Consider the following 71,676-nt stretch of genomic DNA (forward strand, 5'->3'; position numbering starts at 1 on the left):
GGTTGTTGTACAAAGGAAGCAGACCCTCGGACCAAAGGGCTGTTCTGGAATAGGTTGATAGCCTGCCTGTTGTTGTACAAAGGAAGCAGACCCGCAGAGCACAGGACTATCCTGGAATAGGTGCATAGCCTGCCGGTTGTTGTACACAGGAAGCAGACCCTCGGAGCACAGGGCTGTCTTGGAATAGGTGCATAGCCTGCCAGTTGTTGTACAAAGGAAGAAGACCCTCAGAGCACAGGGCTGTCCTGGAATAGGTGCGTAGCCTGCCTGTTGTTGTAGACAGGAAGAAGGCCCTAAGAGCACAGAGCTGTCCTGGAATGGGTGCATAGCCTGACATTTGTTGTACACAGGAAGCAGACCCTAAGGGCACAGGGCTGTCCTGGAATAGGTGCATAGACTGCCAGTTGTTGTACACAGGAAGCAGACCCTCAGAGCACAGGGCTGTCCTGGAATAGGTGCATAGCCTGCCTGCAGACCCTCAGAGCACAGGGATGTCCTGGAATAGGTACATAGCCAGCCAGTTGTTGTACACAGGAAGCAGACCCTCGGAGCACAGGACTATCCGGAAGTAGGTGCACGGCCTGGCAGTTGTTGTACACAGGATGCAGACCCTCGGAAAACAGGGCTGTCCTGGCATAGGTGCATAGCCTGCAAGTTGTTGTAAACAGGAAGCGGACCCTAAGTACACAGGACTGTCCTGGAATAGGTGCATAGCCTGCCCGTTGTTGTACACAGGAAGCAGACCCTCAGAGCAGAAGGCTGTCCTGGAATAGGTGCATAGCCTGCCCGTTGTTGTACACAGGAAGCAGACCCTCAGAGCAGAAGGCTGTCCTGGAATAGGTGCATAGCCTGCCTGTTGTAGTATACAGGAAGCAGGCCCTAAGAACACACAGCTATCCTGGAATAGGTGCATAGCCTCCCAATTGTTGTACACAGGAAGCGGACCCTTGGAGCACAGAGCTGTCCTGGAATAGGTGCATAGCCAGCCAGTTGTACACAGGAAGCAGACCCTCGGAGCACAGGACTGTCTTGGAATAGGTGCATAGCCTGCCAGTTATACACAGGACGAAGACCCCCCAGGGCACAGAGCTGTCTTGGAATAGGTGCATAGCCTGCGAGATGTTGTACACAGGAAGTGGACCTTGGGAGAACAGGGCTGTCCTGGAATAGGTGCATAGCCTGCCAGTTGTTGTACCCTCGGAGCAGAGGACTGTCTTGGAATAGGTGCATAGCCTGCCAGTTGCTGTACACAGGAAGCAGACCTTCAGAGCACAGGGCTGTCCTGGAATAAGTGCAAAACCTGCCTGCTCTTGTACACAGGAAGCGGACCCTCAGAGCACAGGGTTGTCCTGGAAGAGGTGGATAGCCTGCCCGCTGTTGTACACAGGAAGCAGACCCTCAGAGCACAGGACTGTCCTGGAATAGGTGCATAGCCTGCCCGTTTTTGTACACAGGAAGCAGACCCTCAGAGCAGAAGGCTGTCCTGGAATAGGTGCATAGCCTGCCTGTTGTAGTATACAGGAAGCAGGCCCTAAGAGCACACGGCTATCCTGGAATAGGTGCATAGCCTCCCAGTTGTTGTACACAGGAAGCGGACCCTTGGAGCACAGAGCTGTCCTGGAATAGGTGCATAGCCGGCCAGATGTACACAGGAAGCAGACCTTCGGAGCACAGGACTGTCTTGGAATAGGTGCATAGCCTGCCAGTTATACACAGGACGAAGACCCCCCAGGGCACAGAGCTGTCTTGGAATAGGTGCATAGCCTGCGAGATGTTGTACACAGGAAGTGGACCTTGGGAGAACAGGGCTGTCCTGGAATAGGTGCATAGCCTGCCAGTTGTTGTACCCTCGGAGCAGAGGACTGTCTTGGAATAGGTGCATAGCCTGCCAGTTGCTGTACACAGGAAGCAGACCTTCAGAGCACAGGGCTGTCCTGGAATAAGTGCAAAACCTGCCTGCTCTTGTACACAGGAAGCGGACCCTCAGAGCACAGGGTTGTCCTGGAAGAGGTGGATAGCCTGCCCGTTGTTGTACACAGGAAGCAGACCCTAAGTGCACAGGACTGTCCTGGAATAGGTGCATAGCCTGCCCGTTGTTGTACACAGGAAGCAGACCCTCAGAGCACAAGGCTGTCCAGGAATAGGCGCAGAGCCTGCCTGTTGTAGTATACAGGAAGCAGGCCCTAAGAGCACAGGACTGTCCTCGAATAGGTGCATAGCCAGCCAGTTGTTGTACACAGGAAGCGGACGCTCAGAGCACAGCGATTGTCCTGGAATAGGTGCATAGCCTCCCAGTTGTTGTACACAGGAAGCAGACCCTCGGAGCACAGGGCTGTCCTGGAATAGGTGCATAGCCTGCCAGTTGTAGTACACAGGAAGCAGACCCTCAGAGCACAGGGATGTCTTGGAATAGGTGCCTAGCCTGCCAGTTGTTGTACAAAGGAAGAAGACCCTCAGAGCACAGGACTGTCCTGGAATAGATGCATATTCTGCCAGATGTTGAACACAGGAAGCGGACCCTCTGGGCACAGGGCTGTCCTGGAATAGCCGCATAGCCTGCCAGTTGTTGTACCCTCGGAGCAGAGGACTGTCCTGGAATAGGTGCATAGCATGCCCGTTGTTGTACACAGGAAGCAGACCTTCAGAGCACAGGGCTGTCCTGAAATAGGTGCATGGCCTGCCTGTTGTTGTACACAGGAAGCAGACCCTAAGAGCACAGGGTTGTCCTGGAATAGGTGAATAGCCTGCCAGTTGTTGTACACAGGAAGCAGACCCTTGGAGCACAGGACTATCCTGGAGTAGATGCAAACCTCGAATAGGTGCATAGCTTGCCTGTTGTTGTACACAGGAAGCAGACCCTCGGCGCACAGGGCTGTCCTAGGAGAGGTGCATAGCCTGCCTGTTGTTGCACACAGGAAGCAGACCCTCGGAGCGCAGGACTGTCCTAGAATAGGTGCACAGCCTGCCAGTTGTTGCACACAAGAAGCAGGCCCTAAGAGCACAGGGATGTCCTAGAATAGGTACATAGCCTGCTGGTTGTTGTACACAGGAAGCAGACCCTCGGAGCACAGGACTATCATGGAATAGGTGCATAGCCTGCCGGTTGTTGTACACAGGAAGCAGACCCTCAGAGCACAGGGCTGTCCTGGAATAGGTGCATGGCCTGCCAGTTGTTGTACACAGGAAGCAGACCCCCGGACCACAGGGCTGTTCTGGAATAGGTTGATAGCCTGCCTGTTGTTGTACACAGGAAGCAGACCCGCAGATCACAGGACTATACTGGAATAGGTGCAATGCCTGCCGGTGGTTGTACACAGGAAGCAGACCCTCGGAGCACAGGACTATCCGGGAATAGGTGCATAGCCTGCCTCTTGTAGTATACAGGAAGCAGGCCCTAAGAGCAAAGGGCTGTCCTGGAATAGGTGCATAACCTGCCAGTTGTTGTACACAGGAAGCGGACGCTCAGAGCACAGGACTGTCCTGGAATAGGGACATAGCCTGCCAGTTGTTGTACACAGGAAGCGGACGCTCGGAACACAGGATTGTCCTGGAATAGGTGCATAGCCTGCCAGTTGTTGTACACAGGAAGCGGACTCTCGGAGCACAGGGCTGTCCGGGAATAGGTGCATAGCTTGCCAGTTGCTGTACAAAGGAAGAAGACCCTCAGAGCACAGGACTGTCCTAGAATAGATGCCTAGCCTGCCAGATGTTGTACACAGGAAGCGGACCCTCTGAACATAGGGCTGTCCTGGAATAGGTGCATAGCCTGCCAGTTGTTGTACCCTTGGAGCATAGGACTGTCCTGGAATAGGTGCATAACCTGCCAGTTTTTGTAAACAGGAAGCGACCTTCAGAACATAGGGCTGTCCTGAAATAGGTGCATAGCCTGCCTGTTGTTGTACACAGGAAGCAGACCCTTAGAGAACAGGGTTGTCCTGGAATAAGTGAATAGCCTGCCAGTTGTTGTACACTGGAAGCAGACCCTCAGAGCACAGGCATGTCCTGGAATAGGTGCATGCATAGCCTGTCTGTTGTTGTACACAGGAGGCAGACCCTCGGCGCACAGAGCTGTCCTAGAAGAGGTGCATAGCCTGCCTGTTGTTGCACACAGGAAGCAGACCCTCGGAGCACAGGACTGTCCTAGAAAAGGTGCAGTGCCTGCTAGTTGTTATACACAGGAGGCAGGCCCTAAGAGCACAGGACTAGCCTGGAATAGGTGCATAGCCTTCCTGTTGTTGCACACAGGAAGCAGACCCTCGGAGCACAGGACTGTCCTAGAATAGGTGCAGAGCCTGCTAGTTGTTATACACAGGAAGCAGGCCCTAAGAGCACAGGACTAGCCTGGAATAGGTGCATAGCCTTCCTGTTGTTGCACACAGGAAGCAGACCCTCGGAGCACAGGGCTGTCCTAGAATAGGTACATAGCCTGCCAGTTCTTGTACACAGGAAGTGGACCCTCAGAGGACAGGGCTGTCCTGGAATAGGTGCATAACCTGCCAGTTGTTGTACACAGGAAGCGGACGCTCAGAGCACAGGACTGTCCTGGAATAGGGACATAGCCTGCCAGTTGTTGTACACAGGAAGCGGACGCTCGGAACACAGGATTGTCCTGGAATAGGTGCATAGCCTGCCTGTTGTTGTACACAGGAAGCAGACCCTTAGAGAACAGGGTTGTCCTGGAATAAGTGAATAGCCTGCCAGTTGTTGTACAGAGGAAGCAGACCCTCGGAGCACAGGGCTGTCCTCGAATAGGTGCATAGCCTGCCAGTTGTTGTACACTGGAAGCAGACCCTCAGAGCACAGGCATGTCCTGGAATAGGTGCATGCATAGCCTGTCTGTTGTTGTACACAGGAGGCAGACCCTCGGCGCACAGAGCTGTCCTAGAAGAGGTGCATAGCCTGCCTGTTGTTGCACACAGGAAGCAGACCCTCGGAGCACAGGACTGTCCTAGAATAGGTGCAGGGCCTGCTAGTTGTTATACACAGGAAGCAGGCCCTAAGAGCACAGGACTAGCCTGGAATAGGTGCATAGCCTTCCTGTTGTTGCACACAGGAAGCAGACCCTCGGAGCACAGGACTGTCCTAGAATAGGTGCAGAGCCTTCTAGTTGTTATACACAGGAAGCAGGCCCTAAGAGCACAGGACTAGCCTGGAATAGGTGCATAGCCTTCCTGTTGTTGCACACAGGAAGCAGACCCTCGGAGCACAGGGCTGTCCTAGAATAGGTACATAGCCTGCCAGTTCTTGTACACAGTAAGATGACCCTCAAAGCACAGGGCTTTCCTGGAATAGGTGCAAAACCTGCCTGTTGTTGTACACAGTAAATTGACCCTCAAAGCACAGGGCTTTCCTGGAATAGGTGCATAGCCTGCCGGTTGTTGTACAAAGGAAGCAGACCCTCGGACCAAACGGCTGTTCTGGAATAGGTTGATAGCCTGCCTGTTGTTGTACACAGGAAGCAGACCCGCAGAGCACAGGACTATCCTGGAATAGGTGCATAGCCTGCCGGTTGTTGTACACAGGAAGCAGACCCTCGGAGCACAGGGCTGTCTTGGAATAGGTGCATAGCCTGCCAGTTGTTGTACAAACGAAGAAGACCCTCAGAGCACAGGGCTGTCCTGGAATAGGTGTGTAGCCTGCCTGTTGTTGTAGACAGGAAGAAGGCCCTAAGAGCACAGAGCTCTCCTGGAATGGGTGCATAGCCTGCCATTTGTTGTACACAGGAAGCAGACCCTAAGGGCACAGGGCTGTCCTGGAATAGGTGCATAGACTGCCAGTTGTTGTACACAGGAAGCAGACCCTCAGAGCACAGGGCTGTCCTGGAATAGGTGCAAAGCCTGTCTGTAGACCCTCAGAGCACAGGGATGTCCTGGAATAGGTACATAGCGTGCCAGTTGTTGTACACAGGAAGCAGACCCTCGGAGCAGAGGACTGTCCCGGAATAGGTGCAGAGCCTGCCAGTTTTTGTACACAGGAAGCAGACCCTCGGAGCACAGGACTATCCGGAAGTAGGTGCACGGCCTGGCAGTTGTTGTACACAGGATGCAGACTCTCAGAAAACAGGGCTGTCCTGGCATAGGTGCATAGCCTGCCAGTTGTTGTAAACAGGAAGCGGACCCTAAGTACACAGGACTGTCCTGGAATAGGTGCATAGCCTGCCCGTTTTTGTACACAGGAAGCAGACCCTCAGAGCAGAAGGCTGTCCTGGAATAGGTGCATAGCCTGCCTGTTGTAGTATACAGGAAGCAGGCCCTAAGAGCACACGGCTATCCTGGAATAGGTGCATAGCCTCCCAGTTGTTGTACACAGGAAGCGGACCCTTGGAGCACAGAGCTGTCCTGGAATAGGTGCATAGTCGGCCAGTTGCACACAGGAAGCAGACCCTCGGAGCACAGGACTGTCTTGGAATAGGTGCATAGCCTGCCAGTTGTTGTACAAAGGAAGCAGACCCTCGGACCAAAGAGCTGTTCTGGAATAGGTTGATAGCCTGCCTGTTGTTGTACACAGGAAGCAGACACGCAGAGCACAGGACTATCCTGGAATAGGTGCATAGCCTGCCGGTTGTTGTACACAGGAAACAGACCCTCGGAGCACAGGGCTGTCTTGGAATAGGTGCATAGCCTGCTAGTTTTTGTTCAAAGGAAGAAGACCCTCAGAGCACAGGGCTGTCCTGGAATAGGTGCGTAGCCTGCCTGTTGTTGTAGACAGGAAGAAGGCCCTAAGATCACAGAGCTGTCTTGGAATGGGTGCATAGCCTGCCATTTGTTGAACACAGGAAGCAGACCCTAAGGGCACAGGGCTGTCCTGGAATAGGTGCATAGACTGTCAGTTGTTGTACACAGGAAGCAGACCCTCAGAGCACAGGGCTGTCCTGGAATAGGTGCATAGCCTACCTGCAGACCCTCAGAGCACAGGGATGTCCTGGAATAGATACATAGCCTGCCAGTTGTTGTACACAGGAAGCAGACCCTCGGAGCAGAGGACTGTCCCGGAATAGCTGCATAGCCTGCCAGTTTTTGTCACAGGAAGCAGACCCTCGGAGCACAGGACTATCCGGAAGTAGGTGCACGGCCTGGCAGTTGTTGTACACAGGATGCAGACCCTCGGAAACCAGGGCTGTCCTGGCATAGGTGCATAGCCTGCCAGTTGTTGTAAACAGGAAGCGGACCCTAAGTACACAGGACTGTCCTGGAATAGGTGCATAGCCTGCCCGTTGTTGTACACAGGAAGCAGACCCTCAGAGCAGAAGGCTGTCCTGGAATAGGTGCATAGCCTACCTGTTGTAGTATACAGGAAGCAGGCCCTAAGAGCACACGACTATCCTGGAATAGGTGCATAGCCTCCCAGTTTTTGTACACAGGAAGCGGACCCTTGGAGCACAGAGCTGTCCTGGAATTGGTGCATAGCCGGCCAGTTGTACACAGGAAGCAGACCCTCGGAGCACAGGACTGTCTTGGAATAGGTGCATAGCATGCCAGTTGTACAAAGGAAGAAGACCCCCCAGGGCACAGAGCTGTCTTGGAATAGGTGCATAGCCTGCGAGATGTTGTACACAGGAAGTGGACCCTGGGAGAACAGGGCTGTCCTGGAATAGGTGCATAGCCTGCCAGTTGTTGTACCCTCGGAGCAGAGGACTGTCCTGGAATAGGTGCATAGCCTGCCAGTTGCTGTACACAGGAAGCAGACCTTCAGAGCACAGGGCTGTCCTGGAATAAGTGCATAACCTGCCTGCTCTTGTACACAGGAAACAGACCCTCAGAGCACAGGGTTGTCCTGGAAGAGGTGGATAGCCTGACAGTTGCAGTACACAGGAAGCAGACCCTAGGAGCACAGGACTATCCTGGAATAGGTGCATAGCCTGCCAGTTGTTGTATGGAGGAAGCAGATCCTCGGAGCACAGGGCTACCCTGCAATAAGTACATAGCATGCCTGTTGTAGTATACAGGAAGCAGGCCCTAAGAGCACAGGACTGTCCTCGAATAGGTGCATAGCCTGTCAGTTGTTGTACACAGGAAGCGGATGCTCAGAGCACAGGGATTGTCCTGGAATAGGTGCATAGCCTGCCAGTTGTTGTACACAGGAAGCAGACCCTCGGAGCACAGGGCTGTCCTGCAATAGGTGCATAGCTTGCCAGTTGTAGTACACAGGAAGCAGACCCTCAGAGCACAGGGATGTCTTGGAATAGGTGCATAGCCTGCCAGTTGTTGTACAAAGGAAGAAGACCCTCAGAGCACAGGACTGTCCTGGAATAGATGCATATTCTGCCAGATGTTGAACACAGGAAGCGGACCCTCTGGGCACAGGGCTGTCCTGGAATAGGTGCATAGCCTGCCTGTTGTTGTACACAGGAAGCAGACCTTCAGAGCACAGGGCTGTCCTGAAATAGGTGCATAGCCTGCCTGTTGATGTACACAGGAAGCAGACCCTAAGAGCACAAGGTTGTCCTGGAATAGGTGAATAGCCTGCCAGTTGTTGTACACAGGAAGCAGACCCTCGGAGCACAGGACTATCCTGGAGTAGATGCAAACCTCGAATAGGTGCATAGCTTGCCTGTTGTTGTACACAGGAAGCAGACCCTCGGCGCACAGGGCTGTCCTAGGAGAGGTGCATAGCCTGCCTGTTGTTGCACACAGGAAGCAGACCCTCGGAGCGCAAGACTGTCCTAGAATAGGTGCACAGCCTGCCAGTTGTTGCACACAAGAAGCAGGCCCTAAGAGCACAGGGCTGTCCTAGAATAGGTACATAGCCTGCTGGTTGTTGTACACAGGAAGCAGACCCTCGGAGCACAGGACTATCATGGAATAGGTGTATAGCCTGCCGGTTGTTGTACACAGGAAGCAGACCCTCGGAGCACAGGGCTGTCCTGGAATAGGTGCATGGCCTGCCAGTTGTTGTACACAGGAAGCAGAACCCTGACCACAGGGCTGTTCTGGAATAAGTTGATAGACTGCCTGTTGTTGTTGTACACAGGAAGCAGACCCGCAGATCACAGGACTATACTGGAATAGGTGCAATGCCTGCCGGTTGTTGTACACAGGAAGCAGACCCTCGGAGCACAGGACTATCCGGGAATAGGGGCATAGCCAGCCCTTTGTAGTAGACAGGAAGCAGGCCCTAAGAGCAAAGGGCTGTCCTGGACTAGGTGCATAACCTGCCAGTTGTTGTACACAGGAAGCGGACGCTCAGAGCACAGGACTGTCCTGGAATAGGTGCATAGCCTGCCAGTTGTTGTACACAGGAAGCGGACGCTCAGAACACAGGATTGTCCTGGAATAGGTGCATAGCCTGCCAGTTGTTGTACACAGGAAGCGGACCCTCGGAGCACAGGGCTGTCCGGGAATAGGTGCATAGCCTGCCAGTTGCTGTACAAAGGAAGAAGACCCTCAGAGCACAGGACTGTCCTGGAATAGATCACTAGCCTGCCAGATGTTGTACACAGGAAGCGGACCCTCTGAACATAGGGCTGTCCTGGAATAGGTGCATAGCCTGCCAGTTGTTGTACCCTTGGAGCATAGGACTGTCCTGGAATAGGTGCATAACCTGCCAGTTGTTGTAAACAGGAAGCGGCCTTCAGAGCACAGGGCTGTCCTGAAATAGGTGCATAGCCTGCCTGTTGTTGTACACAGGAAGCAGACCCTTAGAGCACAGGGTTGTCCTGGAATAATTGAATAGCCTGCCAGTTGTTGTACAGAGGAAGCAGACCCTCGGAGCACAGGGCTGTACTCGAATGGGTGCATAGCCTGCCAGTTGTTGTACACAGGAAGCAGACCCTCAGAGCACAGGCATGTTCTGGAATAGGTGCATGCATAGCCTGTCTGTTGTTGTACACAGGAGGCAGACCCTCGGCGCTTAGAGCTGTCCTAGAAGAGGTGCATAGCCTGCCTGTTGTTGCACACAGGAAGCAGACCCTCGGAGCACAGGACTGTCCTAGAATAGGTACAGAGCCTGCTAGTTGTTATACACAGGAAGCAGGCCCTAAGAGCACAGGACTAGCCTGGAATAGGTGCATAGCCTGCCTGTTGTTGCACACAGGAAGCAGACCCTCGGAGCACAGGGCTGTCCTAGAATAGGTACATAGCCTGCCAGTTCTTGTACACAGGAAGTGGACCCTCAGAGCACAGGGCTGTCCTGGAATAGGTGCATAACCTGCCTGTTGTTGTACACAGTAAGATGACCCTCAAAGCACAGGGCTTTCCTGGAATAGGTGCATAGCCTGCCGGTTGTTGTACAAAGGAAGCAGACCCTCGGACCAAAGGGCTGTTCTGGAATAGGTTGATAGCCTGCCTGCTGTTGTACACAGGAAGCAGACCCGCAGAGCACAGGACTATCCTGGAATAGGTGCATAGCCTGCCGGTTGTTGTTCACAGGAAGCAGACCCTCGGAGCACAGGGCTGTCTTGGAATAGGTGCATAGCCTGCCAGTTGTTGTACAAATGAAGAAGACCCTCAGAGCACAGGGCTGTCCTGGAATAGGTGCGTAGCATGCCTGTTGTTGTAGACAGGAAGAAGGCCCTAAGAGCACAGAGCTGTCCTGGAATGGGTGCATAGCCTGCCATTTGTTGTACACAGGAAGCAGACCCTAAGGGCACAGGGCTGTCCTGGAATAGGTGCATAGACTGCCTGCAGACCCTCAGAGCACAGGGATGTCCTGGAATAGGTACATAGCCTGCCAGTTGTTGTACACAGGAAGCAGACCCTCGGAGCAGAGGACTGTCCCGGAATAGGTGCATAGCCTGCCAGTTTTTGTACACAGGAAGCAGACCCTCGGAGCACAGGACTATCCGGAAGTAGGTGCACGGCCTGGCAGTTGTTGTACACAGGATGCAGACCCTCGGAAAACAGGGCTGTCCTGGCATAGGTGCATAGCCTGCCAGTTATTGTAAACAGGAAGCAGACCCTCAGAGCAGAAGGCTGTCCTGGCATAGGTGCATAGCCTGCCAGTTGTTGTAAACAGGAAGCGGACCCTAAGTACACAGGACTGTCCTGGAATAGGTGCATAGCCTGCACGTTGTTGTACACAGGAAGCAGACCCTCAGAGCAGAAGGCTGTCCTGGAATAGGTGCATAGCCTGCCTGTTGTAGTATACAGGAAGCAGGCCCTAAGAGCACACAGCTATCCTGGAATAGGTGCATAGCCTCCCAGTTGTTGTACACAGGAAGCGGACCCTTGGAGCACAGAGCTGTCCTGGAATAGGTGCATAGCCGGCCAGTTGTACACAGGAAGCAGACCCTCGGAGCACAGGACTGTCTTGGAATAGGTGCATAGCCTGCCAGTTGTACACAGGAAGAAGACCCCCCAGGGCACAGAGCTGTCTTGGAATAGGTGCATAGCCTGCGAGATGTTGTACACAGGAAGTGGACCCTGGGAGAACAGGGCTGTCCTGGAATAGGTGCATAGCCTGCCAGTTGTTGTACCCTCGGAGCAGAGGACTGTCCTGGAATAGGTGCATAGCCTGCCAGTTGCTGTACACAGGAAGCAGACCTTCAGAGCACAGGGCTGTCCTGGAATAAGTGCACAACCTGCCTGCTCTTGTACACAGGAAACAGACCCTCGGAGCACAGGGTTGTCCTGGAAGAGGTGGATAGCCTGACAGTTGCTGTACACAGGAAGCAGACCCTAGAAGCACAGGACTATCCTGGAATAGGTGCATAGCCTGCCAGTTGTTGTACACAGGAAGCAGACCCTCGGAGCACAGGGCTACACTGCAATAAGTACATAGCATGCCAGTTGTTGTACCCAGGAAGCAGACCGTCAGAGCACAGGGCTGTCCTGGATTAGGTGCATAGCCTGCCAGTTGTTGTACATAGGAAGCAGACCCTAAGTGCACAGGACTGTCCTGGAATAGGTGCATAGCCTGCCCGTTGTTGTACACAGGAAGCAGACCCTCAGACCACAAGGCTGTCCAGGAATAGGCGCAGAGCCTGCCTGTTGTAGTATACAGGAAGCAGGCCCTAAGAGCACAGGACTGTCCTCGAATAGGTATAGGTGCATAGCCTGCCAGTTGTTGTACACAGGAAGCGGACGCTCAGAGCACAGGGATTGTCCTGGAATAGGTGCATAGCCTGCCAGTTGTTGTACACAGGAAGCAGACCCTCGGAGCACAGGGCTGTCCTGGAATAGGTGCATAGCCTGCCAGTTGTAGTACACAGGAAGCAGACCCTCAGAGCACAGGGATGTCTTGGAATAGGTGCCTAGCCTGCCAGTTGTTGTACAAAGGAAGAAGACCCTCAGAGCACAGGACTGTCCTGGAGTAGATGCATATTCTGCCAGATGTTGAACACAGGAAGCGGACCCTCTGGGCACAGGGCTGTCCTGGAATAGGTGCATAGCCTGCTAGTTGTTGTACCCTCGGAGCAGAGGACTGTCCTGGAATAGGTGCATAGCCTGCCCGTTGTTGTACACAGGAAGCAGACCTTCAGAGCACAGGGCTGTCCTGAAATAGGTGCATAGCCTGCCTGTTGTTGTACACAGGAAGCAGACCCTAAGAGCACAGGGTTGTCCTGGAATAGGTGAATAGCCTGCCAGTTGTTGTACACAGGAAGCAGACCCTTGGAGCACAGGACTATCCTGGAGTAGATGCAAACCTCGAATAGGTGCATAGCTTGCCTGTTGTTGTACACAGGAAGCAGACCCTCGGCGCACAGGGCTGTCCTAGGAGAGGTGCATAGCCTGCCTGTTGTTGCACACAGGAAGCAGACCCTCGGATGCAGGACTGTCCTAGAATAGGTGCACAGCCTGCCAGTTGTTGCACACAAGAAGCAGGCCCTAAGAGCACAGGGCTGTCCTAGAATAAGTACATAGCCTGCTGGTTGTTGTACACAGGAAGCAGACCCTCAGAGCACAGGACTATCATGGAATAGGTGCATAGCCTGCCGGTTGTAGTACACAGGAAGCAGACCCTCAGAGGACAGGGATGTCTTGGAATAGGTGCCTAGCCTGCCAGTTGTTGTACAAAGGAAGAAGACCCTCAGAGCACAGGACTGTCCTGGAATAGATGCATATTCTGCCAGATGTTGAACACAGGAAGCAGACCCTCTGGGCACAGGGCTGTCCTGGAATAGGTGCATAGCCTGCCAGTTGTTGTACACAGGAAGCAGACCTTCAGAGCACAGGGCTGTCCTGAAATAGGTGCATAGCCTGCCTGTTGTTGTACACAGGAAGCAGACCCTAAGAGCACAGGGTTGTCCTGGAATAGGTGAATAGCCTGCCAGTTGTTGTACACAGGAAGCAGACCCTTGGAGCACAGGACTATCCTGGAGTAGATGCAAACCTCGAATAGGTGCATAGCTTGCCTGTTGTTGTACACAGGAAGCAGACCCTCGGCGCACAGGGCTGTCCTAGGAGAGGTGCATAGCCTGCCTGTTGTTGCACACAGGAAGCAGACCCTCGGAGTGCAGGACTGTCCTAGAATAGGTGCACAGCCTGCCAGTTGTTGCACACAAGAAGCAGGCCCTAAGAGCACAGGGCTGTCCTAGAATAAGTACATAGCCTGCTGGTTGTTGTACACAGGAAGCAGACCCTCAGAGCACAGGACTATCATGGAATAGGTGCATAGCCTGCCGGTTGTTGTACAAAAGAAGCAGACCCTCGGAGCACAGGGCTGTCCTGGAATAGGTGAATGGCCTGCCAGTTGTTGTACACAGGAAGCAGACCCCCGGACCACAGGGCTGTTCTGGAATAGGTTGATAGCCTGCCTGTTGTTGTACACAGGAAGCAGACCCGCAGATCACAGGACTATACTGGAATAGGTGCAATGCCTGCCGGTTGTTGTACACAGGAAGCAGACCCTCGGAGCACAGGACTATCCGGGAATAGGTGCATAGCCTGCCTCTTGTAGTATACAGGAAGCAGGCCCTAAGAGCAAAGGGCTGTCCTGGAATAGGTGCATAACCTGCCAGTTGTTGTAGACAGGAAGCGGACGCTCAGAGCACAGGACTGTCCTGGAATAGGTGCATAGCCTGCCAGTTGTTGTACACAGGAAGCAGACGCTCGGAACACAGGATTGTCCTGGAATAGGTGCATAGCCTGCCAGTTGTTGTACACAGGAAGCGGACCTTCGGAGCACAGGGCTGTCCGGGAATAGGTGCATAGCTTTCCAGTTGCTGTACAAAGGAAGAAGACCCTCAGAGCACAGGACTGTCCTAGAATAGATGCCTAGCCTGCCAGATGTTGTACACAGGAAGCGGACCCTCTGAACATAGGGCTGTCCTGGAATAGGTGCATAGCCTGCCAGTTGTTGTACCCTTGGAGCATAGGACTGTCCTGGAATAGGTGCATAACCTGCCAGTTTTTGTAAACAGGAAGCGACCTTCAGAGCACAGGGCTGTCCTGAAATAGGTGCATAGCCTGCCTGTTGTTGTACACAGGAAGCAGACCCTTAGAGCACAGGGTTGTCCTGGAATAAGTGAATAGCCTGCCAGTTGTTGTACAGAGGAAGCAGACCCTCGGAGCACAGGGCTGTCCTCGAATAGGTGCATAGCCTGCCAGTTGTTGTACACAGGAAGCAGACCCTCAGAGCACAGGCATGTCCTGGAATAGGTGCATGCATAACCTGTCTGTTGTTGAACACAGGAGGCAGACCCTCGGCGCACAGAGCTGTCCTAGAAGAGGTGCATAGCCTGCCTGTTGTTGCACACAGGAAGCAGACCCTCGGAGCACAGGACTGTCCTAGAATAGGTGCAGTGCCTGCTAGTTGTTATACACAGGAAGCAGGCCCTAAGAGCACAGGACTAGCCTGGAATAGGTGCATAGCCTTCCTGTTGTTGCACACAGGAAGCAGACCCTCGGAGCACAGGGCTGTCCTAGAATAGGTACATAGCCTGCTGATTGTTGTACACAGGAAGCAGACCCTCGGAGCACCAGACTAGCCTGGAATAGGTGCATAGCCTGCCGGTTGTTGTACACAGGAAGCAGACCCTCGGAGCACAGGGCTGTCGTGGAATAGGTACATGGCCTGCCAGTTCTTGTACACAGGAAGTGGACCCTCAGAGCACAGGGCTGTCCTGGAATAGGTGCATAACCTGCCTGTTGTTGTACACAGTAAGATGACCCTCAAAGCACAGGGCTTTCCTGGAATAGGTGCAAAACCTGCCGGTTGTTGTACACAGTAAGTTGAACCTCAAAGCACAGGGCTTTCCTGGAATAGGTGCATAGCCTGCCGGTTGTTGTACAAAGGAAGCAGACCCGCAGAGCACAGGACTATCCTGGAATAGGTGCATAGCCTGCCGGTTGTTGTACACAGGAAGCAGACCCTCGGAGCACAGGGCTGTCTTGGAATAGGTGCATAGCCTGCCAGTTGTTGTACAAAGGAAGAAGACACTCAGAGCACAGGGCTGTCCTGGAATAGGTGCGTAGCCTGCCTGTTGTTGTAGAGAGGAAGAAGGCCCTAAGAGCACAGAGCTGTCCTGGAATGGGTGCATAGCCTGCCATTTGTTGTACACAGGAAGCAGACCCTAAGGGCACAGGGCTGTCCTGGAATAGGTGCATAGACTGCCAGTTGTTGTACACAGGAAGCAGACCCTCAGAGCACAGGGCTGTCCTGGAATAGGTGCATAGCCTGCCTGCAGACCCTCAGAGCACAGGGATGTCCTGGAATAGGTACATAGCCTGCCAGTTGTTGTACACAGGAAGCAGACCCTCGGAGCAGAGGACTGTCCCGGAATAGGTGCATAGCCTGCCAGTTTTTGTACACAGGAAGCAGACCCTCGGAGCACAGGACTATCCGGAAGTAGGTGCACGGCCTGGCAGTTGTTGTACACAGGATGCAGACCCTCGGAAAACATGGCTTTCCTGGCATATGTGCATAGCCTGCCAGTTGTTGTAAACAGGAAGCGGACCCTAAGTACACAGGACTGTCCTGGAATAGGTGCATAGCCTGCCCGTTTTTGTACACAGGAAGCAGACCCTCAGAGCAGAAGGCTGTCCTGGAATAGGTGCATAGCCGGCCAGTTGTACACAGGAAGCAGACCTTCGGAGCACAGGACTGTCTTGGAATAGGTGCATAGCCTGCCAGTTGTTGTACAAAGGAAGCAGACGCTCAGACCAAAGGGCTGTTCTGGAATAGGTTGATAGCCTGCCTGTTGTTGTACACAGGAAGCAGACCCGCAGAGCACAGGACTATCCTGGAATAGGTGCATAGCCTGCCGGTTGTTGTACACAGGAAGCAGACCCTCGGAGCACAGGGCTGTCTTGGAATAGGTGCATAGCCTGCCAGTTGTTGTACAAAGGAAGAAGACCCTCAGAGCACAGGGCTGTCCTGGAATAGGTGCGTAGCCTGCCTGTTGTTGTAGACAGGAAGAAGGCCCTAAGATCACAGAGCTGTCCTGGAATGGGTGCATAGCCTGCCATTTGTTGTACACAGGAAGCAGACCCTAAGGGCACAGGGCTGTCCTGGAATAGGTGCATAGACTGTCAGTTGTTGTACACAGGAAGCAGACCCTCAGAGCACAGGGCTGTCCTGGAATAGGTGCATAGCCTGCCTGCAGACCCTCAGAGCACAGGGATGTCCTGGAATAGGTATATAGCCTGCCAGTTGTTGTACACAGGAAGCAGACCCTCGGAGCAGAGGACTGTCCCGGAATAGGTGCATAGCCTGCCAGTTTTTGTACACAGGAAGCAGACCCTCGGAGCACAGGACCATCCGGAAGTAGGTGCACGGCCTGGCAGTTGTTGTACACAGGATGCAGACCCTCGGAAAACAGGGCTGTCCTGGCATAGGTGCATAGCCTGCCAGTTGTTGTAAACAGGAAGCGGACCCTAAGTACACAGGACTGTCCTGGAATAGGTGCATAGCCTGCCCGTTGTTGTACACAGGAAGCAGACCCTCAGAGCAGAAGGCTGTCCTGGAATAGGTGCATAGCCTACCTGTTGTAGTATACAGGAAGCAGGCCCTAAGAGCACACGGCTATCCTGGAATAGGTGCATAGCCTCCCAGTTGTTGTACACAGGAAGCGGACCCTTGGAGCACAGAGCTGTCCTGGAATAGGTGCATAGCCGGCCAGTTGTACACAGGAAGCAGACCCTCGGAGCACAGGACTGTCTTGGAATAGGTGCATAGCCTGCCAGTTGTACAAAGGAAGAAGACCCCCCAGGGCACAGAGCTGTCTTGGAATAGGTGCATAGCCTGCGAGATGTTGTACACAGGAAGTGGACCCTGGGAGAACAGGGCTGTCCTGGAATAGGTGCATAGCCTGCCAGTTGTTGTACCCTCGGAGCAGAGGACTGTCCTGGAATAGGTGCATAGCCTGCCAGTTGCTGTACACAGGAAGCAGACCTTCAGAGCACAGGGCTGTCCTGGAATAAGTGCATAACCTGCCAGCTCTTATACACAGGAAACAGACCCTCAGAGCACAGGGTTGTCCTGGAAGAGGTGGATAGCCTGACAGTTGCTGTACACAGGAAGCAGACCCTAGGAGCACAGGACTATCCTGGAATAGGTGCATAGCCTGCCAGTTGTTGTACACAGGAAGCAGACCCTCGGAGCACAGGGCTACCCTGCAATAAGTGCATAGCATGCCTGTTGTAGTATACAGGAAGCAGGCCCTAAGAGCAAAGGACTGTCCTCGAATAGGTGCATAGCCTGCCAGTTGTTGTACACAGGAAGCGGACGCTCAGAGCACAGGGATTGTCCTGGAATAGGTGCATAGCCTGTTAGTTGTTGTACACAGGAAGCAGACCCTCGGAGCACAGGGCTGTCCTGCAATAGGTGCATAGCTTGCCAGTTGTAGTACACAGGAAGCAGACCCTCAGAGCACAGGAATGTCTTGGAATAGGTGCATAGCCTGCCAGTTGTTGTACAAAGGAAGAAGACCCTCAGAGCACAGGACTATCCTGGAATAGATGCATATTCTGCCAGATGTTGAACACAGGAAGCGGACCCTCTGGGCACAGGGCTGTCATGGAATAGGTGCATAGCCTGCCTGTTGTTGTACACAGGAAGCAGACCTTCAGAGCACAGGGCTGTCCTGAAATAGGTGCATAGCCTGCCTGTTGATGTACACAGGAAGCAGACCCTAAGAGCACAAGGTTGTCCTGGAATAGGTGAATAGCCTGCCAGTTGTTGTACACAGGAAGCAGACCCTCGGAGCACAGGACTATCCTGGAGTAGATGCAAACCTCGAATAGGTGCATAGCTTGCCTGTTGTTGTACATAGGAAGCAGACCCTCGGCGCACAGGGCTGTCCTAGGAGAGGTTCATAGCCTGCCTGTTGTTGCACACAGGAAGCAGACCCTCGGAGCGCAAGACTGTCCTAGAATAGATTCACAGCCTGCCAGTTGTTGCACACAAGAAGCAGGCCCTAAGAGCACAGGGCTGTCCTAGAATAGGTACATAGTCTGCTGGTTGTTGTACACAGGAAGCAGACCCTCGGAGCACAGGACTATCATGGAATAGGTGCATAGCCTGCCGGTTTGTGTACACAGGAAGCAGACCCTCGGAGAACAGGGCTGTACTGGAATAGGTGCATGGCCTGCCAGTTGTTGTACACAGGAAGCAGACCCCAGACCACAGGGCTGTTCTGGAATAGGTTGATAGCCTGCCTGTTGTTGTACATAGGAAGCAGACCCGCAGATCACAGGACTATACTGGAATAGGTGCAATGCCTGCCGGTTGTTGCACACAAGAAGCAGGCCCTAAGAGCAAAGGGCTGTCCTGGAATAGGTGCATAACCTGCCAGTTGTTGTAGACAGGAAGCGGACGCTCAGAGCACAGGACTGTCCTGGAATAGGTGCATAGCCTGCCAGTTGTTGTACACAGGAAGCGGACGCTCGGAGCACAGGATTGTCCTGGAATAGGTGCATAGCCTGCCAGTTGTTGTACACAGGAAGCGGACCCTCGGAGCACAGGGCTGTCCGGGAATAGGTGCGTAGCTTTCCAGTTGCTGTACAAAGGAAGAAGACCCTCAGAGCACAGGACTGTCCTAGAATAGATGCCTAGCCTGCCAGATGTTGTACACAGGAAGCGGACCCTCTGAACATAGGGCTGTCCTGGAATAGGTGCATAGACTGCCAGTTGTTGTACCCTTGGAGCATAGGACTGTCCTGGAATAGGTGCATAACCTGCCAGTTTTTGTAAACAGGAAGCGACCTTCAGAGCACAGGGCTGTCCTGAAATAGGTGCATAGCCTGCTTGTTGTTGTACACAGGAAGCAGACCCTTAGAGCACAGGGTTGTCCTGGAATAAGTGAATAGCCTGCCAGTTGTTGTACAGAGGAAGCAGACCCTCGGAGCACAGGGCTGTCCTCGAATAGGTGCATAGCCTGCCAGTTGTTGTACACAGGAAGCAGACCCTCAGAGCACAGGCATGTCCTGGAATAGGTGCATGCATAACCTGTCTGTTGTTGAACACAGGAGGCAGACCCTCGGCGCACAGAGCTGTCCTAGAAGAGGTGCATAGCCTGCCTGTTGTTGCACACAGGAAGCAGACCCTCGGAGCACAGGACTGTCCTAGAATAGGTGCAGTGCCTGCTAGTTGTTATACACAGGAAGCAGGCCCTAAGAGCACAGGACTAGCCTGGAATAGGTGCATAGCCTTCCTGTTGTTGCACACAGGAAGCAGACCCTCGGAGCACAGGGCTGTCCTAGAATAGGTACATAGCCTGCTAGTTGTTGTACATAGGAAGCAGACCCTCGGAGCACCAGACTAGCCTGGAATAGGTGCATAGCCTGCCGGTTGTTGTACACAGGAAGCAGACCCTCGGAGCACAGGGCTGTCCTGGAATAGGTACATGGCCTGCCAGTTCTTGTACACAGGAAGTGGACCCTCAGAGCACAGGGCTGTCCTGGAATAGGTGCATAACCTGCCTGTTGTTGTACACAGTAAGATGACCCTCAACGCACAGGGCTTTCCTGGAATAGGTGCAAAACCTGCCGGTTGTTGTACACAGTAAGTTGAACCTCAAAGCACAGGGCTTTCCTGGAATAGGTGCATAGCCTGCCGGTTGTTGTACAAAGGAAGCAGACCCGCAGAGCACAGGACTATCCTGGAATAGGTGCATAGCCTGCCGGTTGTTGTACACAGGAAGCAGACCCTCGGAGCACAGGGCTGTCTTGGAATAGGTGCATAGCCTGCCAGTTGTTGTACAAAGGAAGAAGACACTCAGAGCACAGGGCTGTCCTGGAATAGGTGCGTAGCCTGCCTGTTGTTGTAGAGAGGAAGAAGGCCCTAAGAGCACAGAGCTGTCCTGGAATGGGTGCATAGCCTGCCATTTGTTGTACACAGGAAGCAGACCCTAAGGGCACAGGGCTATCCTGGAATAGGTGCATAGACTGCCAGTTGTTGTACACAGGAAGCAGACCCTCAGAGCACAGGGCTGTCCTGGAATAGGTGCATAGCCTGCCTGCAGACCCTCAGAGCACAGGGATGTCCTGGAATAGGTACATAGCCTGCCAGTTGTTGTACACAGGAAGCAGACCCTCGGAGCAGAGGACTGTCCCGGAATAGGTGCATAGCCTGCCAGTTTTTGTACACAGGAAGCAGACCCTCGGAGCACAGGACTATCCGGAAGTAGGTGCACGGCCTGGCAGTTGTTGTACACAGGATGCAGACCCTCGGAAAACATGGCTTTCCTGGCATATGTGCATAGCCTGCCAGTTGTTGTAAACAGGAAGCGGACCCTAAGTACACAGGACTGTCCTGGAATAGGTGCATAGCCTGCCCGTTTTTGTACACAGGAAGCAGACCCTCAGAGCAGAAGGCTGTCCTGGAATAGGTGCATAGCCTGCCTGTTGTAGTATACAGGAAGCAGGCCCTAAGAGCACACGGCTATCCTGGAATAGGTGCATAGCCTCCCAGTTGTTGTACACAGGAAGCAGACCCTTGGAGCACAGAGCTGTCCTGGAATAGGTGCATAGCCGGCCAGATGTACACAGGAAGCAGACCTTCGGAGCACAGGACTGTCTTGGAATAGGTGCATAGCCTGCCAGTTGTTGTACAAAGGAAGCAGACGCTCGGACCAAAGGGCTGTTCTGGAATAGGTTGATAGCCTGCCTGTTGTTGTACACTGGAAGCAGACCCGCAGAGCACAGGACTATCCTGGAATAGGTGCATAGCCTGCCGGTTGTTGTACACAGGAAGCAGACCCTCGGAGCACAGGGCTGTCTTGGAATAGGTGCATAGCCTGCCAGTTGTTGTACAAAGGAAGAAGACCCTCAGAGCACAGGGCTGTCCTGGAATAGGTGCGTAGCCTGCCTGTTGTTGTAGACAGGAAGAAGGCCCTAAGATCACAGAGCTGTCCTGGAATGGGTGCATAGCCTGCCATTTGTTGTACACAGGAAGCAGACCCTAAGGGCACAGGGCTGTCCTGGAATAGGTGCATAGACTGTCAGTTGTTGTACACAGGAAGCAGACCCTCAGAGCACAGGGCTGTCCTGGAATAGGTGCATAGCCTGCCTGCAGACCCTCAGAGCACAGGGATGTCCTGGAATAGGTACATAGCCTGCCAGTTGTTGTACACAGGAAGCAGACCCTCGGAGCAGAGGACTGTCCCGGAATAGGTGCATAGCCTGCCAGTTTTTGTACACAGGAAGCAGACCCTCGGAGCACAGGACTATCCGGAAGTAGGTGCACGGCCTGGCAGTTGTTGTACACAGGATGCAGACCCTCGGAAAACAGGGCTGTCCTGGCATAGGTGCATAGCCTGCCAGTTGTTGTAAACAGGAAGCGGACCCTAAGTACACAGGACTGTCCTGGAATAGGTGCATAGCCTGCCCGTTGTTGTACACAGGAAGCAGACCCTCAGAGCAGAAGGCTGTCCTGGAATAGGTGCATAGCCTACCTGTTGTAGTATACAGGAAGCAGGCCCTAAGAGCACACGGCTATCCTGGAATAGGTGCATAGCCTCCCAGTTGTTGTACACAGGAAGCGGACCCTTGGAGCACAGAGCTGTCCTGGAATAGGTGCATAGCCGGCCAGTTGTACACAGGAAGCAGACCCTCGGAGCACAGGACTGTCTTGGAATAGGTGCATAGCCTGCCAGTTGTACAAAGGAAGAAGACCCCCCAGGGCACAGAGCTGTCTTGGAATAGGTGCGTAGCCTGCGAGATGTTGTACACAGGAAGTGGACCCTGGGAGAACAGGGCTGTCCTGGAATAGGTGCATAGCCTGCCAGTTGTTGTACCCTCGGAGCAGAGGACTGTCCTGGAATAGGTGCATAGCCTGCCAGTTGCTGTACACAGGAAGCAGACCTTCAGAGCACAGGGCTGTCCTGGAATAAGTGCATAACCTGCCTGCTCTTATACACAGGAAACAGACCCTCAGAGCACAGGGTTGTCCTGGAAGAGGTGGATAGCCTGACAGTTGCTGTACACAGGACGCAGACCCTAGGAGCACAGGACTATCCTGGAATAGGTGCATAGCCTGCCAGTTGTTGTACACAGGAAGCAGACCCCCGGAGCACAGGGCTACCCTGCAATAAGTACATAGCATGCCTGTTGTAGTATACAGGAAGCAGGCCCTAAGAGCAAAGGACTGTCCTCGAATAGGTGCATAGCCTGCCAGTTGTTGTACACAGGAAGCGGACGCTCAGAGCACAGGGATTGTCCTGGAATAGGTGCATAGCCTGTTAGTTGTTGTACACAGGAAGCAGACCCTCGGAGCACAGGGCTGTCCTGCAATAGGTGCATAGCTTGCCAGTTGTAGTACACAGGAAGCAGACCCTCAGAGCACAGGAATGTCTTGGAATAGGTGCATAGCCTGCCAGTTGATGTACAAAGGAAGAAGACCCTCAGAGCACAGGACTATCCTGGAATAGATGCATATTCTGCCAGATGTTGAACACAGGAAGCTGACCCTCTGGGCACAGGGCTGTCATGGAATAGGTGCATAGCCTGCCTGTTGTTGTACACAGGAAGCAGACCTTCAGAGCACGGGGCTGTCCTGAAATAGGTGCATAGCCTGCCTGTTGATGTACACAGGAAGCAGACCCTAAGAGCACAAGGTTGTCCTGGAATAGGTGAATAGCCTGCCAGTTGTTGTACACAGGAAGCAGACCCTCGGAGCACAGGACTATCCTGGAGTAGATGCAAACCTCGAATAGGTGCATAGCTTGCCTGTTGTTGTACATAGGAAGCAGACCCTCGGCGCACAGGGCTGTCCTAGGAGAGGTGCATAGCCTGCCTGTTTTTGCACACAGTAAGCAGACCCTCGGAGCGCAAGACTGTCCTAGAATAGGTTCACAGCCTGCCAGTTGTTGCACACAAGAAGCAGGCCCTAAGAGCACAGGGCTGTCCTAGAATAGGTACATAGTCTGCTGGTTGTTGTACACAGGAAGCAGACCCTCGGAGCACAGGACTATCATGGAATAGGTGCATAGCCTGCCGGTTGTTGTACACAGGAAGCAGACCCTCGGAGAACAGGGCTGTCCTGGAATAGGTGCATGGCCTGCCAGTTGTTGTACACAGGAAGCAGACCCCAGACCACAGGGCTGTTCTGGAATAGGTTGATAGCCTGCCTGTTGTTGTACACAGGAAGCAGACCCGCAGATCACAGGACTATACTGGAATAGGTGCAATGCCTGCCGGTTGTTGTACACAGGAAGCAGACCCTCGGAGCACAGGACTATCCGGGAATAGGTGCATAGCCTGCCCTTTGTAGTATACAGGAAGCAGGCCGTAAGAGCAAAGGGCTGTCCTGGAATAGGTGCATAACCTGCCAGTTGTTGTACACAGGAAGCGGACGCTCAGAGCACAGGACTGTCCTGGAATAGGTGCATAGCCTGCCAGTTGTTGTACACAGGAAGCGGACGCTCGGAACACAGGATTGTCCTGGAATAGGTGCATAGCCTGCCAGTTGTTGTACACAGGAAGCGGACCCTCGGAGCACAGGGCTGTCCGGGAATAGGTGCATAGCCTGCCAGTTGCTGTACAAAGGAAGAAGACCCTCAGAGCACAGGACTGTCCTGGAATAGATCCCTAGCCTGCCAGATGTTGTACACAGGAAGCTGACCCTCTGAACATAGGGCTGTCCTGGAATAGGTGCATAGCCTGCCAGTTGTTGTACCCTTGGAGCATAGGACTGTCCTGGAATAGGTGCATAACCTGCCAGTTGTTGTAAACAGGAAGCGACCTTCAGAGCACAGGGCTGTCCTGAAATAGGTGCATAGCCTGCCTGTTGTTGTACACAGGAAGCAGACCCTTAGAGCACAGGGTTGTCCTGGAATAATTGAATAGCCTGCCAGTTGTTGTACAGAGGAAGCAGACCCTCGGAGCACAGGGCTGTCCTCGAATAGGTGCATAGCCTGCCAGTTGTTGAACATAGGAAGCAGACCCTCAGAGCACAGGCATGTCCTGGAATAGGTGCATGCATAGCCTGTCTGTTGTTGTACACAGGAGGCAGACCCTCGGCGCACAGAGCTGTCCTAGAAGAGGTGCATAGCCTGCCTGTTGTTGCACACAGGAAGCAGACCCTCAGAGCACAGGACTGTCCTAGAATAGGTGCAGTGCCTGCTAGTTGTTATACACAGGAAGCAGGCCCTAAGAGCACAGGACTAGCCTGGAATAGGTGCATAGCCTGCCTGTTGTTGCACACAGGAAGCAGACCCTCGGAGCACAGGGCTGTCCTAGAATAGGTACATAGCCTGCCAGTTCTTGTACACAGGAAGTGGACCCTCAGAGCACAGGGCTGTCCTGGAATAGGTGCATAACCTGCCTGTTGTTGTACACAGTAAGTTGACCCTCAAAGCACAGGGCTTTCCTGGAATAGGTGCATAGCCTGCCGGTTGTTGTACAAAGGAAGCAGACCCTCGGACCAAAGGGCTGTTCTGGAATAGGTTGATAGCCTGCCTGTTATTGTACACAGGAAGCAGACCCACAGAGCACAGGACTATCCTGGAATAGGTGCATAGCCTGCCGGTTGTTGTACACAGGAAGCAGACCCTCGGAGCATAGGGCTCTCTTGGAATAGGTGCATAGCCTGCCAGTTGTTGTACAAAGGAAGAAGACCCTCAGAGCACAGGGCTGTCCTGGAATAGGTGCGTAGCCTGCCTGTTGTTGTAGACAGGAAGAAGGCCCTAAGAGCACAGAGCTGTCCTGGAATGGGTGCATAGCCTGCCATTTGTTGTACATAGGAAGCAGACCCTAAGGGCACAGGGCCGTCCTGGAATAGGTGCATAGACTGCCAGTTGTTGTACACAGGAAGCAGACCCTCAGAGCACAGGGCTGTCCTGGAATAGGTGCATAGCCTGCCTGCAGACCCTCAGAGCACAGGGATGTCCTGGAATAGGTACATAGCCTGCCAATTGTTGTACACAGGAAGCAGACCCTCGGAGCAGAGGACTGTCCCGGAATAGGTGCATAGCCTGCCAGTTTTTGTACACAGGAAGCAGACCTTCGGAGCACAGGACTATCCGGAAGTAGGTGCACGGCCTGGCAGTTGTTGTACGCAGGATGCAGACCCTCGGAAAACAGGGCTGTCCTGGCATAGGTGCATAGCATGCCAGTTGTTGTAAACAGGAAGCGGACCCTAAGTACACAGGACTGTCCTGGAATAGGTGCATAGCCTGCCCGTTGTTGTAAACAGGAAGCAGACCCTCAGAGCAAAAGGCTGTCCTGGAATAGGTGCATAGCCTGCCTGTTGTAGTATACAGGAAGCAGGCCCTAAGAACACACAGCTATCCTGGAATAGGTGCATAGCCTCCCAGTTGTTGTACACAGGAAGCGGACCCTTGGAGCACAGAGCTGTCCTGGAATAGGTGCATAGCCGGCCAGTTGTACACAGGAAGAAGACCCCCCAGGGCACAGAGCTGTCTTGGAATAGGTGCATAGCCTGCGAGATGTTGTACACAGGAAGTGGACCCTGGGAGAACAGGGCTGTCCTGGAATAGGTGCATAGCCTGCCAGTTGTTGTACCCTCGGAGCAGAGGACTGTCCTGGAATAGGTGCATAGCCTGCCTGTTGCTGTACACAGGAAGCAGACCTTCAGAGCACAGGGCTGTCCTGGAATAAGTGCAAAACCTGCCTGCTCTTGTACACAGGAAACAGACCCTCAGAGCACAGGGTTTTCCTGGAAGAGGTGGATAGCCTGACAGTTGCTGTACACAGGAAGCAGACCCTAGGAGCACAGGACTATCCTGGAATAGGTGCATAGCCTGCCAGTTGTTGTACACAGGAAGCAGACCCTCGGAGCACAGGGCTACCCTGCAATAAGTACATAGCATGCCTGTTGTAGTATACAGGAAGCAGGCCCTAAGAGCACAGGACTGTCCTCGAATAGGTGCATAGCCTGCCAGTTGTTGTACACAGGAAGCGGACGCTCAGAGCACAGGGATTGTCCTGGAATAGGTGCATAGCCTGCCAGTTGTTGTACACAGGAAGCAGACCCTCGGAGCACAGGGCTGTCCTGCAATAGGTGCATAGCTTGCCAGTTGTAGTACACAGGAAGCAGACCCTCAGAGCACAGGGATGTCTTGGAATAGGTGCATAGCCTGCCAGTTGTTGTACAAAGGAAGAAGACCCTCAGAGCACAGGACTGTCCTGGAATAGATACATATTCTGCCAGATGTTGAACACAGGAAGCGGACCCTCTGGGCACAGGGCTGTCCTGGAATAGGTGCATAGCCTGCCTGTTGTTGTACACATGAAGCAGACCTTCAGAGCACAGGGCTGTCCTGAAATAGGTGCATAGCCTGCCTGTTGATGTACACAGGATGCAGACCCTAAGAGCACAAGGTTGTCCTGGAATAGGTGAATAGCCTGCCAGTTGTTGTACACAGGAAGCAGACCCTCCGAGCACAGGACTATCCTGGAGTAGATGCAAACCTCGAATAGGTGCATAGCTTGCCTGTTGTTGTACACAGGAAGCAGACCCTCGGCGCACAGGGCTGTCCTAGGAGAGGTGCATAGCCTGCCTGTTGTTGCACACAGGAAGCAGACCCTCGGAGCGCAAGACTGTCCTAGAATAGGTGCACAGCCTGCCAGTTGTTGCACACAAGAAGCAGGCCCTTAGAGCACAGGGCTGTCCTAGAATAGGTGCATGGCCTGCCAGTTGTTGTACACAGGAAGCAGACCCCGGACCACAGGGCTGTTCTGAAATAGGTTGATAGCCTGCCTGTTGTTGTACACAGGAAGCAGACCCGCAGATCACAGGACTATCCGGGAATAGGTGCAATGCCTGCCGGTTGTTGTACACAGGAAGCAGACCCTCGGAGCACAGGACTATCCGGGAATAGGTGCATAGCCTGCCCTTTGTAGTATACAGGAAGCAGGCCCTAAGAGCAAAGGGCTGTCCTGGAATAGGTGCATGACCTGCCAGTTGTTGTACACAGGAAGCGGACGCTCAGAGCACAGGACTGTCCTGGAATAGGTGCATAGCCTTCCAGTTGTTGTACACAGGAAGCGGACACTCGGAACACAGGATTGTCCTGGAATAGGTGCATAGCCTGCCAGTTGTTGTACACAGGAAGCGGACCCTCGGAGCACAGGGCTGTCCGGGAATAGGTGCATAGCCTGCCAGTTGCTGTACAAAGGAAGAAGACCCTCAGAGCACAGGACTGTCCTGGAATAGATCCCTAGCCTGCCAGATGTTGTACACAGGAAGCGGACCCTCTGAACATAGGGCTGTCCTGGAATAGGTGCATAGCCTGCCAGTTGTTGTACCCTTGGAGCATATGACTGTCCTGGAATAGGTGCATAACCTGCCAGTTGTTGTAAACAGGAAGCGACCTTCAGAGCACAGGGCTGTCCTGAAATAGGTGCATAGCCTGCCTGTTGTTGCACACAGGAAGCAGACCCTCGGAGCGCAAGACTGTCCTAGAATAGGTGCACAGCCTGCCAGTTGTTGCACACAAGAAGCAGGCCCTAAGAGCACAGGGCTGTCCTAGAATAGGTACATAGCCTGCTGGTTGTTGTTCACAGGAAGCAGACCCTCGGAGCACAGGACTATCATGGAATAGGTGCATAGCCTGCCGGTTGTTGTACACAGGAAGCAGACCCTCGGAGCACAGGGCTGTCCTGGAATAGGTGCATGGCCTGCCAGTTGTTGTACACAGGAAACAGACCCCGGACCACAGGGCTGTTCTGAAATAGGTTGATAGCCTGCCTGTTGTTGTACATAGGAAGCAGACCCGCAGATCACAGGACTATCCAGGAATAGGTGCAATGCCTGCCGGTTGTTGTACACAGGAAGCAGACCCTCGGAGCACAGGACTATCCGGGAATAGGTGCATAGCCTGCCCTTTGTAGTATATAGGAAGCAGGCCCTAAGAGCAAAGGGCTGTCCTGGAATAGGTGCATGACCTGCCAGTTGTTGTACACAGGAAGCGGACGCTCAGAGCACAGGACTGTCCTGGAATAGGTGCATAGCCTGCCAGTTGTTGTACACAGGAAGCGGACGCTCGGAACACAGGATTGTCCTGGAATAGGTGCATAGCCTGCCAGTTGTTGTACACAGGAAGCGGACCCTCGGAGCACAGGGCTGTCCGGGAATAGGTGCATAGCCTGCCAGTTGCTGTACAAAGGAAGAAGACCCTCAGAGCACAGGACTGTCCTGGAATAGATCCCTAGCCTGCCAGATGTTGTACACAGGAAGCGGACCCTCTGAACATAGGGCTGTCCTGGAATAGGTGCATAGCCTGCCAGTTGTTGTACCCTTGGAGCATATGACTGTCCTGGAATAGGTGCATAACCTGCCAGTTGTTGTAAACAGGAAGCGACCTTCAGAGCACAGGGCTGTCCTGAAATAGGTGCATAGCCTGCCTGTTGTTGTACACAGGAAGCAGACCCTTAGAGCACAGGGTTGTCCTAGAATAATTGAATAGCCTGCCAGTTGTTGTACAGAGGAAGCAGACCCTCGGAGCACAGGGCTGTCCTCGAATAGGTGCATAGCCTGCCAGTTGTTGTACACAGGAAGCAGACCCTCAGAGCACAGGCATATCCTGGAATAGGTGCATGCATAGCCTGTCTGTTGTTGTACAAAGGAGGCAGACCCTCGGCGCACAGAGCTGTCCTAGAAGAGGTGCATAGCAGACCCTCGGAGCACAGGACTGTCCTAGAATAGGTGCAGAGCCTGCTAGTTGTTATACACAGGAAGCAGGCCCTAAGAGCACAGGACTAGCCTGGAATAGGTGCATAGCCTGCCTGTTGTTGAACACAGGAAGCAGACCCTCGGAGCACAGGGCTGTCCTAGAATAGGTACATAGCCTTACAGTTCTTGTACACAGGAAGTGGACCCTCAGAGCACAGGGCTGTCCTGGAATAGGTGCAAAACCTGCCTGTTGTTGTACACAGTAAGTTGACCCTCAAAGCACAGGGCTTTCCTGGAATAGGTGCATAGCCTGCCGGTTGTTGTACAAAGGAAGCAGACCCTCGGACCAAATGGCTGTTCTGGAATAGGTTGATAGCCTGCCTGTTGTTGTACACAGGAAGCAGACCCGCAGAGCACAGGACTATCCTGGAATAGGTGCATAGCCTGCCGGTTGTTGTACACAGGAAGCAGACCCTCGGAGCACAGGGCTGTCTTGGAATAGGTGCATAGCCTGCCAGTTGTTGTACAAACGAAGAAGACCCTCAGAGCACAGGGCTGTCCTGGAATAGGTGCGTAGCCTGCCTGTTGTTGTAGACAGGAAGAAGGCCCTAAGGGCACAGGGCTGTCCTGGAATAGGTGCATAGACTGCCAGTTGTTGTACACAGGAAGCAGACCCTCAGAGCACAGGGCTGTCCTGGAATAGGTGCATAGCCTGCCTGCAGACCCTCAGAGCACAGGGATGTCCTGGAATAGGTACATAGCCTGCCAGTTGTTGTACACAGGAAGCAGACCCTCGGAGCAGAGGACTGTCCCGGAATAGGTGCATAGCCTGCCAGTTTTTGTACACAGGAAGCAGACCCTCGGAGCACAGGACTATCCGGAAGTAGGTGCACGGCCTGGCAGTTGTTGTACACAGGATGCAGACCCTCGGAAAACAGGGCTGTCCTGGCATAGGTGCATAGCCTGCCAGTTGTTGTAAACAGGAAGCGGACCCCAAGTACACAGGACTGTCCTGGAATAGGTGCATAGCCTGCCCGTTGTTGTACACAGGAAGCAGACCCTCAGAGCAGAAGGCTGTCCTGGAATAGGTGCATAGCCTGCCTGTTGTAGTATACAGGAAGCAGGCCCTAAGAACACACAGCTGTCCTGGAATAGGTGTATAGCCTCCCAGTTGTTGGACACAGGAAGCGGACCCTTGGAGCACAGAGCTGTCCTGGAATAGGTGCATAGCCGGCCAGTTGTACACAGGAAGCAGACCCTCGGAGCACAGGACTGTCTTGGAGTAGGTGCATAGCCTTCCAGTTGTACACAGGAAGAAGACCCCCCAGGGCACAGAGCTGTCTTGGAATAGGTGCATAGCCTGCAAGATGTTGTACACAGGAAGTGGACCCTGGGAGAACAGGGCTGTCCTGGAATAGGTGCATAGCCAGCCAGTTGTTGTACCCTTGGAGCAGAGGACTGTCCTGGAATAGGTGCATAGCCTGCCAGTTGCTGTACACAGGAAGCAGACCTTCAGAGCACAGGGCTGTCCTGGAATAAGTGCAAAACCTGCCTGCTCTTGTACACAGGAAACAGACCCTCAGAGCACAGGGTTGTCCTGGAAGAGGTGGATAGCCTGACAGTTGCTGTACACAGGAAGCAGACCCTAGGAGCACAGGACTATCCTGGAATAGGTGCATAGCCTGCCAGTTGTTGTACACAGGAAGCAGACCCTCGGAGCACAGGGCTACCCTGCAATAAGTACATAGCATGCCGGTTGTTGTACCCAGGAAGCAGACCCTCAGAGCACAGGGCTGTCCTGGATTAGGTGCATAGCCTGCCAGTTGTTGTACACAGGAAGCAGACCCTAAGTTCACAGGACTGTCCTGGAATAGGTGCATAGCCTGCAAGTTGTTGTACACAGGAAGCAGACCATCAGAGCACAAGGCTGTCCAGGAATAGGCGCAGAGCCTGCCTGTTGTAGTATACAGGAAGCTGGCCCTAAGAGCACAGGACTGTCCTCGAATAGGTGCATAGCCTGGCAGTTGTTGTACACAGGAAGCGGACGCTCAGAGCACAGGGGTTGTCCTGGAATAGGTGCATAGCGTGCCAGTTGTTGTACACAGGAAGCAGACCCTCGGAGCACAGGGCTGTCCTGGAATATGTGCATAGCCTGCCAGTTGTAGTACACAGGAAGCAGACCCTCAGAGCACAGGGATGTCTTGGAATAGGTGCCTAGCCTGCCAGTTGTTGTACAAAGGAAGAAGACCCTCAGAGCACAGGACTGTCCTGGAATAGATGCATATTCTGCCAGATGTTGAACACAGGAAGCGGACCCTCTGGGCACAGGGCTGTCCTGGAATAGGTGCATAGCCTGCCCGTTGTTGTACACAGGAAGGAGACCTTCAGAGCACAGGGCTGTCCTGAAATAGGTGCATGGCCTGCATGTTGTTGTACACAGGAAGCAGACCCTAAGAGCACAGGGTTGTCCTGGAATAGGTGAATAGCCTGCCAGTTGTTGTACACAGGAAGCAGACCCTTGGAGCACAGGACTATCCTGGAGTAGATGCAAACCTCGCATAGGTGCATAGATTGCCTGTTGTTGTACACAGGAAGCAGACCCTCGGCGCACAGGGCTGTCCTAGGAGAGGTGCATAGCCTGCCTGTTGTTGCACACAGGAAGCAGACCCTCGGAGCGCAGGACTGTCCTAGAATAGGTGCACAGCCTGCCAGTTGTTGCACACAAGAAGCAGGCCCTAAGAGCACAGGGATGTCCTAGAATAGGTACATAGCCTGCTGGTTGTTGTACACAGGAAGCAGGCCCTCGGAGCACAGGACTATCATGGAATAGGTGCATAGCCTGCCGGTTGTTGTACACAGGAAGCAGACCCTCGGAGCACAGGGCTGTCCTGGAATAGGTGCATGGCCTGCCAGTTGTTGTACACAGGAAGCAGACCCCCGGACCACAGGGCTGTTCTGGAATAGGTTGATAGCCTGCCTGTTGTTGTACACAGGAAGCAGACCCGCAGATCACAGGACTATACTGGAATAGGTGCAATGCCTGCCGGTTGTTGTACACAGGAAGCAGACCCTCGGAGCACAGGACTATCCGGGAATAGGTGCATAGCCTGCCTCTTGTAGTACACAGGAAGCGGACGCTCAGAGCACAGGACTGTCCTGGAATAGGTGCATAGCCTGCCAGTTGTTGTACACAGGAAGTGGACCCTCGGAGCACAGGGCTGTCCGGGAATAGGTGCATAGCTTGCCAGTTGCTGTACAAAGGAAGAAGACCCTCAGAGCACAGGAATGTCCTAGAATAGATGCCTAGCCTGCCAGATGTTGTACACAGGAAGCGGACCCTCTGAACATAGGGCTGTCCTGGAATAGGTGCATAGCCTGCCAGTTGTTGTACACTTGGAGCATAGGACTGTCCTGGAATAGGTGCATAACCTGCCAGTTTTTGTAAACAGGAAGCGACCTTCAGAGCACAGGGCTGTCCTGAAATAGGTGCATAGCCTGCCTGTTGTTGTACACAGGAAGCAGACCCTTAGAGCACAGGGTTGTCCTGGAATAAGTGAATAGCCTGCCAGTTGTTGTACAGAGGAAGCAGACCCTCGGAGCACAGGGCTGTCCTCGAATAGGTGCATAGCCTGCCAGTTGTTGTACACTGGAAGCAGACCCTCGGAGCACAGGCATGTCCTGGAATAGGTGCATGCAGAGCCTGTCTGTTGTTGTACACAGGAGGCAGACCCTCGGCGCACAGAGCTGTCCTAGAAGAGGTGCATAGCCTGCCTGTTGTTGCACACAGGAAGCAGACCCTCGGAGCACAGGACTGTCCTAGAATAGGTGCAGTGCCTGCTAGTTGTTATACACAGGAAGCAGGCCCTAAGAGCACAGGACTAGCCTGGAATAGGTGCATAGCCTTCCTGTTGTTGCACACAGGAAGCAGACCCTCGGAGCACAGGACTGTCCTAGAATAGGTGCAGAGCCTGCTAGTTGTTATACACAGGAAGCAGGCCCTAAGAGCACAGGACTAGCCTGGAATAGGTGCATAGCCTGCCTGTTGTTGCACACAGGAAGCAGACCCTCGGAGCACAGGGCTGTCCTAGAATAGGTACATAGCCTGCCAGTTCTTGTACACAGGAAGTGGACCCTCAGAGCACAGGGCTGTCCTGGAATAGGTGCATAACCTGCCTGTTGTTGTACACAGCAAGATGACCCTCAAAGCACAGGGCTTTCCTGGAATAGGTGCAAAACCTGCCTGTTGTTGTACACAGTAAGTTGACCCTCAAAGCACAGGACTTTCCTGGAATAGGTGCATAGCCTGCCGGTTGTTGTACAAAGGAAGCAGACCCTTGGACCAAAGGGCAGTTCTGGAATAGGTTGATAGCCTGCCTGTTGTTGTACACAGGAAGCAGACCTGCAGAGCACAGGACTATCCTGGAATAGGTGCATAGCCTGCCGGTTGTTGTACACAGGAAGCAGACCCTCGGAGCACAGGGCTGTCTTGGAATAGGTGCATAGCCTGCCAGTTGTACAAACGAAGAAGACCCTCAGAGCACAGGGCTGTCCTGGAATAGGTGCGTAGCCTGCCTGTTGTTGTAGACAGGAAGAAGGCCCTAAGAGCACATAGCTCTCCTGGAATGGGTGCATAGCCTGCCATTTGTTGTACACAGGAAGCAGACCCTAAGGGCACAGGGCTGTCCTGGAATAGGTGCATAGACTGCCAGTTGTTGTACACAGGAAGCAGACCCTCAGAGCACAGGGCTGTCCTGGAATAGGTGCATAGCCTGCCTGCAGACCCTCAGAGCACAGGGATGTCCTGGAATAGGTACATAGCCTGCCAGTTGTTGTACACAGGAAGCAGACCCTCGGAGCAGAGGACTGTCCCGGAATAGGTGCATAGCCTGCCAGTTTTTGTACACAGAAAGCAGACCCTCGGAGCACAGGACTATCCGGAAGTAGGTGCACGGCCTGGCAGTTGTTGTACACAGGATGCAGACCCTCGGAAAACAGGGCTGTCCTGGCATAGGTGCATAGCCTGCCAGTTGTTGTAAACAGGAAGCGGACCCTAAGTACACAGGACTGTCCTGGAATAGGTGCATAGCCTGCCCGTTTTTGTACACAGGAAGCAGACCCTCAGAGCAGAAGGCTGTCCTGGAATAGGTGCATAGCCTGCCTGTTGTAGTATACAGGAAGCAGGCCCTAAGAGCACACGGCTATCCTGGAATAGATGCATAGCCTCCCAGTTGTTGTACACAGGAAGCGGACCCTTGGAGCACAGAGCTGTCCTGGAATAGGTGCATAGCCGGCCAGTTGTACACAGGAAGCAGACCCTCGGAGCACAGGACTGTCCTGGAATAGATCCCTAGCCTGCCAGATGTTGTACACAGGAAGCTGACCCTCTGAACATAGGGCTGTCCTGGAATAGGTGCATAGCCTGCCAGTTGTTGTACCCTTGGAGCATAGGACTGTCCTGGATTAGGTGCATAACCTGCCAGTTGTTGTAAACAGGAAGCGACCTTCAGAGCACAGGGCTGTCCTGAAATAGGTGCATAGCCTGCCTGTTGTTGTACACAGGAAGCAGACCCTTAGAGCACAGGGTTGTCCTGGAATAATTGAATAGCCTGCCAGTTGTTGTACAGAGGAAGCAGACCCTCGGAGCACAGGGCTGTCCTCGATTAGGTGCATAGCCTGCCAGTTGTTGAACATAGGAAGCAGACCCTCAGAGCACAGGCATGTCCTGGAATAGGTGCATGCATAGCCTGTCTGTTGTTGTACACAGGAGGCAGACCCTCGGCGCACAGAGCTGTCCTAGAAGAGGTGCATAGCCTGCCTGTTGTTGCACACAGGAAGCAGACCCTCAGAGCACAGGACTGTCCTAGAATAGGTGCAGTGCCTGCTAGTTGTTATACACAGGAAGCAGGCCCTAAGAGCACAGGACTAGCCTGGAATAGGTGCATAGCCTGCCTGTTGTTGCACACAGGAAGCAGACCCTCGGAGCACAGGGCTGTCCTAGAATAGGTACATAGCCTGCCAGTTCTTGTACATAGGAAGTGGACCCTCAGAGCACAGGGCTGTCCTGGAATAGGTGCATAACCTGCCTGTTGTTGTACACAGTAAGTTGACCCTCAAAGCACAGGGCTTTCCTGGAATAGGTGCATAGCCTGCCGGTTGTTGTACAAAGGAAGCAGACCCTCGGACCAAAGGGCTGTTCTGGAATAGGTTGATAGCCTGCCTGTTATTGTACACAGGAAGCAGACCCACAGAGCACAGGACTATCCTGGAATAGGTGCATAGCCTGCCGGTTGTTGTACACAGGAAGCAGACCCTCGGAGCACAGGGCTGTCTTGGAATAGGTGCATAGCCTGCCAGTTGTTGTACAAAGGAAGAAGACCCTCAGAGCACAGGGCTGTCCTGGAATAGGTGTGTAGCCTGCCTTTTGTTGTAGACAGGAAGAAGGCCCTAAGAGCACATAGCTGTCCTGGAATGGGTGCATAGCCTGCCATTTGTTGTACATAGGAAGCAGACCCTAAGGGCACAGGGCTGTCCTGGAATAGGTGCATAGACTGCCAGTTGTTGTACACAGGAAGCAGACCCTCAGAGCACAGGGCTGTCCTGGAATAGGTGCATAGCCTGCCTGCAGACCCTCAGAGCACAGGGATGTCCTGGAATAGGTACATAGCCTGCCAATTGTTGTACACAGGAAGCAGACCCTCGGAGCAGAGGACTGTCCCGGAATAGGTGCATAGCCTGCCAGTTTTTGTACACAGGAAACAGACCTTCGGAGCACAGGACTATCCGGAAGTAGGTGCACGGCCTGGCAGTTGTTGTACACAGGATGCAGACCCTCGGAAAACAGGGCTGTCCTGGCATAGGTGCATAGCATGCCAGTTGTTGTAAACAGGAAGCGGACCCTAAGTACACAGGACTGTCCTGGAATAGGTGCATAGCCTGCCCGTTGTTGTAAACAGGAAGCAGACCCTCAGAGCAAAAGGCTGTCCTGGAATAGGTGCATAGCCTGCCTGTTGTAGTATACAAGAAGCAGGCCCTAAGAACACACAGCTATCCTGGAATAGGTGCATAGCCTCCCAGTTGTTGTACACAGGAAGCGGACCCTTGGAGCACAGAGCTGTCCTGGAATAGGTGCATAGCCGGCCAGTTGTACACAGGAAGAAGACCCCCCAGGGCACAGAGCTGTCTTGGAATAGGTGCATAGCCTGCGAGATGTTGTACACAGGAAGTGGACCCTGGGAGAACAGGGCTGTCCTGGAATAGGTGCATAGCCTGCCAGTTGTTGTACCCTCGGAGCAGAGGACTGTCCTGGAATAGGTGCATAGCCTGCCTGTTGCTGTACACAGGAAGCAGACCTTCAGAGCACAGGGCTGTCCTGGAATAAGTGCAAAACCTGCCTGCTCTTGTACACAGGAAACAGACCCTCAGAGCACAGGGTTTTCCTGGAAGAGGTGGATAGCCTGACAGTTGCTGTACACAGGAAGCAGACCCTAGGAGCACAGGACTATCCTGGAATAGGTGCATAGCCTGCCAGTTGTACACAGGAAGCAGACCCTCGGAGCACAGGGCTACCCTGCAATAAGTACATAGCATGCCTGTTGTAGTATACAGGAAGCAGGCCCTAAGAGCACAGGACTGTCCTCGAATAGGTGCATAGCCTGCCAGTTGTTGTACACAGGAAGCAGACGCTCAGAGCACAGGGATTGTCCTGGAATAGGTGCATAGCCTGCCAGTTGTTGTACACAGGAAGCAGACCCTCGGAGCACAGGGCTGTCCTGCAATAGGTGCATAGCTTGCCAGTTGTAGTACACAGGAAGCAGACCCTCAGAGCACAGGGATGTCTTGGAATAGGTGCATAGCCTGCCAGTTGTTGTACAAAGGAAGAAGACCCTCAGAGCACAGGACTGTCCTGGAATAGATACATATTCTGCCAGATGTTGAACACAGGAAGCGGACCCTCTGGGCACAGGGCTGTCCTGGAATAGGTGCATAGCCTGCCTGTTGTTGTACACATGAAGCAGACCTTCAGAGCACAGGGCTGTCATGAAATAGGTGCATAGCCTGCCTGTTGATGTACACAGGATGCAGACCCTAAGAGCACAAGGTTGTCCTGGAATAGGTGAATAGCCTGCCAGTTGTTGTACACAGGAAGCAGACCCTCCGAGCACAGGACTATCCTGGAGTAGATGCAAACCTCGAATAGGTGCATAGCTTGCCTGTTGTTGTACACAGGAAGCAGACCCTCGGCGCACAGGGCTGTCCTAGGAGAGGTGCATAGCCTGCCTGTTGTTGCACACAGGAAGCAGACCCTCAGAGCGCAAGACTGTCCTAGAATAGGTGCACAGCCTGCCAGTTGTTGCACACAAGAAGCAGGCCCTAAGAGCACAGGGCTGTCCTAGAATTGGTACATAGCCTGCTGGTTGTTGTACACAGGAAGCAGACCCTCGGAGCACAGGACTATCATGGAATAGGTGCATAGCCTGCCGGTTGTTGTACACAGGAAGCAGACCCTCGGAGCACAGGGCTGTCCTGGAATAGGTGCATGGCCTGCCAGTTGTTGTACACAGGAAGCAGACCCCGGACCACAGGGCTGTTCTGAAATAGGTTGATAGCCTGCCTGTTGTTGTACACAGGAAGCAGACCCGCAGATCACAGGACTATCCGGGAATAGGTGCAATGCCTGCCGGTTGTTGTACACAGGAAGCAGACCCTCGGAGCACAGGACTATCCGGGAATAGGTGCATAGCCTGCCCTTTGTAGTATACAGGAAGCAGGCCCTAAGAGCAAAGGGCTGTCCTGGAATAGGTGCATGACCTGCCAGTTGTTGTACACAGGAAGCGGACGCTCAGAGCACAGGACTGTCCTGGAATAGGTGCATAGCCTGCCAGTTGTTGTACACAGGAAGCGGACGCTCGGAACACAGGATTGTCCTGGAATAGGTGCATAGCCTGCCAGTTGTTGTACACAGGAAGCGGACCCTCGGAGCACAGGGCTGTCCGGGAATAGGTGCATAGCCTGCCAGTTGCTGTACAAAGGAAGAAGACCCTCAGAGCACAGGACTGTCCTGGAATAGATCCCTAGCCTGCCAGATGTTGTACACAGGAAGCGGACCCTCTGAACATAGGGCTGTCCTGGAATAGGTGCATAATCTGCCAGTTGTTGTACCCTTGGAGCATATGACTGTCCTGGAATAGGTGCATAACCTGCCAGTTGTTGTAAACAGGAAGCGACCTTCAGAGCACAGGGCTGTCCTGAAATAGGTGCATAGCCTGCCTGTTGTTGCACACAGGAAGCAGACCCTCGGAGCGCAAGACTGTCCTAGAATAGGTGCACAGCCTGCCAGTTGTTGCACACAAGAAGCAGGCCCTAAGAGCACAGGGCTGTCCTAGAATAGGTACATAGCCTGCTGGTTGTTGTTCACAGGAAGCAGACCCTCGGAGCATAGGACTATCATGGAATAGGTGCATAGCCTGCCGGTTGTTGTACACAGGAAGCAGACCCTCGGAGCACAGGGCTGTCCTGGAATAGGTGCATGGCCTGCCAGTTGTTGTACACAGGAAGCAGACCCCGGACCACAGGGCTGTTCTGAAATAGGTTGATAGCCTGCCTGTTGTTGTACACAGGAAGCAGACCCGCAGATCACAGGACTATCCGGTAATAGGTGCAATGCCTGCCGGTTGTTGTACACAGGAAGCAGACCCTCGGAGCACAGGACTATCCGGGAATAGGTGCATAGCCTGCCCTTTGTAGTATACAGGAAGCAGGCCCTAAGAGCAAAGGGCTGTCCTGGAATAGGTGCATGACCTGCCAGTTGTTGTACACAGGAAGCGGACGCTCAGAGCACAGGACTGTCCTGGAATAGGTGCATAGCCTGCCAGTTGTTGTACACAGGAAGCGGACGCTCGGAACACAGGATTGTCCTGGAATAGGTGCATAGCCTGCCAGTTGTTGTACACAGGAAGCGGACCCTCGGAGCACAGGGCTGTCCGGGAATAGGTGCATAGCCTGCCAGTTGCTGTACAAAGGAAGAAGACCCTCAGAGCACAGGACTGTCCTGGAATAGATCCCTAGCCTGCCAGATGTTGTACACAGGAAGCGGACCCTCTGAACATAGGGCTGTCCTGGAATAGGTGCATAGCCTGCCAGTTGTTGTACCCTTGGAGCATATGACTGTCCTGGAATAGGTGCATAACCTGCCAGTTGTTGTAAACAGGAAGCGACCTTCAGAGCACAGGGCTGTCCTGAAATAGGTGCATAGCCTGCCTGTTGTTGTACACAGGAAGCAGACCCTTAGAGCACAGGGTTGTCCTGGAATAATTGAATAGCCTGCCAGTTGTTGTACAGAGGAAGCAGACCCTCGGAGCACAGGGCTGTCCTCGAATAGGTGCATAGCCTGCCAGTTGTTGTACACAGGAAGCAGACCCTCAGAGCACAGGCATATCCTGGAATAGGTGCATGCATAGCCTGTCTGTTGTTGTACAAAGGAGGCAGACCCTCGGCGCACAGAGCTGTCCTAGAAGAGGTGCATAGCAGACCCTCGGAGCACAGGACTGTCCTAGAATAGGTGCAGAGCCTGCTAGTTGTTATACACAGGAAGCAGGCCCTAAGAGCACAGGACTAGCATGGAATAGGTGCATAGCCTGCCTGTTGTTGAACACAGGAAGCAGACCCTCGGAGCACAGGGCTGTCCTAGAATAGGTACATAGCCTTTCAGTTCTTGTACACAGGAAGTGGACCCTCAGAGCACAGGGCTGTCCTGGAATAGGTGCAAAACCTGCCTGTTGTTGTACACAGTAAGTTGACCCTCAAAGCACAGGGCTTTCCTGGAATAGGTGCATAGCCTGCCGGTTGTTGTACAAAGGAAGCAGACCCTCGGACCAAATGGCTGTTCTGGAAAAGGTTGATAGCCTGCCTGTTGTTGTACAGAGGAAGCAGACCCGCAGAGCACAGGACTATCCTGGAATAGGTGCATAGCCTGCCGGTTGTTGTACACAGGAAGCAGACCCTCGGAGCACAGGGCTGTCTTGGAATAGGTGCATAGCCTGCCAGTTGTTGTACAAACGAAGAAGACCCTCAGAGCACAGGGCTGTCCTGGAATAGGTGCGTAGCCTGCCTGTTGTTGTAGACAGGAAGAAGGCCCTAAGGGCACAGGGCTGTCCTGGAATAGGTGCATAGACTGCCAGTTGTTGTACACAGGAAGCAGACCCTCAGAGCACAGGGCTGTCCTGGAATAGGTGCATAGCCTGCCTGCAGACCCTCAGATCACAGGGATGTCCTGGAATAGGTACATAGCCTGCCAGTTGTTGTACACAGGAAGCAGACCCTCGGAGCAGAGGACTGTCCCGGAATAGGTGCATAGCCTGCCAGTTTTTGTACACAGGAAGCAGACCCTCGGAGCACAGGACTATCCGGAAGTAGGTGCACGGCCTGGCAGTTGTTGTACACAGGATGCAGACCCTCGGAAAACAGGGCTGTCCTGGCATAGGTGCATAGCCTGCCAGTTGTTGTAAACAGGAAGCGGACCCTAAGTACACAGGACTGTCCTGGAATAGGTGCATAGCCTGCCCGTTGTTGTACACAGGAAGCAGACCCTCAGAGCAGAAGGCTGTCCTGGAATAGGTGCATAGCCTGCCTGTTGTAGTATACAGGAAGCAGGCCCTAAGAACACACAGCTGTCCTGGAATAGGTGTATAGCCTCCCAGTTGTTGTACACAGGAAGCGGACCCTTGGAGCACAGAGCTGTCCTGGAATAGGTGCATAGCCGGCCAGTTGTACACAGGAAGCAGACCCTCGGAGCACAGGACTGTCTTGGAATAGGTGCATAGCCTGCCAGTTGTACACAGGAAGAAGACCCCCCAGGGCACAGAGCTGTCTTGGAATAGGTGCATAGCCTGCGAGATGTTGTACACAGGAAGTGGACCCTGGGAGAACAGGGCTGTCCTGGAATAGGTGCATAGCCTGCCTGTTGTTGCACACAGGAAGCAGACCCTCGGAGCGCAAGACTGTCCTAGAATAGGTGCACAGCCTGCCAGTTGTTGCACACAAGAAGCAGGCCCTAAGAGCACAGGGCTGTCCTAGAATAGGTACATAGCCTGCTGGTTGTTGTTCACAGGAAGCAGACCCTCGGAGCACAGGACTATCATGGAATAGGTGCATAGCCTGCCGGTTGTTGTACACAGGAAGCAGACCCTTGGAGCACAGGGCTGTCCTGGAATAGGTGCATGGCCTGCCAGTTGTTGTACACAGGAAGCAGACCCCGGACCACAGGGCTGTTCTGAAATAGGTTGATAGCCTGCCTGTTGTTGTACACAGGAAGCAGACCCGCAGATCACAGGACTATCCGGGAATAGGTGCAATGCCTGCCGGTTGTTGTACACAGGAAGCAGACCCTCGGAGCACAGGACTATCCGGGAATAGGTGCATAGCCTGCCCTTTGTAGTATACAGGAAGCAGGCCCTAAGAGCAAAGGGCTGTCCTGGAATAGGTGCATGACCTGCCAGTTGTTGTACACAGGAAGCGGACGCTCAGAGCACAGGACTGTCCTGGAATAGGTGCATAGCCTGCCAGTTGTTGTACACAGGAAGCGGACGCTTGGAACACAGGATTGTCCTGGAATAGGTGCATAGCCTGCCAGTTGTTGTACACAGGAAGCGGACCCTCGGAGCACAGGGCTGTCCGGGAATAGGTGCATAGCCTGTCAGTTGCTGTACAAAGGAAGAAGACCCTCAGAGCACAGGACTGTCCTGGAATAGATCCCTAGCCTGCCAGATGTTGTACACAGGAAGCGGACCCTCTGAACATAGGGCTGTCCTGGAATAGGTGCATAGCCTGCCAGTTGTTGTACCCTTGGAGCATATGACTGTCCTGGAGTAGGTGCATAACCTGCCAGTTGTTGTAAACAGGAAGCGACCTTCAGAGCACAGGGCTGTCCTGAAATAGGTGCATAGCCTGCCTGTTGTTGTACACAGGAAGCAGACCCTTAGAGCACAGGGTTGTCTTGGAATAATTGAATAGCCTGCCAGTTGTTGTACAGAGGAAGCAGACCCTCGGAGCACAGGGCTGTCCTCGAATAGGTGCATAGCCTGCCAGTTGTTGTACACAGGAAGCAGACCCTCAGAGCACAGGCATATCCTGGAATAGGTGCATGCATAGCCTGTCTGTTGTTGTACAAAGGAGGCAGACCCTCGGCGCACAGAGCTGTCCTAGAAGAGGTGCATAGCAGACCCTCGGAGCACAGGACTGTCCTAGAATAGGTGCAGAGCCTGCTAGTTGTTATACACAGGAAGCAGGCCCTAAGAGCACAGGACTAGCCTGGAATAGGTGCATAGCCTGCCTGTTGTTGAACACAGGAAGCAGACCCTCGGAGCACAGGGCTGTCCTAGAATAGGTACATAGCCTTTCAGTTCTTGTACACAGGAAGTGGACCCTCAGAGCACAGGGCTGTCCTGGAATAGGTGCAAAACCTGCCTGTTGTTGTACACAGTAAGTTGACCCTCAAAGCACAGGGCTTTCCTGGAATAGGTGCATAGCCTGCCGGTTGTTGTACAAAGGAAGCAGACCCTCGGACCAAATGGCTGTTCTGGAATAGGTTGATAGCCTGCCTGTTGTTGTACACAGGAAGCAGACCCGCAGAGCACAGGACTATCCTGGAATAGGTGCATAGCCTGCCGGTTGTTGTACACAGGAAGCAGACCCTCGGAGCACAGGGCTGTCTTGGAATAGGTGCATAGCCTGCCAGTTGTTGTACAAACGAAGAAGACCCTCAGAGCACAGGGCTGTCCTGGAATAGGTGCGTAGCCTGCCTGTTGTTGTAGACAGGAAGAAGGCCCTAAGGGCACAGGGCTGTCCTGGAATAGGTGCATAGACTGCCAGTTGTTGTACACAGGAAGCAGACCCTCAGAGCACAGGGCTGTCATGGAATAGGTGAATAGCCTGCCTGCAGACCCTCAGAGCACAGGGATGTCCTGGAATAGGTACATAGCCTGCCAGTTGTTGTACACAGGAAGCAGACCCTCGGAGCAGAGGACTGTCCCGGAATAGGTGCATAGCCTGCCAGTTTCTGTACACAGGAAGCAGACCCTCGGAGCACAGGACTATCCGGAAGTAGGTGCACGGCCTGGCAGTTGTTGTACACAGGATGCAGACCCTCGGAAAACAGGGCTGTCCTGGCATAGGTGCATAGCCTGCCAGTTGTTGTAAACAGGAAGCGGACCCTAAGTACACAGGACTGTCCTGGAATAGGTGCATAGCCTGCCCGTTGTTGTACACAGGAAGCAGACCCTCAGAGCAGAAGGCTGTCCTGGAATAGGTGCATAGCCTGCCTGTTGTAGTATACAGGAAGCAGGCCCTAAGAACACACAGCTGTCCTGGAATAGGTGTATAGCCTCCCAGTTGTTGTACACAGGAAGCGAACCCTTGGAGCACAGAGCTGTCCTGGAATAGGTGCATAGCCGGCCAGTTGTACACAGGAAGCAGACCCTCGGAGCACAGGACTGTCTTGGAGTAGGTGCATAGCCTTCCAGTTGTACACAGGAAGAAGACCCCCCAGGGCACAGAGCTGTCTTGGAATAGGTGCATAGCCTGCGAGATGTTGTACACAGGAAGTGGACCCTGGGAGAACAGGGCTGTCCTGGAATAGGTGCATAGCCTGCCAGTTGTTGTACCCTTGGAGCAGAGGACTGTCCTGGAATAGGTGCATAGCCTGCCAGTTGCTGTACACAGGAAGCAGACCTTCAGAGCACAGGGCTGTCCTGGAATAAGTGCAAAACCTGCCTGCTCTTGTACACAGGAAACAGACCCTCAGAGCACAAGGTTGTCCTGGAAGAGGTGGATAGCCTGACAGTTGCTGTACACAGGAAGCAGACCCTAGGAGCACAGGACTATCCTGGAATAGGTGCATAGCCTGCCAGTTGTTGTACACAGGAAGCAGACCCTCGGAGCACAGGGCTACCCTGCAATAAGTACATAGCATGCCGGTTGTTGTACCCAGGAAGCAGACCCTCAGAGCACAGGGCTGTCCTGGATTAGGTGCATAGCCTGCCAGTTGTTGTACACAGGAAGCAGACCCTAAGTTCACAGGACTGTCCTGGAATAGGTGCATAGCCTGCCCGTTGTTGTACACAGGAAGCAGACCCTCAGAGCACAAGGCTGTCCAGGAATAGGCGCAGAGCCTGCCTGTTGTAGTATACAGGAAGCTGGCCCTAAGAGCACAGGACTGTCCTCGAATAGGTGCATAGCCTGGCAGTTGTTGTACACAGGAAGCGGACGCTCAGAGCACAGGGGTTGTCCTGGAATAGGTGCATAGCCTGCCAGTTGTTGTACACAGGAAGCAGACCCTCGGAGCACAGGGCTGTCCTGGAATAGGTGCATAGCCTGCCAGTTGTAGTACACAGGAAGCAGACCCTCAGAGCACAGGGATGTCTTGGAATAGGTGCCTAGCCTGCCAGTTGTTGTACAAAGGAAGAAGACCCTCAGAGCACAGGACTGTCCTGGAATAGATGCATATTCTGCCAGATGTTGAACACAGGAAGCGGACCCTCTGGGCACAGGGCTGTCCTGGAATAGGTGCATAGCCTGCCCGTTGTTGTACACAGGAAGCAGACCTTCAGAGCACAGGGCTGTCCTGAAATAGGTGCATGGCCTGCCTGTTGTTGTACACAGGAAGCAGACCCTAAGAGCACAGGGTTGTCCTGGAATAGGTGAATAGCCTGCCAGTTGTTGTACACAGGAAGCAGACCCTTGGAGCACAGGACTATCCTGGAGTAGATGCAAACCTCGCATAGGTGCATAGCTTGCCTGTTGTTGTACACAGGAAGCAGACCCTCGGCGCACAGGGCTGTCCTAGGAGAGGTGCATAGCCTGCCTGTTGTTGCACACAGGAAGCAGACCCTCGGAGCGCAGGACTGTCCTAGAATAGGTGCACAGCCTGCCAGTTGTTGCACACAAGAAGCAGGCCCTAAGAGCACAGGGATGTCCTAGAATAGGTACATAGCCTGCTGGTTGTTGTACACAGGAGGCAGGCCCTCGGAGCACAGGACTATCATGGAATAGGTGCATAGCCTGCCTGTTGTATTCTGCCAGATGTTGAACACAGGAAGCGGACCCTCTGGGCACAGGGCTGTCCTGGAACAGGTGCATAGCCTGCCAGTTGTTGTACCCTCGGAGTAGAGGACTGTCCTGGAATAGGTGCATAGCCTGCCCGTTGTTGTACACAGGAAGCAGACCTTCAGAGCACAGGGCTGTCCTGAAATAGGTGCATGGCCTGCCTGTTGTTGTACACAGGAAGCAGACCCTAAGAGCACAGGGTTGTCCTGGAATAGGTGAATAGCCTGCCAGTTGTTGTACACAGGAAGCAGACCCTTGGAGCACAGGACTATCCTGGAGTAGATGCAAACCTCGCATAGGTGCATAGCTTGCCTGTTGTTGTACACAGGAAGCAGACCCTCGGCGCACAGGGCTGTCCTAGGAGAGGTGCATAGCCTGCCTGTTGTTGCACACAGGAAGCAGACCCTCGGAGCGCAGGACTGTCCTAGAATAGTTGCACAGTCTGCCAGTTGTTGCACACAAGAAGCAGGCCCTAAGAGCACAGGGATGTCCTAGAATAGGTACATAGCCTGCTGGTTGTTGTACACAGGAAGCAGACCCTCGGAGCACAGGACTATCATGGAATAGGTGCATAGCCTGCCGGTTGTTGTACACAGGAAGCAGACCCTCGGAGCACAGGGCTGTCCTGGAATAGGTGCATGGCCTGCCAGTTGTTGTACACAGGAAGCAGACCCCCGGACCACAGGGCTGTTCTGGAATAGGTTGATAGCCTGCCTGTTGTTGTACACAGGAAGCAGACCCGCAGATCACAGGACTATACTGGAATAGGTGCAATGCCTGCTGGTTGTTGTACACAGGAAGCAGACCCTCGGAGCACAGGACTATCCGGGAATAGGTGCATAGCCTGCCTCTTGTAGTACACAGGAAGCGGACGCTCAGAGCACAGGACTGTCCTGGAATAGGTGCATAGCCTGCCAGTTGTTGTACACAGGAAGTGGACCCTCGGAGCACAGGGCTGTCCGGGAATAGGTGCATAGCTTGCCAGTTGCTGTACAAAGGAAGAAGACCCTCAGAGCACAGGAATGTCCTAGAATAGATGCCTAGCCTGCCAGATGTTGTACACAGGAAGCGGACCCTCTGAACATAGGGCTGTCCTGGAATAGGTGCATAGCCTGCCAGTTGTTGTACACTTGGAGCATAGGACTGTCCTGGAATAGGTGCATAACCTGCCAGTTTTTGTAAACAGGAAGCGACCTTCAGAGCACAGGGCTGTCCTGAAATAGGTGCATAGCCTGCCTGTTGTTGTACACAGGAAGCAGACCCTTAGAGCACAGGGTTGTCCTGGAATAAGTGAATAGCCTGCCAGTTGTTGTACAGAGGAAGCAGACCCTCGGAGCACAGGGCTGTCCTCGAATAGGTGCATAGCCTGCCAGTTGTTGTACACTGGAAGCAGACCCTCAGAGCACAGGCATGTCCTGGAATAGGTGCATGCAGAGCCTGTCTGTTGTTGTACACAGGAGGCAGACCCTCGGCGCACAGAGCTGTCCTAGAAGAGGTGCATAGCCTGCCTGTTGTTGCACACAGGAAGCAGACCCTCGGAGCACAGGACTGTCCTAGAATAGGTGCAGTGCCTGCTAGTTGTTGTACACAGGAAGCAGACCCGCAGATCACAGGACTATACTGGAATAGGTGCAATGCCTGCCGGTTGTTGTACACAGGAAGCAGACCCTCGGAGCACAGGACTATCCGGGAATAGGTGCATAGCCTGCCTCTTGTAGTACACAGGAAGCGGACGCTCAGAGCACAGGACTGTCCTGGAATAGGTGCATAGCCTGCCAGTTGTTGTACACAGGAAGTGGACCCTCGGAGCACAGGGCTGTCCGGGAATAGGTGCATAGCTTGCCAGTTGCTGTACAAAGGAAGAAGACCCTCAGAGCACAGGAATGTCCTAGAATAGATGCCTAGCCTGCCAGATGTTGTACACAGGAAGCGGACCCTCTGAACATAGGGCTGTCCTGGAATAGGTGCATAGCCTGCCAGTTGTTGTACACTTGGAGCATAGGACTGTCCTGGAATAGGTGCATAACCTGCCAGTTTTTGTAAACAGGAAGCGACCTTCAGAGCACAGGGCTGTCCTGAAATAGGTGCATAGCCTGCCTGTTGTTGTACACAGGAAGCAGACCCTTAGAGCACAGGGTTGTCCTGGAATAAGTGAATAGCCTGCCAGTTGTTGTACAGAGGAAGCAGACCCTCGGAGCACAGGGCTGTCCTCGAATAGGTGCATAGCCTGCCAGTTGTTGTACACTGGAAGCAGACCCTCAGAGCACAGGCATGTCCTGGAATAGGTGCATGCAGAGCCTGTCTGTTGTTGTACACAGGAGGCAGACCCTCGGCGCACAGAGCTGTCCTAGAAGAGGTGCATAGCCTGCCTGTTGTTGCACACAGGAAGCAGACCCTCGGAGCACAGGACTGTCCTAGAATAGGTGCAGTGCCTGCTAGTTGTTATACACAGGAAGCAGGCCCTAAGAGCACAGGACTAGCCTGGAATAGGTGCAGAGCCTGCTAGTTGTTATACACAGGAAGCAGGCCCTAAGAGCACAGGACTAGCCTGGAATAGGTGCATAGCCTGCCTGTTGTTGCACACAGGAAGCAGACCCTCGGAGCACAGGGCTGTCCTAGAATAGGTACATAGCCTGCCAGTTCTTGTACACAGGAAGTGGACCCTCAGAGCACAGGGCTGTCCTGGAATAGGTGCATAACCTGCCTGTTGTTGTACACAGTAAGATGACCCTCAAAGCACAGGGCTTTCCTGGAATAGGTGCAAAACCTGCCTGTTGTTGTACACAGTAAGTTGACCCTCAAAGCACAGGGCTTTCCTGGAATAGGTGCATAGCCTGCCGGTTGTTGTACAAAGGAAGCAGACCCTTGGACCAAAGGGCAGTTCTGGAATAGGTTGATAGCCTGCCTGTTGTTGTACACAGGAAGCAGGCCCTAAGAGCACAGGGATGTCCTAGAATAGGTACATAGCCTGCTGGTTGTTGTACACAGGAAGCAGACCCTCGGAGCACAGGACTATCATGGAATAGGTGCATAGCCTGCCGGTTGTTGTACACAGGAAGCAGACCCTCGGAGCACAGGGATGTCCTGGAATAGGTACATAGCCTGCCAGTTGTTGTACACAGGAAGCAGACCCTCAGAGCAGAGGACTGTCCCGGAATAGGTGCATAGCCTGCCAGTTTTTGTACACAGGAAGCAGACCCTCGGAGCACAGGACTATCCGGAAGTAGGTGCACGGCCTGGCAGTTGTTGTACACAGGATGCAGACCCTCGGAAAACAGGGCTGTCCTGGCATAGGTGCATAGCCTGCCAATTGTTGTAAACAGGAAGCGGACCCTAAGTACACAGGACTGTCCTGGAATAGGTGCATAGCCTGCCCGTTGTTGTACACAGGAAGCAGACCCGCAGAGCACAGGACTATCCTGGAATAGGTGCATAGCCTGCCGGTTGTTGTACACAGGAAACAGACCCTCGGAGCACAGGGCTGTCTTGGAATAGGTGCATAATCTGCCAGTTGTTGTACAAAGGAAGAAGACCCTCAGAGCACAGGGCTGTCCTGGAATAGGTGCGTAGCCTGCCTGTTGTTGTAGACAGGAAGAAGGCCCTAAGATCACAGAGCTGTCCTGGAATGGGTGCATAGCCTGCCATTTGTTGTACACAGGAAGCAGACCCTAAGGGCACAGGGCTGTCCTGGAATAGGTGCATAGACTGTCAGTTGTTGTACACAGGAAGCAGACCCTCAGAGCACAGGGCTGTCCTGGAATAGGTGCATAGCCTGCCTGCAGACCCTCAGAGCACAGGGATGTCCTGGAATAGGTACATAGCCTGCCAGTTGTTGTACACAGGAAGCAGACCCTCAGAGCAGAGGACTGTCCCGGAATAGGTGCATAGCCTGCCAGTTTTTGTACACAGGAAGCAGACCCTCGGAGCACAGGACTATCCGGAAGTAGGTGCACGGCCTGGCAGTTGTTGTACACAGGATGCAGACCCTCGGAAAACAGGGCTGTCCTGGCATAGGTGCATAGCCTGCCAATTGTTGTAAACAGGAAGCGGACCCTAAGTACACAGGACTGTCCTGGAATAGGTGCATAGCCTGCCCGTTGTTGTACACAGGAAGCAGACCCTCAGAGCAGAAGGCTGTCCTGGAATAGGTGCATAGCCTACCTGTTGTAGCATACAGGAAGCAGGCCCTAAGAGCACACGACTATCCTGGAATAGGTGAATAGCCTCCCAGTTGTTGTACACAGGAAGCGGACCCTTGGAGCACAGAGCTGTCCTGGAATTGGTGCATAGCCGGCCAGTTGTACACAGGAAGCAGACCCTCGGAGCACAGGACTGTCTTGGAATAGGTGCATAGCCTGCCAGTTGTACAAAGGAAGAAGACCCCCCAGGGCACAGAGCTGTCTTGGAATAGGTGCATAGCCTGCGAGATGTTGTACACAGGAAGTGGACCCTGGGAGAACAGGGCTGTCCTGGAATAGGTGCATAGCCTGCCAGTTGTTGTACCCTCGAAGCAGAGGACTGTCCTGGAATAGGTGCATAACCTGCCTGCTCTTGTACACAGGAAACAGACCCTCAGAGCACAGGGTTGTCCTGGAAGAGGTGGATAGCCTGACAGTTGCTGTACACAGGAAGCAGACCATAGGAGCACAGGACTATCCTGGAATAGGTGCATAGCCTGCCAGTTGTTGTACACAGGAAGCAGACCCTCGGAGCACAGGGCTACCCTGCAATAAGTACATAGCATGCCTGTTGTAGTATACAGGAAGCAGGCCCTAAGAGCACAGGACTGTCCTCGAATAGCCTGTCAGTTGTTGTACACAGGAAGCGGACGCTCAGAGCACAGGGATTGTCCTGGAATAGGTGCATAGCCTGCCAGTTGTTGTACACAGGAAGCAGACCCTCGGAGCACAGGGCTGTCCTGCAATAGGTGCATAGCTTGCCAGTTGTAGTACACAGGAAGCAGACCCTCAGAGCACAGGGATGTCTTGGAATAGGTGCATAGCCTGCCAGTTGTTGTACAAAGGAAGAAGACTCTCAGAGCACAGGACTGTCCTGGAATAGATGCATATTCTGCCAGATGTTGAACACAGGAAGCAGACCCTCTGGGCACAGGGCTGTCCTGGAATAGGTGCATAGCCTGCCTGTTGTTGTACACAGGAAGCAGACCTTCAGAGCACAGGGCTGTCCTGAAATAGGTGCATAGCCTGCCTGTTGATGTACACAGGAAGCAGACCCTAAGAGCACAAGGTTGTCCTGGAATAGGTGAATAGCCTGCCAGTTGTTGTACACAGGAAGCAGACCCTCGGAGCACTGGACTATCCTGGAGTAGATGCAAACCTCGCATAGGTGCATAGCTTGCCTGTTGTTGTACACAGGAAGCAGACCCTCGGCGCACAGGGCTGTCCTAGGAGAGGTGCATAGCCTGCCTGTTGTTGCACACAGGAAGCAGACCCTCGGAGCGCAGGACTGTCCTAGAATAGGTGCACAGCCTGCCAGTTGTTGCACACAAGAAGCAGGCCCTAAGAGCACAGGGATGTCCTAGAATAGGTACATAGCCTGCTGGTTGTTGTACACAGGAAGCAGGCCCTCGGAGCACAGGACTATCATGGAATAGGTGCATAGCCTGCCGGTTGTATTCTGCCAGATGTTGAACACAGGAAGCGGACCCTCTGGGCACAGGGCTGTCCTGGAACAGGTGCATAGCCTGCCAGTTGTTGTACCCTCGGAGTAGAGGACTGTCCTGGAATAGGTGCATAGCCTGCCCGTTGTTGTACACAGGAAGCAGACCTTCAGAGCACAGGGCTGTCCTGAAATAGGTGCATGGCCTGCCTGTTGTTGTACACAGGAAGCAGACCCTAAGAGCACAGGGTTGTCCTGGAATAGGTGAATAGCCTGCCAGTTGTTGTACACAGGAAGCAGACCCTTGGAGCACAGGACTATCCTGGAGTAGATGCAAACCTCGCATAGGTGCATAGCTTGCCTGTTGTTGTACACAGGAAGCAGACCCTCGGCGCACAGGGCTGTCCTAGGAGAGGTGCATAGCCTGCCTGTTGTTGCACACAGGAAGCAGACCCTCGGAGCGCAGGACTGTCCTAGAATAGGTGCACAGCCTGCCAGTTGTTGCACACAAGAAGCAGGCCCTAAGAGCACAGGGATGTCCTAGAATAGGTACATAGCCTGCTGGTTGTTGTACACAGGAAGCAGACCCTCGGAGCACAGGACTATCATGGAATAGGTGCATAGCCTGCCGGTTGTTGTACACAGGAAGCAGACCCTCGGAGCACAGGGCTGTCCTGGAATAGGTGCATGGCCTGCCAGTTGTTGTACACAGGAAGCAGACCCCCGGACCACAGGGCTGTTCTGGAATAGGTTGATAGCCTGCCTGTTGTTGTACACAGGAAGCAGACCCGCAGATCACAGGACTATACTGGAATAGGTGCAATGCCTGCCGGTTGTTGTACACAGGAAGCAGACCCTCGGAGCACAGGACTATCCGGGAATAGGTGCATAGCCTGCCTCTTGTAGTACACAGGAAGCGGACGCTCAGAGCACAGGACTGTCCTGGAATAGGTGCATAGCCTGCCAGTTGTTGTACACAGGAATTGGACCCTCGGAGCACAGGGCTGTCCGGGAATAGGTGCATAGCTTGCCAGTTGCTGTACAAAGGAAGAAGACCCTCAGAGCACAGGAATGTCCTAGAATAGATGCCTAGCCTGCCAGATGTTGAACACAGGAAGCGGACCCTCTGAACATAGGGCTGTCCTGGAATAGGTGCATAGCCTGCCAGTTGTTGTACACTTGGAGCATAGGACTGTCCTGGAATAGGTGCATAACCTGCCAGTTTTTGTAAACAGGAAGCGACCTTCAGAGCACAGGGCTGTCCTGAAATAGGTGCATAGCCTGCCTGTTGTTGTACACAGGAAGCAGACCCTTAGAGCACAGGGTTGTCCTGGAATAAGTGAATAGCCTGCCAGTTGTTGTACAGAGGAAGCAGACCCTCGGAGCACAGGGCTGTCCTCGAATAGGTGCATAGCCTGCCAGTTGTTGTACACTGGAAGCAGACCCTCAGAGCACAGGCATGTCCTGGAATAGGTGCATGCAGAGCCTGTCTGTTGTTGTACACAGGAGGCAGACCCTCGGCGCACAGAGCTGTCCTAGAAGAGGTGCATAGCCTGCCTGTTGTTGCACACAGGAAGCAGACCCTCGGAGCACAGGGCTGTCCTAGAATAGGTGCAGTGCCTGCTAGTTGTTATACACAGGAAGCAGGCCCTAAGAGCACAGGACTAGCCTGGAATAGGTGCATAGCCTTCCTGTTGTTGCACACAGGAAGCAGACCCTCGGAGCACAGGACTGTCCTAGAATAGGTGCAGAGCCTGCTAGTTGTTATACACAGGAAGCAGGCCCTAAGAGCACAGGACTAGCCTGGAATAGGTGCATAGCCTGCCTGTTGTTGCACACAGGAAGCAGACCCTCGGAGCACAGGGCTGTCCTAGAATAGGTACATAGCCTGCCAGTTCTTGTACACAGGAAGTGGACCCTCAGAGCACAGGGCTGTCCTGGAATAGGTGCATAACCTGCCTGTTGTTGTACACAGTAAGATGACCCTCAAAGCACAGGGCTTTCCTGGAATAGGTGCAAAACCTGCCTGTTGTTGTACACAGTAAGTTGACCCTCAAAGCACAGGGCTTTCCTGGAATAGGTGCATAGCCTGCCGGTTGTTGTACAAAGGAAGCAGACCCTTGGACCAAAGGGCAGTTCTGGAATAGGTTGATAGCCTGCCTGTTGTTGTACACAGGAAGCAGACCTGCAGAGCACAGGACTATCCTGGAATAGGTGCATAGCCTGCCGGTTGTTGTACACAGGAAGCAGACCCTCGGAGCACAGGGCTGTCTTGGAATAGGTGCATAGCCTGCCAGTTGTACAAACGAAGAAGACCCTCAGAGCACAGGGCTGTCCTGGAATAGGTGCGTAGCCTGCCTGTTGTTGTAGACAGGAAGAAGGCCCTAAGAGCACATAGCTCTCCTGGAATGGGTGCATAGCCTGCCATTTGTTGTACACAGGAAGCAGACCCTAAGGGCACAGGGCTGTCCTGGAATAGGTGCATAGACTGCCAGTTGTTGTACACAGGAAGCAGACCCTCAGAGCACAGGGCTGTCCTGGAATAGGTGCATAGCCTGCCTGCAGACCCTCAGAGCACAGGGATGTCCTGGAATAGGTACATAGCCTGCCAGTTGTTGTACACAGGAAGCAGACCCTCGGAGCAGAGGACTGTCCCGGAATAGGTGCATAGCCTGCCAGTTTTTGTACACAGGAAGCAGACCCTCGGAGCACAGGACTATCCGGAAGTAGGTGCACGGCCTGGCAGTTGTTGTACACAGGATGCAGACCCTCGGAAAACAGGGCTGTCCTGGCATAGGTGCATAGCCTGCCAGTTGTTGTAAACAGGAAGCGGATCCTAAGTACACAGGACTGTCCTGGAATAGGTGCATAGCCTGCCCGTTTTTGTACACAGGAAGCAGACCCTCAGAGCAGAAGGCTGTCCTGGAATAGGTTCATAGCCTGCCTGTTGTAGTATACAGGAAGCAGGCCCTAAGAGCACACGGCTATCCTGGAATAGATGCATAGCCTCCCAGTTGTTGTACACAGGAAGCGGACCCTTGGAGCACAGAGCTGTCCTGGAATAGGTGCATAGCCGGCCAGTTGTACACAGGAAGCAGACCCTCGGAGCACAGGACTGTCTTGGAATAGGTGCATAGCCTGCCAGTTGTTGTACAAAGGAAGCAGACCCTCGGACCAAAGGGCTGTTCTGGAATAGGTTGATAGCCTGCCTGTTGTTGTACACAGGAAGCAGACCCGCAGAGCACAGGACTATCCTGGAATAGGTGCATAGCCTGCCGGTTGTTGTACACAGGAAACAGACCCTCGGAGCACAGGGCTGTCTTGGAATAGGTGCATAACCTGCCAGTTGTTGTACAAAGGAAGAAGACCCTCAGAGCACAGGGCTGTCCTGGAATAGGTGCGTAGCCTGCCTGTTGTTGTAGACAGGAAGAAGGCCCTAAGATCACAGAGCTGTCCTGGAATGGGTGCATAGCCTGCCATTTGTTGTACACAGGAAGCAGACCCTAAGGGCACAGGGCTGTCCTGGAATAGGTGCATAGACTGTCAGTTGTTGTACACAGGAAGCAGACCCTCAGAGCACAGGGCTGTCCTGGAATAGGTGCATAGCCTGCCTGCAGACCCTCAGAGCAAAGGGATGTCCTGGAATAGGTACATAGCCTGCCAGTTGTTGTACACAGGAAGCAGACCCTCAGAGCAGAGGACTGTCCCGGAATAGGTGCATAGCCTGCCAGTTTTTGTACACAGGAAGCAGACCCTCGGAGCACAGGACTATCCGGAAGTAGGTGCACGGCCTGGCAGTTGTTGTACACAGGATGCAGACCCTCGGAAAACAGGGCTGTCCTGGCATAGGTGCATAGCCTGCCAATTGTTGTAAACAGGAAGCGGACCCTAAGTACACAGGACTGTCCTGGAATAGGTGCATAGCCTGCCCGTTGTTGTACACAGGAAGCAGACCCTCAGAGCAGAAGGCTGTCCTGGAATAGGTGCATAGCCTACCTGTTGTAGCATACAGGAAGCAGGCCCTAAGAGCACACGACTATCCTGGAATAGGTGCATAGCCTCCCAGTTGTTGTACACAGGAAGCGGACCCTTGGAGCACAGAGCTGTCCTGGAATTGGTGCATAGCCGGCCAGTTGTACACAGGAAGCAGACCCTCGGAGCACAGGACTGTCTTGGAATAGGTGCATAGCCTGCCAGTTGTACAAAGGAAGAAGACCCCCCAGGGCACAGAGCTGTCTTGGAATAGGTGCATAGCCTGCGAGATGTTGTACACAGGAAGTGGACCCTGGGAGAACAGGGCTGTCCTGGAATAGGTGCATAGCCTGCCAGTTGTTGTACCCTCGAAGCAGAGGACTGTCCTGGAATAGGTGCATAGCCTGCCAGTTGCTGTACACAGGAAGCAGACCTTCAGAGCACAGGGCTGTCCTGGAATAAGTGCATAACCTGCCTGCTCTTGTACACAGGAAACAGACCCTCAGAGCACAGGGTTGTCCTGGAAGAGGTGGATAGCCTGACAGTTGCTGTACACAGGAAGCAGACCATAGGAGCACAGGACTATCCTGGAATAGGTGCATAGCCTGCCAGTTGTTGTACACAGGAAGCAGACCCTCGGAGCAACGGGACCACCCTGCAATAAGTACATAGCATGCCTGTTGTAGTATACAGGAAGCAGGCCCTAAGAGCACAGGACTGTCCTCGAATAGCCTGTCAGTTGTTGTACACAGGAAGCGGACGCTCAGAGCACAGGGATTGTCCTGGAATAGGTGCATAGCCTGCCAGTTGTTGTACACAGGAAGCAGACCCTCGGAGCACAGGGCTGTCCTGCAATAGGTGCATAGCTTGCCAGTTGTAGTACACAGGAAGCAGACCCTCAGAGCACAGGGATGTCTTGGAATAGGTGCATAGCCTGCCAGTTGTTGTACAAAGGAAGAAGACTCTCAGAGCACAGGACTGTCCTGGAATAGATGCATATTCTGCCAGATGTTGAACACAGGAAGCGGACCCTCTGGGCACAGGGCTGTCCTGGAATAGGTGCATAGCCTGCCTGTTGTTGTACACAGGAAGCAGACCTTCAGAGCACAGGGCTGTCCTGAAATAGGTGCATAGCCTGCCTGTTGATGTACACAGGAAGCAGACCCTAAGAGCACAAGGTTGTCCTGGAATAGGTGAATAGCCTGCCAGTTGTTGTACACAGGAAGCAGACCCTCGGAGCACAGGACTATCCTGGAGTAGATGCAAACCTCGAATAGGTGCATAGCTTGCCTGTTGTTGTACACAGGAAGCAGACCCTCGGCGCACAGGGCTGTCCTAGGAGAGGTGCATAGCCTGCCTGTTGTTGCACACAGGAAGCAGACCCTCGGAGCGCAAGACTGTCCTAGAATAGGTGCAGAGCCTGCCAGTTGTTGCACACAAGAAGCAGGCCCTAAGAGCACAGGGCTGTCCTAGAATAGGTACATAGCCTGCTGGTTGTTGTACACAGGAAGCAGACCCTCGGAGCACAGGACTATCATGGAATAGGTGCATAGCCTGCCGGTTGTTGTACACAGGAAGCAGACCCTCGGAGCACAGGGCTGTCCTGGAATAGGTGCATGGCCTGCCAGTTGTTGTACACAGGAAGCAGACCCCGGACCACAGGGCTGTTCTGGAATAGGTTGATAGCCTGCCTGTTGTTGTACACAGGAAGCAGACTCGCAGATCACAGGACTATACTGGAATAGGTACAATGCCTGCCGGTTGTTGTACACAGGAAGCAGACCCTTGGAGCACAGGACTATCCGGGAATAGGTGCATAGCCTGCCCTTTGTAGTATACAGGAAGCAGGCCCTAAGAGCAAAGGGCTGTCCTGGAATAGGTGCATAACCTGCCAGTTGTTGTACACAGGAAGCGGACGCTCAGAGCACAGGACTGTCCTGGAATAGGTGCATAGCCTGCCAGTTGTTGTACACAGGAAGCGGACGCTCGGAACACAGGATTGTCCTGGAATAGGTGCATAGCCTGCCAGTTGTTGTACACAGGAAGCGGAACCTCGGAGCACAGGGCTGTCTGGGAATAGGTGCATAGCCTGCCAGTTGCTGTACAAAGGAAGAAGACCCTCAGAGCACAGGACTGTCCTGGAATAGATCCCTAGCCTGCCAGATGTTGTACACAGGAAGCGGACCCTCTGAACATAGGGCTGTCCTGGAATAGGTGCATAGCCTGCCAGTTGTTGTACCCTTGGAGCATAGGACTGTCCTGGAATAGGTGCATAACCTGCCAGTTGTTGTAAACAGGAAGCGGCCTTCAGAGCACAGGGCTGTCCTGAAATAGGTGCATAGCCTGCCTGTTGTTGTACACAGGAAGCAGACCCTTAGAGCACAGGGTTGTCCTGGAATAATTGAATAGCCTGCCAGTTATTGTACAGAGGAAGCAGACCCTCGGAGCACAGGGCTGTCCTCGAATAGGTGCATAGCCTGCCAGTTGTTGTACACAGGAAGCAGACCCTCAGAGCACAGGCATGTCCTGGAATAGGTGCATGCATAGCCTGTCTGTTGTTGTACATAGGAGGCAGACCCTCGGCGCACAGAGCTGTCCTAGAAGAGGTGCATAGCCTGCCTGTTGTTGCACACAGGAAGCAGACCCTCGGAGCACAGGACTGTCCTAGAATAGGTGCAGAGCCTGCTAGTTGTTATACACAGGAAGCAGGCCCTAAGAGCACAGGACTAGCCTGGAATAGGTGCATAGCCTGCCTGTTGTTGCACACAGGAAGCAGACCCTCGGAGCACAGGGCTGTCCTAGAATAGGTACATAGCCTGCCAGTTCTTGTACACAGGAAGTGGACCCTCAGAGCACAGGGCTGTCCTGGAATAGGTGCATAACCTGCCTGTTGTTGTACACAGTAAGATGACCCTCAAAGCACAGGGCTTTCCTGGAATAGGTGCAAAACCTGCCTGTTGTTGTACACAGTAAGTTGACCCTCAAAGCACAGGGCTTTCCTGGAATAGGTGCATAGCCTGCCGGTTGTTGTACAAAGGAAGCAGACCCTCAGACCAAAGGGCTGTTCTGGAATAGGTTGATAGCCTGCCATTTGTTGTACACAGGAAGCAGACCCTAAGGGCACAGGGCTGTCCTGGAATAGGTGCATAGACTGTCAGTTGTTGTACACAGGAAGCAGACCCTCAGAGCACAGGGCTGTCCTGGAATAGGTGCATAGCCTGCCTGCAGACCCTCAGAGCACAGGGATGTCCTGGAATAGGTACATAGCCTGCCAGTTGTTGTACACAGGAAGCAGACCCTCGGAGCAGAGGACTGTCCCGGAATAGGTGCATAGCCTGCCAGTTGTACACAGGAAGAAGACCCCCCAGGGCACAGAGCTGTCTTGGAATAGGTGCATAGCCTGCGAGATGTTGTACACAGGAAGTGGACCCTGGGAGAACAGGGCTGTCCTGGAATAGGTGAATAGCCTGCCAGTTGCTGTACCCTCGGAGCAGAGGACTGTCCTGGAATAGGTGCATAGCCTGCCAGTTGCTGTACACAGGAAGCAGACCTTCAGAGCACAGGGCTGTCCTGGAATAAGTGCAAAACCTGCCTGCTCTTGTACACAGGAAACAGACCCTCAGAGCACAGGGTTGTCCTGGAAGAGGTGGATAGCCTGACAGTTGCAGTACACAGGAAGCAGACCCTAGGAGCACAGGACTATCCTGGAATAGGTGCATAGCCTGCCAGTTGTTGTACACAGGAAGCAGACCCTCGGAGCACAGGGCTACCCTGCAATAAGTACATAGCATGCCGGTTGTTGTACCCAGGAAGCAGACCCTCAGAGCACAGGGCTGTTCTGGATTAGGTGCATAGCATGCCAGTTGTTGTACACAGGAAGCAGACCCTAAGTGCACAGGACTGTCCTGGAATAGGTGCATAGCCTGCCCGTTGTTGTACACAGGAAGCAGACCCTCAGAGCACAAGGCTGTCCAGGAATAGGCGCAGAGCCTGCCTGTTGTAGTATACAGGAAGCAGGCCCTAAGAGCACAGGACTGTCCTCGAATAGGTGCATAGGCTGCCAGTTGTTGTACACAGGAAGCGGACGCTCAGAGCACAGGGATTGTCCTGGAATAGGTGCATAGCCTGCCAGTTGTTGTACATAGGAAGCAGACCCTCGGAGCACAGGGCTGTCCTGGAATAGGTGCATAGCCTGCCAGTTGTAGTACACAGGAAGCAGACCCTCAGAGCACAGGGATGTCTTGGAATAGGTGCCTAGCCTGCCAGTTGTTGTACAAAGGAAGAAGACCCGCAGAGCACAGGACTGTCCTGGAATAGATGCATATTCTGCCAGATGTTGAACACAGGAAGCGGACTCTCTGGGCACAGGGCTGTCCTGGAATAGGTGCATAGCCTGCCAGTTGTTGTACCCTCGGAGCAGAGGACTGTCCTGGAATAGGTGCATAGCCTGCCCGTTGTTGTACACAGGAAGCAGACCTTCAGAGCACAGGGCTGTCCTGAAATAGGTGCATAGCCTGCCTGTTGTTGTACACAGGAAGCAGACCCTAAGAGCACAGGGTTGTCCTGGAATAGGTGAATAGCCTTCCAGTTGTTGTACACAGGAAGCAGACCCTTGGAGCACAGGACTATCCTGGAGTAGATGCAAACCTCGAATAGGTGCATAGCTTGCCTGTTGTTGTACACAGGAAGCAGACCCTCGGCGCACAGGGCTGTCCTAGGAGAGGTGCATAGCCTGCCTGTTGTTGCACACAGGAAGCAGACCCTCGGAGCGCCGGACTGTCCTAGAATAGGTGCACAGCCTGCCAGTTGTTGCACACAAGAAGCAGGCCCTAAGAGCACAGGGATGTCCTAGAATAGGTACATAGCCTGCTGGTTGTTGTACACAGGAAGCAGACCCTCGGAGCACAGGACTATCATGGAATAGGTGCATAGCCTGCCGGTTGTTGTACACAGGAAGCAGACCCTCGGAGCACAGGGCTGTCCTGGAATAGGTGCATAACCTGCCAGTTGTTGTACACAGGAAGCGGACGCTCAGAGCACAGGACTGTCCTGGAATAGGTGCATAGCCTGCCAGTTGTTGTACACAGGAAGCGGACACTCGGAACACAGGATTTTCCTGGAATAGGTGCATAGCCTGCCAGTTGTTGTATACAGGAAGCAGAACCTCGGAGCACAGGGCTGTCCGGGAATAGGTGCATAGCTTGCCAGTTGCTGTACAAAGGAAGAAGACCCTCAGAGCACAGGACTGTCCTAGAATAGATGCCTAGCCTGCCAGATGTTGTACACAGGAAGCGGACCCTCTGAACATAGGGCTGTCCTGGAATAGGTGCATAGCCTGCCAGTTGTTGTACCCTTGGAGCATAGGACCGTCCTGGAATAGGTGCATAACCTGCCCGTTTTTGTAAACAGGAAGCGACCTTCAGAGCACAGGGCTGTCCTGAAATAGGTGCATAGCCTGCCTGTTGTTGTACACAGGAAGCAGACCCTTAGAGCACAGGGTTGTCCTGGAATAAGTGAATAGCCTGCCAGTTGTTGTACAGAGGAAGCAGACCCTCGGAGCACAGGGCTGACCTCGAATAGGTGCATAGCCTGCCAGTTCTTGTACACAGGAAGCAGACCCTCAGAGCACAGGCATGTCCTGGAATAGGTGCATGCATAGCCTGTCTGTTGTTGTACACAGGAGGCAGACCCTCGGCGCACAGAGCTGTCCTAGAAGAGGTGCATAGCCTGCCTGTTGTTGCACACAGGAAGCAGACCCTCGGAGCACAGGACTGTCCTAGAATAGTTGCAGTGCCTGCTAGTTGTTATACACAGGAAGCAGGCCCTAAGAGCACAGGACTAGCCTGGAATAGGTGCATAGCCTTCCTGTTGTTGCACACAGGAAGCAGACCCTCGGAGCACAGGGCTGTCCTAGAATAGGTACATAGCCTGCTGGTTGTTGTACACAGGAAGCAGACCCTCGGAGCACCAGACTAGCCTGGAATAGGTGCATAGCCTGCCGGTTGTTGTACACAGGAAGCAGACCCTCGGAGCACAGGGCTGTCCTGGAATAGGTACATGGCCTGCCAGTTCTTGTACACAGGAAGTGGACCCTCAGAGCACAGGGCTGTCCTGGAATAGGTGCATAACCTGCCTGTTGTTGTACACAGTAAGATGACCCTCAAAGCACAGGGCTTTCCTGGAATAGGTGCAAAACCTGCCGGTTGTTGTACACAGTAAGTTGAACCTCAAAGCACAGGGCTTTCCTGGAATAGGTGCATAGCCTGCCGGTTGCTGTACAAAGGAAGCAGACCCTCAGACCAAAGGGCTGTTCTGGAATAGGTTGATAGCCTGCCTGTTGTTGTACACAGGAAGCATACCCGCAGAGCACAGGACTATCCTGGAATAGGTGCATAGCCTGCCGGTTGTTGTACACAGGAAGCAGACCCACGGAGCACAGGGCTGTCTTGGAATAGGTGCATAGCCTGCCAGTTGTTGTACAAAGGAAGAAGACCCTCAGAGCACAGGGCTGTCCTGGAATAGATGCATAGCCTGCCAGATGTTGTACACAGGAAGCGGACCCTCAGAGCACAAAGCTGTCCTGGAATAGGTGCATAGCCTGCCAGTTGTTGTACCCTCGGAGCAGAGGAATGTCCACAATAGCTGCATAGCCTGCCAGTTGTTCTACACAGGAAGCGGCCCCTCAGAGCACAGGGCTGTCCTGAAATAGGTGCATATCCTGCTGTCATGATTCCTGCCCCTCATGTCCCCAGCCCTCCAAGATGTCAGCGTGGAGCCAGGCCACGATCACCTACATGGCCCTCAAGGGCCCCTCCATCCCTCCAAAGACCCACTTGCAGTCAGACTTGGCGCTTGTGGCACCAGACTCACTCACTCCCATAGCATAACATTGGGGATTGGACTTGTAGTGCATTGATGGGGACAAGATGGATGCCCCCACATATTTCGGTTCCCAGAACTGCATGTGCAGTCTATTCTTTTGGGTGTGGTTCAGCCCAGAGACACCTGGATACCCAGAGACTATTTAAGCCACGCGCAGGCTGAGAAACATGCTTTGTGTTTTCTGCACCTGCAGCGTGACACTCACCGTGTTCGGATCGGTCTCCAGTAGGCCTGCATCTTTCTTCTGCGCTCAGCTCCTGCAAGAACAAGAACACCGTTAGGAACAGCCTTACCTTGCGGCGCTTCTGCCCATCATTCATCGCTCCTTCTATTCTGCGGGCATCTTCGGCGGTGTCATTCCCATCCAGGCACGCCGCTTCTTAAGGAAAAGGACAGAAAAAAGGCTCTAGTAAGCATTCAGCAAATCTTCGCTTACTTTTAAAGACTGTACGAGCTTCAAACGCTTACCTGAATCCCAGCCGCTCTGGGGAACTCTGTCTCCAGAACTTCTTATCCATCTGCAAGAGGGAAAAGACACTGCAGGTTAGCGTGGAAACATCTATAGGCGCCGCATACCACGCTTACTCACCGCATTTCTTCTTCATAACCGGCATCCACGCTGAAAACGTTGCGGCACCTAAAAGACACAGAAAAAGAACTCAGTTCAATACAAATACGAAAGGGTTGCATCACGCATCGCGCTCTCACTGACCTTCAACGCTACTCATCTCAGCAGCACGTCGCCATCCCCTGACGCCGGGCAACATCTAAGGAAGGAAAGGAACGAAGTTAGAGAACTGTTCAAAAGCCTCATTATACCTACCTGTCGGACTCTTGCCAGTGAAGTAACTAGGCAGCAACGAGCCCGCATCAATCAACGCGCCCATGAGATGAAAGCAGGACGGAGAGCACAATTTCCAAGAAAAGAAGGCCCAGTCTCCAGTCGAGTAGACTCCAGGGAAGGGTTTGAGGTTGTAAGAGGTCAGAACAGGCTGAGTGACGTCCCCGTGGATACCAGGTGAGCATTACAACTGCCAGTTGTTGTAAACAGGAAGCGACCTTCGGAGCACAGGGCTGTCCTCGAATAGGTGCATAGCCTGCCAGTTGTTGTACACAGGAAGCAGACCCTCAGAGCACAGGCATGTCCTGGAATAGGTGCATGCATAGCCTGTCTGTTGTTGTTACACAGGAGGCAGACCCTCGGCGCACAGAGCTGTCCTAGAAGAGGTGCATAGCCTGCCTGTTGTTGCACACAGGAAGCAGACCCTCGGAGCACAGGACTGTCCTAGAATAGGTGCAGAGCCTGCTAGTTGTTATACACAGGAAGCAGGCCATAAGAGCACAGGACTAGCCTGGAATAGGTGCATAGCCTGCCTGTTGTTGCACACAGGAAGCAGATCCTCGGAGCACAGGGCTGTCCTAGAATAGGAAGCAGACCCTCGGAGCACCGGACTAGCCTGGAATAGGTGCATAGCCTGCCGGTTGTTGTACACAGGAAGCAGACCCTCGGAGCACAGGGCTGTCCTGGAATAGGTACATGGCCTGCCAGTTCTTGTACACAGGAAGTGGACCCTCATAGCACAGGGCTGTCCTGGAATAGGTGCATACCTGCCTGTTGTTGTACACAGTAAGATGACACTCAAAGCACAGGGCTTTCCTGGAATAGGTGCAAAACCTGCCTGTTGTTGTACACAGTAAATTGACCCTCAAAACACAGGGCTTTCCTGGAATAGGTGCATAGCCTGCCGGTTGTTGTACAAAGGAAGCAGACCCTCAGACCAAAGGGCTGTTCTGGAATAGGTTGATAGCCTGCCTGTTGTTGTACACAGGAAGCAGACCCGCAGAGCACAGGACTATCCTGGAATAGGTGCATAGCCTGCCGGTAGTTGTACACAGGAAGCAGACCCTCGGAGCACAGGGCTGTCTTGGAATAGGTGCATAGCCTGCCAGTTGTTGTACAAAGGAAGAATACCCTCAGAGCACAGGGCTGTCCTGGAATAGGTGCGTAGCCTGCCTGTTGTTGTAGACAGGAAGAAGGCCCTAAGAGCACAGAGCTGTCCTGGAATGGGTGCATAGCCTGCCATTTGTTGTACACAGGAAGCAGACCCTAAGGGCACAGGGCTGTCCTGGAATAGGTGCATAGACTGCCAGTTTTTGTACACAGGAAGCAGACCCTCAGAGCACAGGGCTGTCCTGGAATAGGTGCATAGCCTGCCTGCAGACCCTCAGAGCACAGGGATGTCCTGGAATAGGTACATAGCCTGCCAGTTGTTGTACACAGGAAGCAGACCCTCGGAGCAGAGGACTGTCCCGGAATAGGTGCATAGCCTGCCAGTTTTTGTACACAGGAAGCAGACCCTCGGAGCACAGGACTATCCGGAAGTAGGTGCACGGCCTGGCAGTTGTTGTACACAGGATGCAGACCCTCGGAAAACAGGGCTGTCCTGGCATAGGTGCATAGCCTGCCAGTTGTTGTAAACAGGAAGCGGACCCTAAGTACACAGGACTGTCCTGGAATAGGTGCATAGCCTGCCCGTTTTTGTACACAGGAAGCAGACCCTCAGAGGAGAAGGCTGTCCTGGAATAGGTGCATAGCCTGCCTGTTGTAGTATACAGGAAGCAGACCCTAAGAGCACACGGCTATCCTGGAATAGGTGCATAGCCTCCCAGTTGTTGTACACAGGAAACGGACCCTTGGAGCACAGAGCTGTCCTGGAATAGGTGCATAGCCGGCCAGTTGTACACAGGAAGCAGACCCTCGGAGCACAGGACTGTCTTGGAATAGGTGCATAGCCTGCCAGTTGTTGTACAAAGGAAGCAGACCCTCGGACCAAAGGGCTGTTCTGGAATAGGTTGATAGCCTGCCTGTTGTTGTACACAGGAAGCAGACCCGCAGAGCACAGGACTATCCTGGAATAAGTGCATAGCCTGCCGGTTGTTGTACACAGGAAGCAGACCCTCGGAGCACAGGGCTGTCTTGGAATAGGTGCATAGCCTGCCAGTTGTTGTACAAAGGAAAAAGACCCTCAGAGCACAGAGCTGTCCTGGAATAGGTGCGTAGCCTGCCTGTTGTTGTAGACAGGAAGAAGGCCCTAAGATCACAGAGCTGTCCTGGAATGGGTGCATAGCCTGCCATTTGTTGTACACAGGAAGCAGACCCTAAGGGCACAGGGCTGTCCTGGAATAGGTGCATAGACTGTCAGTTGTTGTACACAGGAAGCAGACCCTCAGAGCACAGGGCTGTCCTGGAATAGGTGCATAGCCTGCCTGCAGACCCTCAGAGCACAGGGATGTCCTGGAATAGGTACATAGCCTGCCAGTTGTTGTACACAGGAAGCAGATCCTCGGAGCACAGGACTATCTGGAAGTCGGTGCACGGCCTGGCAGTTTTTGTACACAGGATGCAGACCCTCGGAAAACAGGGCTGTCCTGGCATAGGTGCATAGCCTGCCAGTTGTTGTAAACAGGAAGCGGACCCTAAGTACACAGGACTGTCCTGGAATAGGTGCATAGCCTGCCCGTTGTTGTACACAGGAAGCAGACCCTCAGAGCAGAAGGCTGTCCTGGAATAGGTGCATAGCCTACCTGTTGTAGTATACAGGAAGCAGGCCCTAAGAGCACACGGCTATCCTGGAATAGGTGCATAGCCTCCCAGTTGTTGTACACAGGAAGCGGACCCTTGGAGCACAGAGCTGTCCTGGAATAGGTGCATAGCCGGCCAGTTGTACACAGGAAGCAGACCCTCGGAGCACAGGAATGTCTTGGAATAGGTGCATAGCCTGCCAGTTGTACAAAGGAAGAAGACCCCCCAGGGCACAGAGCTGTCTTGGAATAGGTGCATAGCCTGCGAGATGTTGTACACAGGAAGTGGACCCTGGGAGAACAGGGCTGTCCTGGAATAGGTGCATAGCCTGCCAGTTGTTGTACCCTCGGAGCAGAGGACTGTCCTGGAATAGGTGCATAGCCTGCCAGTTGCTGTACACAGGAAGCAGACCTTCAGAGCACAGGGCTGTCCTGGAATAAGTGCATAACCTGCCTGCTCTTGTACACAGGAAACAGACCCTCAGAGCACAGGGTTGTCCTGGAAGAGGTGGATAGCCTGACAGTTGCTGTACACAGGAAGCAGACCCTAGGAGCACAGGACTATCCTGGAATAGGTGCATAGCCTGCCAGTTGTTGTACACAGGAAGCAGACCCTCGGAGCACATGGCTACCCTGCAATAAGTACATAGCATGCCTGTTGTAGTATACAGGAAGCAGGCCCTAAGAGCACAGGACTGTCCTCGAATAGGTGCATAGCCTGCCAGTTGTTGTACACAGGAAGCGGACGCTCAGAGCACAGGGATTGTCCTGGAATAGGTGCATAGCCTGCCAGTTGTTGTACACAGGAAGCAGACCCTCGGAGCACAGGCCTGTCCTGCAATAGGTGCATAGCCTGCCAGTTGTAGTACACAGGAAGCAGACCCTCAGAGCACAGGGATGTCTTGGAATAGATGCATAGCCTGCCAGTTGTTGTACAAAGGAAGAAGACCCTCAGAGCACAGGACTGTCCTGGAATAGATGCATAGCCTGCCAGTTGTTGTACACAGGAAGCAGACCTTCAGAGCACAGGGCTGTCCTGAAATAGGTGCATAGCCTGCCTGTTGATGTACACAGGAAGCAGACCCTAAGAGCACAGGGTTGTCCTGGAATAGGTGAATAGGCTGCCAGTTGTTGTACACAGGAAGCAGACCCTCGGAGCACAGGACTATCCTGGAGTAGATGCAAACCTCGAATAGGTGCATAGCTTGCCTGTTGGTGTACACAGGAAGCAGACCCTCGGCGCACAGGGCTGTCCTAGGAGAGGTGCATAGCCTGCCTGTTGTTGCACACAGAAAGCAGACCCTTGGAGCGCAAGACTGTCCTAGAATAGGTGCACAGCCTGCCAGTTGTTGCACACAAGAAGCAGGCCCTAAGAGCACAGGGCTGTCCTAGAATAGGTACATAGCCTGCTGGTTGTTGTACACAGGAAGCAGACCCTCGGAAAACAGGGCTGTCCTGGCATAGGGCCATAGCCTGCCAGTTGTTGTAAACAGGAAGCGGACCCTAAGTACACAGGACTGTCCTGGAATAGGTGCATAGCCTGCCCGTTTTTGTACACAGGAAGCAGACCCTCAGAGCAGAAGGCTGTCCTGGAATAGGTGCATAGCCTGCCTGTTGTAGTATACAGGAAGCAGGCCCTAAGAGCACACGGCTATCCTGGAATAGGTGCATAGCCTCCCAGTTGTTGTACACAGGAAGCGGACCCTTGGAGCACAGAGCTGTCCTGGAATAGGTGCATAGCGGGCCAGTTGTACACAGGAAGCAGACCCTCGGAGCACAGGACTGTCTTGGAATAGGTGCATAGCCTGCCAGTTGTTGTACAAAGGAAGCAGACCCTCGGACCAAAGGGCTGTTCTGGAATAGGTTGATAGCCTGCCTGTTGTTGTACACAGGAAGCAGACCCGCAGAGCACAGGACTATCCTGGAATAGGTGCATAGCCTGCCGGTTGTTGTACACAAGAAGCAGACCCTCGGAGCACAGGGCTGTCTTGGAATAGGTGCATAGCCTGCCAGTTGTTGTACAAAGGAAGAAGACCCTCAGAGCACAGGGCTGTCCTGGAATAGGTGCGTAGCCTGCCTGTTGTTGTAGACAGGAAGAAGGCCCTAAGATCACAGAGCTGTCCTGGAATGGGTGCATAGCCTGCCATTTGTTGTACACAGGAAGCAGACCCTAAGGGCACAGGGCTGTCCTGGAATAGGTGCATAGACTGTCAGTTGTTGTACACAGGAAGCAGACCCTCAGAGCACAGGGATGTCCTGGAATAGGTACATAGCCTGCCAGTTGTTGTACACAGGAAGCAGACCCTCGGAGCAGAGGACTGTCCCGGAATAGGTGCATAGCCTGCCAGTTTTTGTACACAGCAAGCAGACCCTCGGAGCACAGGACTATCCGGAAGTCGGTGCACGGCCTGGCAGTTGTTGTACACAGGATGCAGACCCTCGGAAAACAGGGCTGTCCTGGCATAGGTGCATAGCCTGCCAGTTGTTGTAAACAGGAAGCGGACCCTAAGTACACAGGACTGTCCTGGAATAGGTGCATAGCCTGCCCGTTGTTGTACACAGGAAGCAGACCCTCAGAGCAGAAGGCTGTCCTGGAATAGGTGCATAGCCTCCCAGTTGTTGTACACAGGAAGCGGACCCTTGGAGCACAGAGCTGTCCTGGAATAGGTGCATAGCCGGCCAGTTGTACACAGGAAGCAGACCCTCGGAGCACAGGACTGTCTTGGAATAGGTGCATAGCCTGCCAGTTGTACAAAGGAAGAAGACCCCCCAGGGCACAGAGCTGTCTTGGAATAGGTGCATAGCCTGCGAGATGTTGTACACAGGAAGTGGACCCTGGGAGAACAGGGCTGTCCTGGAATAGGTGCATAGCCTGCCAGTTGTTGCACCCTCGGAGCAGAGGACTGTCCTGGAATAGGTGCATAGCCTGCCAGTTGCTGTACACAGGAAGCAGACCTTCAGAGCACAAGGCTGTCCTGGAATAAGTGCATAACCTGCCTGCTCTTGTACACAGGAGACAGACCCTCAGAGCACAGGGTTGTCCTGGAAGAGGTGGATAGCCTGACAGTTGCTGTACACAGGAAGCAGACCCTAGGAGCACAGGACTATCCTGGAATAGGTGCATAGCCTGCCAGTTGTTGTACACAGGAAGCAGACCCTCGGAGCACAAGGCTGTCCTGGAATAAGTGCATAACCTGCCTGCTCTTGTACACAGGAAACAGACCCTCAGAGCACAGGGTTGTCCTGGAAGAGGTGGATAGCCTGACAGTTGCTGTACACAGGAAGCAGACCCTAGGAGCACAGGACTATCCTGGAATAGGTGCATAGCATGCCAGTTGTTGTACACAGGAAGCAGACCCTCGGAGCACAGGGCTGTCCTGCAATAGGTGCATAGCCCGCCAGTTGTAGTACACAGGAAGCAGACCCTCAGAGCACAGGGATGTCTTGGAATAGGTGCATAGCCTGCCAGTTGTTGTACAAAGGAAGAAGACCCTCAGAGCACAGGACTGTCCTGGAATAGATGCATATTCTGTCAGATGTTGAACACAGGAAGCGGACCCTCTGGGCACAGGGCTGTCCTGGAATAGGTGCATAGCCTGCCTGTTGTTGTACACAGGAAGCAGACCTTCAGAGCACAAAGCTGTCCTGGAATAGGTGCATAGCCTGCCTGTTGATGTACACAGGAAGCAGACCCTAAGAGCACAGGGTTGTCCTGGAATAGGTGAATAGCCTGCCAGTTGTTGTACACAGGAAGCAGACCCTCGGAGCACAGGACTATCCTGGAGTAGATGCAAACCTCGAATAGGTGCATAGCTTGCCTGTTGTTGTACACAGGAAGCAGATCCTCGGCGCACAGGGCTGTCCTAGGAGAGGTGCATAGCCTGCCTGTTGTTTCACACAGGAAGCAGACCCTCGGAGCGCAAGACTGTCCTAGAATAGGTGCACAGCCTGCCAGTTGTTGCACACAAGAAGCAGGCCCTAAGAGCACAGGGCTGTTCTAGAATAGGTACATAGCCTGCTGGTTGTTGTACACAGGAAGCAGACCCTCGGAGCACAGGACTATCATGGAATAGGTGCATAGCCTGCCGGTTGTTGTACACAGGAAGCAGACCCTCGGAGCACAGGGCTGTCCTGGAATAGGTGCATGGCCTGCCAGTTGTTGTACACAGGAAGCAGACCCCGGACCACAGGGCTGTTCTGGAATAGGTTGATAGTCTGCCTGTTGTTGTACACAGGAAGCAGACCCGCAGATCACAGGACTATACTGGAAGAGGTGCAATGCCTGCCGGTTGTTGTACACAGGAAGCAGACCCTCGGAGCACAGGACTATCCGGGAATAGGTGCATAGCCTGCCCTTTGTAGTATACAGGAAGCAGGCCCTTAGAGCAAAGGGCTGTCCTGGAATAGGTGCATAACCTGCCAGTTGTTGTACACAGGAAGCGGACGCTCAGAGCACAGGACTGTCCTGGAATAGGTGCATAGCCTGCCAGTTGTTGTACACAGGAAGCGGACGCTCGGAACACAGGATTGTCCTGGAATAGGTGCATAGCCTGCCAGTTGTTGTACACAGGAAGCAGACCCTCGGAGCACAGGGCTGTCTGGGAATAGGTGCATAGCCTGCCAGTTGCTGTACAAAGGAAGAAGACCCTCAGAACACAGGACTGTCCTGGAATAGATCCCTAGCCTGCCAAATGTTGTACACAGGAAGCGGACCCTCTGAACATAGGGCTGTCCTGGAATAGGTGCATAGCCTGCCAGTTGTTGTACCCTTGGAGCATAGGACTGTCCTGGAATAGGTGCATAACCTGCCAGTTGTTGTAAACAGGAAGCGACCTTCAGAGCACAGGGCTGTCCTGAAATAGGTGCATAGCCTGCCTGTTGTTGTACACAGGAAGCAGACCCTTAGAGCACAGGGTTGTCCTGGAATAATTGAATAGCCTGCCAGTTGTTGTACAGAGGAAGCAGACCCTCGGAGCACAGGGCTGTCCTCGAATAGGTGCATAGCCTGCCAGTTGTTGTACACAGGAAGCAGACCCTCAGAGCACAGGCATGTCCTGGAATAGGTGCATGCATAGCCTGTCTGTTGTTGTACACAGGAGGCAGACCCTCGGCGCACAGAGCTGTCCTAGAAGAGGTGCATAGCCTGCCTGTTGTTGCACACAGGAAGCAGACCCTCGGAGCACAGGACTGTCCTAGAATAGGTGCGGAGCCTGCTAGTTGTTATACACAGGAAGCAGGCCCTAAGAGCACAGGACTAGCCTGGAATAGGTGCATAGCCTGCCTGTTGTTGCACACAGGAAGCAGACCCTCAGAGCACAGGGCTGTCCTAGAATAGGTACATAGCCTGCCAGTCTTGTAAACAGGAAGTAGACCCTCAGAGCACAGGGCTGTCCTGGAATAGGTGCATAACCTGCCTGTTGGTGTACACAGTAAGATGACCCTCAAAGCACAGGGCTTTCCTGGAATAGGTGCAAAACCTGCCTGTTGTTGTACACAGTAAGTTGACCCTCAAAGCACAGGGCTTTCATGGAATAGGTGCATAGCCTGCCGGTTGTTGTACAAAGGAAGAAGACCCTCGGACCAAAGGAATAGGTTGATAGCCTGCCTGTTGTTGTACACAGGAAGCAGACCCGCAGAGCACAGGACTATCCTGGAATAGGTGCATAGCCTGCCGGTTGTTGTACACAGGAAGCAGACCCTCGGAGCACAGGGCTGTCTTGGAATAGGTGCATAGCCTGCCAGTTGTTGTACAAAGGAAGCAGACCCTCGGACCAAAGGGCTGTTCTGGAATAGGTTGATAGCCTGCCTGTTGTTGTACACAGGAAGCAGACCCGCAGAGCACAGGACCATCCTGGAATAGGTGCATAGCCTGCCGGTTGTTGTACACAGGAAGCAGACCCTCGGAGCACAGGGCTGTCTTGGAATAGGTGCATAGCCTGCCAGTTGTTGTACAAAGGAAGAAGACCCTCAGAGCACAGGGCTGTCCTGGAATAGGTGCGTAGCCTGCCTGTTGTTGTAGACAGGAAGAAGGCCCTAAGATCACAGAGCTGTCCTGGAATGGGTGCATAGCCTGCCATTTGTTGTACACAGGAAGCAGACCCTAAGGGCACAGGGCTGTCCTGGAATAGGTGCATAGACTGTCAGTTGTTGTACACAGGAAGCAGACCCTCAGAGCACAGGGCTGTCCTGGAATAGGAGCATAGCCTGCCTGCAGACCCTCAGAGCACAGGGATGTCCTGGAATAGGTACATAGCCTGCCAGTTGTTGTACACAGGAAGCAGACCCTCGGAGCAGAGGACTGTCCCGGAATAGGTGCATAGCCTGCCAGTTTTTGTACACAGCAAGCAGACCCTCGGAGAACAGGACTATCCGGAAGTCGGTGCACGGCCTGGCAGTTGTTGTACACAGGATGCAGACCCTCGGAAAACAGGGCTGTCCTGGCATAGGTGCATAGCCTGCCAGTTGTTGTAAACAGGAAGCGGACCCTAAGTACACAGGACTGTCCAGAAATAGGTGCATAGCCTGCCCGTTGTTGTACACATTAAGCAGACCCTCAGAGCAGAAGGCTGT

Source organism: Ambystoma mexicanum, chromosome 7p (genome assembly GCF_040938575.1).
Source record: "Ambystoma mexicanum isolate Mex_15411 chromosome 7p, UKY_AmexF1_1, whole genome shotgun sequence".
Lineage (NCBI taxonomy): Eukaryota > Metazoa > Chordata > Amphibia > Caudata > Ambystomatidae > Ambystoma > Ambystoma mexicanum.